Source organism: Heterodontus francisci, chromosome 5, assembly GCF_036365525.1.
Source record: "Heterodontus francisci isolate sHetFra1 chromosome 5, sHetFra1.hap1, whole genome shotgun sequence".
Lineage (NCBI taxonomy): Eukaryota > Metazoa > Chordata > Chondrichthyes > Heterodontiformes > Heterodontidae > Heterodontus > Heterodontus francisci.
The window spans coordinates 119,160,395-119,216,382 of NC_090375.1; the positions used below are offsets into that span (position 1 = coordinate 119,160,395).

Sequence of the window (55,988 nt, forward strand, 5' to 3'; positions counted from 1 at the left end):
TGCTTCTCTCTCCACAGATGCTGCCAGACCTGCTGAGTATTTCCAGCGTTTCTTGTTTTTATTTCAGATTTCCAGCATCCGCAGTATTTTGCTTTGATATATTATATATAATTTTGGTCACCTGATGATATTGTACCCAATGTGATACCGAAAACACTCCCTGGACACAGTACAAATTAAGTTCCTCTCATGCAATCACATCCTTTAGTGCAGTGACCAAAACTGTACACCGTACTTTAGCTGCAGTCTAACTAGAGTTTTACACAGTTCTCGCATAACATCCCTTCTGTTATATCCTATGCCTCAGCCAATAATGGAAAGTATCCCGTAGGCCTTTTTGACCACCTTATCAATTGTCTTGCTACCCTCAGAGATCTATAGATATAGGTTCCTCTTATGTTCTTCTGCACTTTTCAGAATCCAACCGCTTACTTTGTATTCTCTCCTTTTTTTGTCATCCCCAATGCATTACCTCACACTTCTCTGGATTGAATTCCATTTGCCACATTACTGCCCACCTGACCAATTCATTGATACCTTCCTGCAGTCTACAGTTTTTTTCCTCACTATCAACCACACAACCAATTTTTGTATCATCTGCAAACTTCTTAATCATGTCCCTTACAGTTAAGTCTAAATCATTGATTTATACCAAGAAAAGCAAAGGACCCAGTACTCAGCCCTGCAGAACCCCACTGAAAGCCACCTGTCAGTCACAAAAACACCTGTTGATGGTTACCCTCAGCTTCCTGTCACTGAGCTTGTTTTGGATCCAACTTGCCACTTTCTTTTGGATCCAATGAGCTTTTAATTTTTTGATTAGTCTGCCATGTGGGACCTTGTAAAAAGCTTTGCTAAAATCCATGTAAACATCATCAAATGCATTACTCTCATCAACCCTCTGTTACCTCCTCAAAAAATTTAATCAAGTCATGACCTTCCCTTAAACACATGAATGTCCTTGATTAATCTATGCCTTTCTAAAATGACAATTTCTATTGTCTCAAGACTTTTTCCATTAATTTGCCCACCACTGAGGTTAGTCTAACTAGCCTGTAATTACTCAATCTATCCCTTCCTCCATTTTTAAACAATGGTACAACCTTAGCAGTCCTCTAGCACCATACTTGTAGCCAGAGAGAATTGGAAAATTACGATCAGGGCTTCCGTTATTTCCTGCCGTGTTTCCCTTAGCAGCCTGTGATACATTTCATTCAGCACTTTCAAAGATGCTGAGCACTATAATATTTCCTCTCTCATGATGTTTATTCTATCCAATATTTCACAATCCTCCTCCTCCACTACAATGTCCCCCTATTTTGTGAAAACAGATGGCACAGTATTCATTAAACACCATGCCCACATCTTCCACCTCCACACACAAGTTAGCTTCTTGGTCTCACATTGACCTTACTCTTTCCTTAGTTATCCTTTTGTTCCTTATGTATTTAGAAAATATGTATTGGTTTTCTTTGCCAATAATTTTATTGCCTTTTCTTTGCTTTCCTAATTTCCTTTTTAATTTCACCCCTGCAATTTCTATACTCCTTTAGGTTTTCTGCAGCATGCAGCTTTTGACATCTGACATGCTTTTGTTTTGCCTTATTCTACTCTTTTTTTCATTCATGGGATGTGGGCGTCGCTGGCTACGCTGGCATTTATTGCCCATCCCTAATTGCCCTTGAGAAGATGGCGGTGAGCTGCCTTCTTGAACCGCTGCAGTCCATGTGAGGTAGGTGTTAGGAAGGGCGTTCCAGGATTTTGACCCAGCGACAGTGAAGGAACAGCAATATAGTTCGAAGTCAGGATGGTGTGTGACCTGGAGGGGAACTTGCAGGTGGTGGTGTTCCAATGCATTTGCTGCCCTTGTCCTTCTAGGTGGTAGAGGTCGCAGGTTTGGAAGGTGCTGTCTAAGGAGCCTTGGTGCGTTGCTGCAGTGCATCTTGTAGATGGTACACGCTGCTGCCACTGTGCGTCAGTGGTGGAGGGAGTGAATGTTGAAGGTGGTGGATAGGGTGCCAATCAAGTGGACTGTTTTGTCCTGGATGGTGTTAAACTTCTTGAGTGTTGGAGCTGCACCCATCCAGGCAAGTGGAGAGTATTCCATCACACTCCTGACTTGTGCCTTGTAGATGGTGGACAGGCTTTGGGGAATCAGGACGTGAGTTATTCGCCACAGGATTCCTAACCTCTGACCTGCTCTTGTAGCCACAGTATTTATATGGCTACTCCAATTCAGTTTCTGGTAAGTGGTAACTCCTAGGATGTTGATAGTTGGGAATTCAGCGATCGTAATGCCATTGAATGTCATGGGGAGATGGTTAGATTCTCTCTTGTTGGAGATGGTCATTGCCTGGCACTGTGTGGAACGAAAGTTACTTGCCACTTATCAGCTCAAGCCTAGATATTGTCCAGGTCTTGCTGCATTTCTACAAAGACCGCTTCAGTATCTGAGGAATCACGAATGGTGCTGAACATTGTGCAGTCATCAGCGAACATCCCCACTTCTGACCTTATGATTGAAGGAAGGTCATTGATGAGGCAGCTGAAATGGTTGGGCCAAGTTCACTACCCTGAGAAACTCCTGCAGTGATGTCCTGAAACTGAGACGATTGACCTCCAACAACCACAACCATCTTCCTTTGCATTAGGTATGACTCCAACGAGCGGAGAGTTTTCCCTCTTATTCCCATTGACTTCAGTTTTGCTAGGGCTCCTTGATGCCATACTCGGTCAACTGCTGCCTTGATATCAAGGGCAGTCACTCTCACCTCACCTGTTGAGTTCAGCTTTTTTGTCCATGTTTGAACCAAGGCTGTAATGAGGTCAGGAGCTGAGTGGCCCTGGCAAAACCCAAACTGAGCGTCACTCAGTAAGTTATCGCTGAGTATGTGCCACTAGATAGCACTGTCGATGACACCTTCCATCACTTTACTGATGATTGAGAGTAGACAGATGGGGCGGTAATTGGCCGGGTTGGACTTGTCCTGCTTTTTGTGGACAGGACATTCCTGGGCAATTTTCCACATTGTCGGGTAGATGCCAGTGTTGTAGCTATACTGGAAGAGGTTGGTTAGGGGCGCGGCAAGTTCTGGAGCACAGGTCTTCAGTACTATTGCCGGTTCTATATTTGTGAGTCCCACCTTTTTACTTTGTGGAAACATATTGGTTCTGAACCCTCACTATCTCCTCCTTGACTGCCTCCCACTGCTCTGTCACTAATTTACCTTCAAACAGCTGTTTCCAGTCCACTTTTGCTCAGTCACATCTTAGCTTAGTAAAATTGCCCTTTTGCCAGTTTAAAATGTTTACTCTTAGTCTATCTTTGTCCTTTTCCATAACTACTCTAAATCTAACTGAATTATGATCACTACAACTAAAATGCTCTCTGACTGATGACGCTTTCACCTGCCCAGCTTCATTCCCTAAAAATAAATCCAGAATTGCTCCTGGTCTTGTTTGGCCTGCTGTGTACTGGCTAAAAAATTCTCCTTAATGCATTTTAAGAATTCTATGCCTTCTAGACCTTTTACACTGAATTTAACCCAGTTAATATTAGAATAGTTCCAATTCTCCCATTACTGCCCTATTGTTTCTGTACTTTTCAGCAATATTTTTAAAAATTTGCTCTTCTATTTCCCTCTGACTGTTTGGGGTCTATTGTGTACTCCCAGCAGTGTGATTGCCCATTTTTGTTCCTCATTTGACATTCCTTCTGCCATATAATCTCTCCTCACAGCTGGGATTGTTTCTTCAACCAATATTGCAACACCCCCCACTTTTTTATTCCCTTCTCTATCCTGTCTGAAAACCCTAAAGCCAGCAACGTTGAGCTCCCATTCCTGCCCTTTTAGTCACATTTCAGTCATAGTTATGATATCATACTTCCGAGTGTCTGTGTGTACCATCAGCTCATCTGCCTTATTCACTAGACTCCTTGCATTGAGGACTCACTAGCATGAGGCACCAGGACCAAACAGGAGATTACTCCCTTTGAGGTCCTACTTTATAATTTATTTCCTAGTGTCCTGAAATCTGCCTGCAGGACCTTATCCCTTCTTCTACCCATGTCATTGGTATTGATATGGACTATGACCTCGATCTGTTCACCCTTTCCCCTCAGAATTTTCTGCAAACTCTCAGTGACATCCTTGATCCTGGCAGTAGGGAGGCAATATATCATTTTGGAGTCATGCTTGTGGCTGTAGAAATGCCTGTCTGTTCTTCTATCACTAATGCTTTCCTGAACATCCTCCTTCCCCTCCAAACAGCTGAGCCACCCATGGTGCCATGGACTTGAGTCTGGCTCTACTCCCAAGAGGAACCCTCGCCCTCACCAGTATTCAGAACTGAATATCATTTGAAGAGAGAGGGGACTCCTGCACTACCTGTCTGGTCCTCCTTGACTGCCTAGCAGTCACCCATTCCCTCTCAGCCTGCACACATTCAAGCAGCAGTGTGATCACCTCCAGAAATGTGCTATCCACGCAAATCTCAGCCTCATAGGTGCATCGCAAAACTGGGTGCTTGAGCTCCTCCAGCTGACAGCACTTCTTGCACATGTGGTTATCCAGGACATGAGAAGGGTCTTGGAGTTTCCACGTGGAACAGGATGTACATTACACAGGAGTGAGGTGCCCTGTCTTGTCTCTATTTATTAAACTAACAGAAATAGACTAGAAACTTATTTTTTTTTAAAAAAACTCACCAATCAGTACCTTCCCTTGTGCAGACGCCATTTTTAGTTTTTTTTTAAAACCTCGCGCCGTGAGACATGTGCTCCCTCCGGGCTCCGGCTGCTTTGCTGCTCCATCCCCAACTCCTTCAGGTCCGTGCTCCATACCTCCGGCTCTCCGATTGAGCCTACTCTGAGGGTCTTGCTGCTCGGTCTCTGAATTCCTTCAGGTCCATGCTCCTTGCCTCCGGCCTCTCTGATATAGAAATAGCAATAATACTTACAATGATGACAATTTGAGAGGTTGCAGTCTGCTGAATTGGAATTGCTCATCATTTTCATTTGTGATTAAGTACCCCATGTGCAAGATGGCGAGCACTTGTATTACCTCTTTGTGTTCACGACACCAATACAACTCAGTCAACTAAAGACAATTCAGCAATTATACAGACCTTTATTGGAAGGTTCACACTCATCACAAGCCTGTGTTGCTCCTCCCAGAAGATGTATCCCTAAAAGATAGGAATGGGAATAGGCCATTCAGACTCTTGAACATATTACACCATTCAGTTAGATCATGGTTAATTTATACCTTATGTTCATCTACCTGTTTTGATTTTGTATGCCTTAATATCCTCACCGAAGAATAATCGATTAATTTCAGTTATGAAATTTTCAATCAACCTAGATGTAACATCTTTTTAGGGGAAGAGTGTTCCAGATTTCCACTACCCTTTGTGTGAAGACGTGTTTCCTGACATCACCCCTGAATGTCTTTTTTCTCCAATTTTAAGTTTATGCGCCCTTGTTCTGAACTCCTCCCACCCGTAGAAATAGTTTCTCTTTATCTACTCTATCAAATCCTTTAATCATCTTAAACGCCTCAATTTTCAATTGGCAAGGGAATTGCAAGCATAGTCAATGCAACCTGTCCTCGTAATTTAACCCTTTTAACCCCAGTATTGTTCTGCATAGAACAAAATGCAATATATTAAACAGGGTCTAACCAGAGCTTTATATAACTTATATGTAACATAACTTCCACCCTTTTGAATTCCAGGCTGAGATAAAGGTCAACACTCCATTACTTGAATTTTCTAGAGCCTTTACCATTGTGAAATGTTAGCCTTTTAAATTATTTTTAGAGATTTTATGTACTTGGAACTCTAAATCTTACTGTTCCTCCACATTTCCCCCTAGCTTCTCACCATTTAGAAAATACTCTGACCTCTCTTTCCTAGGTCCAAAGTTAATGACCTAGCACTTCTCCAAGTTAAACTCCATCCACCATGGTATTAAACACACAATGTCCCTTTACAGCTTTCTACTCCCATTTACTTTATTTACAGTACCATCTAACTCAATTGTCCCCAGCATACTTGGATATACTGTTCTCTCTCTATTCCTTCATCCCAGTCATTTATAAATATAAATATAGTGTCATGAACACGTGCTATGCCAATGATTTTTTAATTCATCGGTTGGAAACCTGAATTAAACTTTAAAAAAAAAAGAAAAAAAAACCTGATAAAAAGTGACTTCTAGCAACTAAAATGGCCACCACAATTTGCATCAAAATACCCTACATTCCAATGAGATACAAGGCCTGGTTGATCCCCAGAACAATGGCCTGAGAATTTTAAATGGGCTACCTGTCTTTCCTTCATTAACAAGACATTAGTGGCAGTCTTGGAACATTAACACTGGTGGAGTCTAATAACTGGAACAATGGAACACAGAGAGATTGGAATTCTTAGACATGATCTAATTAAGTTGCAAGAGAGAGAATACACTGGCCATCATGTGACAGACTCATCATCTGTGTGAAACTAGCTGTCCTCTCTCTGCAGGCAGACAAGCACCCAAGACTGACCAGTAAGGACCAGGTGGGTCTGTCTGTCTCTCTCTAGGCCACCTTGTAAGGTTGAACCCCGCCTGCTGGCTATAACCATCCAAGCCTTTTAATTGCTGCAGAGGCCCCATGAAGAAAATCATCTGCATCACTGTCTCCAAGAAAACCCCCGAACCAGCTGGCCACATCTACAAGCCGGAAACCTCACGACCATGGCATTCATCCAGAAGTCAACTGAATTACCAAATTCCACAGATGGTATACTCTTTTTTTATTGCTACGGACTCGAACACAACCAATCTATTCTTCCTCACTCTGTAAACAGTGTGTGTGTGATTCTCCTGTGTGTTTGTGCGATTCTCGTATGTGTGAGAGAAAGTTGGAGCGTAGTTTATTATTTTACTTAGATCAATTTTATGTACAATAAAACTAACCTCTTTCTTTGTTAAACTCAAGAAAACCCCTCCGATTGTTTCTTTTAATGATCATAGCATGTAAATGGTTAAACACTCACTGGAGTGCTAAGCATATCCACCTTTTAAAGAGAAATGAACTCTCTTGCGGTGAAACAAGGAGAGGGAAAAAGAGGAGAGCCGTTTAGCCCCTCCTCACCTGATGGTAGCAGTAATAAAAAGCTGTGGATCCAGTACAGATTTCTGGGGTCACCATGAGTCACAACTGGCCAATCAGAGTACATGCCCATTATCCTTACACTCTGTCACCTATCTCAACCAATTTGTTACCCATGTCAACCGCTTGCTTCCAATTCTATGCACTCTCACTTTTGTTAACAGTCTCTTGTATGAAACCTCATCAACTGCCTTCTGTCAGCCCTTATAAATTACATAGAATGTGTAGCACAGAAAAAGGCCATTCAGCCCAACAGGTGTGTGCTGTGTTCATGCTCCACACAAGCCTCCTCCCACCCTACGTCATCTAACCTATCAACATATCCTTCTACTCCTTTCTCGCTCATGTATTTATATAGCTTCCCCTGAAATATAACTATGCCAGTCACCTCAATGACTCCTTGTGGAAGTGAGTTCCACTTTCTAACCATTCTCTGGGTAAAAAATGTTTCTCCTGAAGTTTTTATTGCATTTATTAGTGACTATTGTATATTTATGGCCCCTAGTTTTGATTTCTCCCTGAAGTGGAAACATCTTCCCTATCAAACTCTTTCATAATCTAAAGTAACTTTATTAGGTCAGCCTCAGCATTCTCTTTTCTAGTGAAAACAGCCTCAGCCTGTTCAATCTTTCCTGATTGGTATAACCTGATATAATCCTTGAAAAATCTTTTACGCACCTTTGCCAGTGCCTCTGTATCCTTTTTATAATATGGAGTCCTCAAACATGCACAGTTCTCCAATTGTGGCTATCAAAGGTTCTGTATAAGTTTAACATAACTTTGCTGCTTTTCAATTCTATCACTCTAGAAATGAACCCAATGCTTTGCTTTTTTGAAATAGTCACTACTGCTCCCCCACCACATTTAGATTCTTATTTTCCAAGGAGTATGTGGCCTCCTTAATCTTCCAACCAAAATGCACTATCTCAGACTTACCTATATTAAAATTCATTTGTCTATTACACATTCATTCTGCAAGTTGTTAATGTCTTTTTCTTGTCAGTCTTCTTCAGTATTAACTATACAACCCCCAATTGGTGTCTTCCTCGAATTTTGAAACTCTACTTCCAATTCCCATTGTTTGTAGTGCTCATAGATATTCCATTATCTGCCATGTTATTACCTCCTCAAAAAACTCAACTAGGTTTGTTAGCCATGACTCACCCTTTACAAATCCATGCTGGCTCTCTCTCAGTGCTCAGTCATTCTGTCCAGAACAACACATTCTAATTACTTCTCCACAATAGACATTAGACTAATAGGTCTAAAATTTCCAAGTTCTCTCCCAGCCTTCTGAAATAGTGGAGTGATATGACAATATCGCAATCCAAGCAGGCATTGCCTAAATGAAGAGAGTTTGGAACATCATGACTAAAGCATCTACACAATTTCCTCACCCAGTTCTTTTAATGCCTTCCCCTTGATTAACTTTTAGTTTTCCTCATATCTCTGGCACTTTATACTTATCTTATACTGTAAAGACCAATACATGTATCTTCGTATTTCCTGATTTACAACTGTAATACCTGAAACATTGGGTTTTATAATCTCCTTGCTTGTTTATTTAATCAGGAACACCTGTGAGGAGTCTTTGACATCCTAGCTGGTAGTCACCAAGTGTTCCCCATGGTCCTACTGCCATAATATAACAGATCATACTCTGTACTCTTTGTAATGTGTTCTCACGACATACATGGTACTAGTTGCCAGGAATATGGTGGCACTTCAATAGCAATTGTTTTTGCAACAGATTAGCTTCTTTGACTCGATGCCTGCTGAAGTGGTCTATCAGAGTGTCAGCCAGATTTGGTCAGAGGTGGGCGGGGCAGGTTCCCTTCCTCCAAAAGAAATTAGTGAACCATTTGAGTTTTTAATGACACTTTCACAGCTTGAACTTGGGCTATAGAAATGTTATTAGATCATCTGAAAAATCAGATGCCTTGCTTGCTCCTCAGACTTTTGGTTGACATGGTTGACTTTATTTTCCTTTAGCTACAACTACACCAATGCCCCTTTAACACCTGCATCATCATGCAATTTCCTGCCTACAAAATGGGCTAATTATCAACCACTGGTACTAACACCTGAGGCTCCCACAGAATGATGTTTAATTGGTGTCCTAATGAAGATAAATCAATGCATGTAAAGTTCTGTCATAGTCTATAAAAATAATTGAAAATTGTTGGGATTCAGGAACTACAGATAAACACGTTATTCTCTCCTCCACAACAGAATAATGCTATTTTCTGAATGGATTTAAATGTAAAGCATTTTGGTTCAGAAATGTTATTGCTCCTGCTTGGAGCCTCAATGTCACTTGACTTATGGAGCCCTTCCCCTTCAAAGCTGACAATACTTTCAGGTTGGAGCAGTTTTGCTTTTCAAACAGAAGGACGTTAGGATAATGTTTACAAAGATGATGGGTTTAGATCATAGTGAAGAGGTCATTCAGCCCATTGCATCTGCACCAGAATCAACTCTTCAACTACTACAATCCTGATTTCTGCCCGTTCTCCTTCATATTCCTGCTTATATTCTTCCTTTACAAAAACTTATACATTTCCATTTAAAATTATGCTAAAATCCTTGCCCTAAAAGGATGTTATTGTCTTTCATAACTACACACAATACTATCATTTTCTTGTTTTACTAATCAGTAGCTAAAAATAAAACCCAGCATTCCTTTGCCTTTTTGATAGTCTTTTCTACCTGCACTCTCATCTTTGAACATCTATACATCTTCCCTCTTAAATCTCTTGGTTGTGGCCCTAAGAATCTTACTATTTAAGATGTAATGCATTTCACATTTATTTTCTCAAATATTTTCCTCAGAGCCTGCAACGTCCTGAATTTGTTATCTTCAGAAAAGTGCCATATCATTCCTTCAATGATTACATCTCATGGTCCCAGTCCCCCTACTAGAACAAACTCCATAGGACCATTGTCTACTTAATGCCCACTTAACTGTCTTTTTCTTTTAACAGCCACCAGAACTGATTGGTTTTGAATGTGGTGAATTGGTTTCAAAGGAGTTTGACTAATTCCAGGCCTGATGCGATCCCACCTGGACTATCCTGCTCTGCTTATGTTGACAACTTCTGGCTCCATTTCCTTTCAGTACCATATTGTGGAATGTCTGGTCTAAACTTTCTCTTCATCTTGTGTATGCCAAAGTGCCCTGAGGCACTTCTCAAATTCAACAATTCTCTACTTGAGTGTAGTGATTCATGGAGAATTTGTTTAAATGTCTTCATCCTGTGCACTGCTCAGGCAGTCATACTCATTCAAGATCCTACTAAAGATTTTATGGCCATTAACCCACACAGTGGCATACCAAATTCATAATCTCATATCTCAAAATTTCATATCTCATAACATACACAAGTAAAATGAAAGATCAGGCTTAGTTTTTTAAAATTCATTTGTGGGATGAGGGCATTGCTGGCAAGGCCAGCATTTATTGCCCATCCCTAATAGCTCAAGAAGATGGTGGTGAGCCACCTTCTTGAACTAATGCAGGCCTTATGCTTTTGGGTAAGGAGTTTCAGGATTTTGACCCAGAGATGAAGGACCAGTGATATATTTCCAAGTCAGGACGGTGTGAGACTTGGAGGGGAACTTGCAGATGGTGGTGTTCCCATGCACCTGCTGCCCTTGTTTTTCTACTTGGTAGAGGTCACAGGTTTGGAAGTTGCTGTTGAAGACATCTTGGTGAGTTGCTGCAATACATCTTGTTGGTGGTACACACTGCAGCCACAGTAGTTAATAGTTGAGGAAGTGAATGTTTAAGGTGGCGGGCGGATGGGGTGCCGCTCAAGTGGACTGCTTTGTCCCGAATGATGGCGAGTTCTTGAATTCGTTGGAGCTGTGCTTATACAGGCAAGTGCAGAATATTCCATCACACATCTGACTTGTGCCTTGTAAATAGTGGAAAGACTTTCGGAAGTCAGGAGATGAGTTATTTGTTGCAGAATACCCAGCCTCTGAGCTGCTCTTGTAGCCACAGTATTTATATGGCTAATTCAGTTAGGTTTCTAGGCAATGGTGACCCCCCCCAACCAACCCACCCACAGGATTTTGATGGTGGGGGATTCAGCAATGGTAATGCTGTTGACTGTCATGGGGAGGTGGTTACAAACTCTCTTGTTGGAGATGGTTATTTCCCGGCACATGTCAGGCATGAATGTCACATCACTTTTCAGTCCAAGCCTGAATGTTGTCCAGGACTTACTGCACATGGCCACAGACTGCTTCATTTTCTAAGGAGTTATGAATGGAACAGAACACTGTGCAATCATCAGCGAACATCTCCACTTCTGACCTTATGATGGAGGGAAGGTCATTGATGAAGCAGCTGAAGATGGTTGAGCCTAGGACACTACCATGAGGAACTCCTGCAGTTAAGTTCTGGGACTGAGATGATTGGCCTCCAACAACCACAACCATCTTCCTTTGTGCTAGGTATGACTCCAACCAGTGGAAAGTTTTTCCTCTAATTTCCATTGACTTCAATCGTACTACGACTCCTTGGTGCCACAAATGGGTCAGGATGCTGCCTTGATGTCAAGGGCAGTCAATCTCACCTCACTTCTGGAATTCAGTTCTTTTGTCCACCTTTGAACCACAATTGTAATGAGGTCTGGAGCCAAGTGGTCCTGGCAGAACCCAAACTGAACATCAGTGAGTGGATCATTGCTGAGTAAGTGCCTTTTGATAGCACTGTTAATGATATCTTCCATTACTTTGCTGATGATTGAGAGTAGACTAATGGGAGAGTAATTGGTCAGATTGACTTTGTCCTGCTTTTTGTGGACAGGATATACCTGGGCAATTTTCCACTTTGTCAGGCAGATTAACAAACAAACCTTGATGCAAATTTTGAGTGCAAATTTGATTAACAGTGATGAATGAAAGCAGCATTGTATTAAGTGGACATATCTTAAGGATCATGTCATAGGAAAACCCGGGTCTGCGTGTCTTCAGTTCAGTCTGAAATAGCTGTCCCCTTATTCTGAGACAATGACCCCCTAGTTCTGGACTCTCCAGCCAGAGGTAACAGCCTCTCGACATCTATCCTGTTGAGCTCTCTCAGAATCTTACATGTTTAATGAGATCACTTCTCAGACTCCAGTAAAGGCCGATTCTACACAATCTCTCCTCATAGGACAACCTTGTCATTCCCAGGAATCAATCTAGTAAACCTTTGCTGCATCATCTCTAAGGCAATGATATCCTTCCTTAGGTATGGAGATCAAAACTGTACACAGTACCCCAGGTGTGGTCTTGCCAAAACCCTGTACAGTTCCAGTAAAATGTCCTTACTTTTGTATTCCAATACCCTTGCAATAAAGGCTAACCTACCATTTGCCTTAATTGCTTGCTGTACCTGCATGTTTACGTTGTGTCTCTTATACAAGGACACCAAAATCCCTCTGAACACCAACATTTTAATATTTCTCACCATTTTAAAAAACTGTTTTATTTTACTATCAAAGTGAATAACTTTACATTTCTTAATACTCCATCTGACACCACATTGCCCATTCACATTGTCTGCAAAGGGATATAGATAGGCTCTGTCCTCCTCACAGCTTACTTTCCTACCTAGCTTTGTATTGTCAGCAAACCTAGATGAAGTGACCAAGTATAATGTATCCAAGTAATTAATATAGATTGTAAATAGCTGAGGCCCCAGCATTGATCTTTGCAGCACCTCATCATAACAACCTGCTAACCCAAAAATTACCTGTTTATTCCAACTGTTTTCTGTCCTTTAACCAATCCTCTATCCACGCTAATGTATTGCCCTAACCCCATGAGCCCTTATCTTATGCAACAACCTTGATATGGTCCTTCAATTAATGATTTATTGTTCATGTTGATGAGACCTTAGAGTGCATGTTCACAGGTCCCTGAAGGTGGCAGGACAGGTAGATAAAGTGAAGAAGGCATAGAATACAATAACAGGGATGCAATGCTGGAACTGTATAAAACGCTGGTTAGGCCACAGCTGGAGTATTGCGTACAGTTCTGGTCACCATGTTATAGGAAGGGCCAAATTGCTGTGGAGAGAGTACAGAGGAGATTTACAAGAATGTTACCAGGACTTGAAAGTTGCAGCTGAGTAAGGATTGGCTAGGCTAGGGTTGCTTTCCTTAGAACAGAGAAGACTGAGGGGTGACTTAATTGAGGTGTACAAAATTATGAGGGGCCTATACAGTGTAGACAGGAAGGACCAGTTTCCCCTAGTGGAGAGGTCAATTACCACAGATTTAAGGTGATTGGCAGAAGGATTAGAGGGGACACGAGGAAAAACATTTTCACCCAGAGGGTGGTGGGTGTCTGGAATTCACTGCCTGGATCAGTGGTGGAGGCAGAAACCCTTAAGTCATTTAAAAGATACCTGGACAGTTACCTGCAGTGCTGTAACCTGCAAGGCTATGGACCAGGTGCTGGAAGGTGGGATTAGATTGGGCAGCTAATTTTTTCAGCTGGTGCAGACACATAGGCTGAATGGCCTCCTTCTGTGCTGTAACTATTCTATGGTACTATGACCAGGCTTTTCAAAATATTGAAACTTCATTCGATTCTGGACAGAATAGGACCCAGGCTTGTGAATCATTTGAATTCTGTACCGCAGAAGGCTTTGGATGCTCAGTCGTTGTGTATATTCAACATCAACAATTTATATTTATATAGCAGCTTTAATGTAATAAAACATCCCAAGGTGCTTCAGGAACGTATGAAGCAAAACATGATAGGAGCCATGTGAGGAGATATTAGGCCAGATGCCAAAAAGCTTGGTCAAAAAAGGTAAGTTTTAAAGGAGTGCCTTAAAGGAGGAAAGTGAAATAGAGGCAGTGAGGTTTAGGGAGGGAATTCCAGAGCTTAGGGCCTGGGCAGCTGAAGGCACAGCTATCAAGATTGGTGCAATTAAAATCAGGATGCTTATGGACACAGGCAGTAGAGTTTTGGATGATCTCAAGTTTATAGAGCGTAAAATGTGGGAGATCAGCCAGGAGTGCATTGGAATGGTCAAGACTAGAGATAAAAAGGCATGAATGAGGGCTTCAGCAGCAAATGAGCTGAGGCAGAGGCCAAGTTGAGTGATGTTACAGAAGTGGAACTAAGCTGTCTTAGTCATGATGCAGATATGTGGTTAGAAACTAATTGTGGGTATCAAATATGACACTAAGATTGTGAACAGTCTGATTTAGTCTCAGACAGTTGCTAGGGAGAGGGATGGAGTCAGTAGCTAGGAAACGGAGTTTGGAGCAGGGACCGAAAACAACGGCTTCAGTCTTCCCAATATTTAATTTGAGGAAACTTCTGATCATTCAGGACTGGTTATTGGACAAGCAGTCTGATAATTTAGCAACGGGATTCAGGAGAGATGGTGGTGAGGTAAAGCTGTGTGTCATCAGCATACATGTGAAAACTAACGCTGTGCTTTCAAATGATGTCATCAAGAGGGAGCATGTAAAGGGAAATAGCAGGGGTCCAAGGTTAGATCCTTGGGGAACACCAGAGGTAATGGTGCCTAGTCGGGAGAGAAGTAATTGCAAGTGCTTCTCTGGCTACAATTAGATAGATAAGAATGGAAACCTCCTTGTTCTTACTGCAGCCTTTAACACAGTTAACCACACCATCCTCCTCCAATGTCTTTCCACTGTCATCTAGCTGGGTGGGGCTGCTCACACCTGGTTCCACTCTAATCTAATCGCAGCCAGAGAATCACTTGCAATGGCTTCTCTTCCTGCTCCCTCACTGTTATCTCTGGTGTCCCCCAAGGATCTATCCTTGGTTATCTATTTCTCGTCTATATGCTGCCGCTTGGCAACATTATCTGAAAGCACAGCATTAAGTTTCCACGTATATGCTGACAACACTTAGTTCTACCTCACCACCACTTCTCTTGACTCCTCCACTGTTGCTAAATTATCAGATTGCTTGTCTGGCATGCAGCACTGGATGAGCAAAAAATTCCTCCAATTAAATATTGGGAAGACTGAAGCGATTGTTTTCTGTCTCTGCTCAGTTCTCTGGCTATTGACTCCATTCCTCTCCCTAGCAACAGTCTGAGATTAAGCGAGACACTTCTTCAGTTCTGAAGAAGGGTCACTGACGTACAACATCTCTGCTTCTCTCTCCACAGATGCTGCTAGACCTGCTGAGTATTTCTAGCATTTCTTGTTTTTATTTCAATTTCCAGCATCTGCAGTATTTTGCTTTTATTATAAGATTAAGCGAGTCTGTTTGCAACATTGGTGTCACATTTGACCCCAAGATGAGCTTCTGAACTCATATTCGTATCACTAGGACCGCCTATTTTCTGTTCCCTAACATCGCCCCACTCAGCTCCTCTATTGCTGATATCCTCATTCACATCTTTGTTACCACTAGACTATTCAAATGCACTACTGGCTAGTCTCCTACATTCTACTCTCCATAAAGTTGAGGTCATCCAAAACTCTTCTACCTACCTATCTTACCTCGCACCAAGTCCCATTCCCCTATTACCCCTGTGCTCGCTGACCTACATTGGTTCCTGGTCATGTAATATCTTGATTTTAAAATTTTCAAATCCCTCCATGGCCTCGCCCTCCCTATCTCTGTAATCTCCTCCAGCCCCTCAACCCTCCAAGATATCTGCTTTCCTCCGATTCTGGTCTCTTGTGCATCCCTGATTTTAATCGTTCTGCCATTGGATGCGCCTTCAGTTGTTTAGGCCCCAAAGCTCTAGAATACCCTCCCTGCCTCTCCACCTCGCTTCCCTCAAAGACACTCATTAAAACCCACCTCTTTGACCAAGCTTTTGGGCATTTGACCGAATAGCTCCTTTTGTGGCTTGGTATCATACTTTGTTTTGTAATGCTTCTGTAAAGCACCTTGTTTTATAATGTTAATGACGCTATATAAATATAAGTAGTTGTATCAACCAAGGTGGTCCAGGTTCAATCCTGGTGTGCTGAGTTGGTTAATCAGAGGTGGGGTGGTACAATTGGTCCTTGCACTGTCAGGCAGGTTAGGCTGGAGAAAATTCATCCACCACTTCCCCTCGCCCCAAAAGTGCATTGCACGTGTGTGGCGATCATAGAATCATACAACACAGAAGGTGCCCATTTAGCCCATTGTGTCGGTGTTAGCTCTTTGAAAACAGCTAGCTAATTGGTCCGACTCCCCTGCTGTTTGCCCACAGCCCTGAAAATTTCTCCTTTTGCCATGTGAGGATAGGATTGGATTTAGTTCCATAGTCTCAGACTGGGGGTGATTCTTCATTTTGCACAGATGGAAAACTAATTATTGCAGATCAGCTCTTGCCATTATTACACCCCATCCAATTTTGCTTTCCAGTGAAGTCAATGGAATGGAAAATTAGATGGTGTGTAAAAGTGCACCATTTGCTGCCAGTGCCCAAAATGGAAATTACTGCTTCAGTCAAGGCTTACACGGTAAGAAGTGGTCACTTGAGCAAGGTACCAGAGGATGACAGAGTTTCATACAATAAATCTGCAATTATGGAAGGAGGAAATTAATGAGGAAGGGGGAAAATCTCTTTCCATAGTCTATGCACCATTACGCACAATTCTTTTAGCTAGAAAAAAAAAGATATCTTAAAAAGAGTTAACCTGGCATGACAACACAACTGAATCATCAGACTTCTAATTAGGAAAGTTAAAGCTGTATTTTAGGTCTGATTGGCATTTACAATTCAAACTCACTGTGCAGGAGAAACTCAAGTTTATTACAGGTTGTTTGCAGAAGGCAATGTGACCAAGGGACAGACTGCATATCTTTGGTTAGATTGTCTCACCATCCTACCCACTGAGAACAGGATGCATACAATGTTTAACTCATAGTTCAAGGTTGGAACTGCAAAAGCTGCTCTTCCCACAGCCCTCAAATTGTGGTAGTCAAGTACTGAATATATGGACTGTTATTCAAAATGTGTCTGGGGCATAGATCACTCTGGAAAAAAATTCAGGTATTTACTTGCAAATGGTATAAGTTGATGCATTCCCCATCTCTATTGACTCGGGTTGTTCCAAGGGCACACATGGCAAGGGTTCCCAATTGTATTTGGACCAGGGTGAACTTACCTCATTCATTGATCTTACTCAGTTTTAATGCTACCACCAATTCTGGTTTTCATGGAATCAATAGAAACATTTTTCTGTTCCACTCTTTATTGGAACAAAGTAAATATTTTAGTAGTTCTAACAAAAAATTATCAATTGGTGTTTCCTCTCGTAAAGACAGGGACTTTCAGATCCATTAACTTTCCTTTTTTGGATATTTTGTCATGTCTGTTATTCTCCTGTTCTGTTTGCTCAGGACGCAATCTAGTTTACTCCAGCAACCTTGAGACTTTACCAGTTGCACACTTTTCTTATCTGCATTGGCTTAAATAGCTTGAACCAAAGCCTGGCTCTGGTATGAAATTAAAACCCGACCTGGGCCGAGTCCTTTAATCTTTTCTCGCACCCAACCCGAATATCCTTTTTTCCGTTCTGGCAGCAGGCTATTCCTGTAGCCGAAGTTGAAGGGAATCATGGGGAAGCCTGATCCCGTGACTTCCCAGCAGCAGCACTGTCCAGCCCGACCCAACCTGAGCCCGAATGCTGGACTTGGAATTTTGACCCGATCCCACCCTGACACATGCAGTCAGGTCCGTTCAGGTCAGGGAGCCAGGCTTTAGCTTGAACAACATGATTACTGTGCACAAATGTTCTCTGCTACCCGGATTCCTGAACAGCTGAACAAAATACATTCAGCAACTTCAAGATTGAAGAAATAAATCAGATCTATTAAGACTTATGTGACTGGATTGGGCACCACGAGAGTCAGGAGTCCACATCACTTCAGATATCATAAGGCAATTTTGTGTGCATGTGCTGGATGGTGTAAAAAAAATGGGAATTTTTTTTGGTCAACATATTTACATTTACGTTTGTATAATGTTTCCTCTTGTACAACATACATGTATAAACTTTGTTACATCTTCTCTATTAAAAATGTAAAATTCAAAGGAATTAAATTTTTATTAAACATCGCAATAACAGGATTCTTTATTTACAACAGCATTATTTAACATCAAGTAAGCAAATGACATCAGCAAAAGCAATATTAGTTAACAACTTGCATAAATGTATTTAATTTCTTTGAATATACCTAACTTGGCATAAAATGCTCACAATAAGGATACAAACATGGATGTCAGAAGAAAAACAAAGGTGTTTAGTGTGAACTAAAAAAAATACATCTCTGAACTTGCAATACTGTAAGCCTTCTGAAGAACCTTACTTTACATATTGCTTAGAATTTGCAACTCGTCAATATACACCTCAGAGACTTGGGAAAAAAAACATTTTACACATAGTGACCCGCTACTGACCACAAAGGAACAAAATAACAGCAAAAACTAAGCAATAACCATGGGTCCATATTGCAATTAGGGCAACCATTATTTCTATTCATCTGACAAAAAAAAATTAACTAATGACACATCCAAAAATTTTACACAATTCACTATACAAACAATATAATACAACAAACAGCTGCTAGGAATATACAGGACATAAAAACATATCTAAGGCATTATGCTAAGTTATAGCATTTGAGGTTCCTGCACTGTACTAAGAAATTGACAGATTTTACAAAACAAGTTCAAGCTCTAAATGAAAAAAGTAGACGGGAATTGCCTTTCAAATTGAAAATCCATAGAATAGTTTGTACAGAGAATGTGTCTGCATCCAGTCAACAATCAATTGTGTAGAAATACTATAAAATGACGTTGAACCACACCAACACACCATGGCTTAGCTGTATTTTAAAATCAACTCAGTGAAATCTTTGGATTTTGCAAACGGAGCTGCGTAGCCCTGCTTGTCTGCAATGTACAGCATTACAATACATAGTTCTTAATGTTAATTTTGCATCATTACTTTAAATCTGTTAGAGGAAAATGTTATAGATTGAACATAATGCAATCAGAGAGATGTTGCTTCCCAATGAAAGTAGCTCCCATGTGCCCTCTCCTTCCAAGAGGATAGACCTTGATGCATTCAGATCTATAGAAGTTATAAATTGGAGTTACACTATACAGAGCTTAAATGATCATGACACACACCTTCACCAGATTTTTTGTTTTAGAAATCTTATGGCTCTGTAGGCAACTGCACAGTTATCATTTGCACAATTCTAAGAGTGACGCATCCAGTTCTAAACCATACACATCATGATAAAGCAAAGATACAAAATAGGATAAATACAGAAAACTTGTTAGGCATTACATAATGTTCCCATAGACACAAATGCAAAGGTCTAGGCTCTAAAGTCTGCAAAATTAAATGCTTGTATTTCAGAAAACTTTCCTAATTTACAGCAGTATTTACATAAAGCTATATCATACCAAAGCAGTCTGAAACACAACAATGTCATTTTAACACAAAGAACACAGCCCTTTTTTAGCTGAATGATCTGTAGTTGTGAGATGTGGCAGAACTCCTTCCTAAAAGCAACTGTTGAGGCGAAAACAGGCCTGTATTCAATATCTGTACAGTGATCAATATGATCAGCGTGGGTTTTGGGTCATAAATGACAGCATGTTCCATGTAGCCTGACACACAAATACAAAGGCATCAGGACCCTATAACAGCTTGATAAACTAAAAAAGTATGCGCCTGCTTCCAATTTATTCACAAAGTCTTCCAATTTTAATCATACTGTTAGATTGGGAAAAACTATGCAGACTGGAGTAGCAGTTTGTTGGGAATTTTGGCATGATATTTGTACAATTTGGAAAACTAGAAATGGTTGCTCAAGATCTATAAGAGCCAGTTCATTCACTGGCTCACGAATGCTACTGAAACAGACTTGTTAGCTACTTATCAAGGCATCATGATTCTTTATTTACACAATAAGAGAGAGAGAGAGCCTGCTACCAAGGTATCTAATGTAATACTGTTGTACCTCACTTTGAATCAACAACTTAAGAACTTTACTTCATCAAAATTCCACAAGTATGTAAAACATATGCTCTCAAGTAAAAGTTATTGCTTGGTTACATACATCAGACTCATATACCCAACTGCTTTCCAAAAGTCATCCTGTCTTATTTTACAAAATACTGTACCATAGGAAAATGTTATGGCTGTTTGTGTTATTATTTGTGGTGACATCTGATCCTAGACCTGCAGCATTTTGCATCTGGAAACCGCCACTGACTTTAGGAAATAGTAATGAAGCACTGGGTTTCTGTAAATTACAAAAACAAAGTCTGTCCTCTCTGATACCACAGCACTGCAAAGCTATAATGAACAATAAGCTAGTTAGAATAGTAAGCTTGAACAGCCCATAATACCTTATTTTTTATGGCTCACAATACAAGCATTAGTATCTTATGAATGCTTATGCAAGTAAACACAACTAAAACATACCAGTAGCACAGTCATGAGTTTAAAGATGAATTCTGTTAGTTATAGGAAACTTACACACAAGGCTATTGTGGCCATGTTTATAATTTGTCAATATGGCATTGAAAAAGATCTGGACTAATACATTGATAAGATAGTACTGTGGTGGGGTTAAACTACTCAGTAGAGTTTCATTGTAATCTAATCAATTTCAATTGTTTTGACTTCTCTGCCCCAAACTACTGATATTAAAATATTTAGTTTATTGTGCCAGTAAATTTGACAATCTTACAAAGCCAACACTTCAGATGGTTACAAAATAAATGCAGGATGGAAAAGATCCATACTTACCCCTTGCATATACTTAATAGAAACTCATCATATTCATGCAGGTTACTAGAATGGCTAGTTTAAAATTGGATTTACTCAAGATTCTGCATTAGGACCAGAAATATTATAAACAGAGAGTGATATATTATTGGCTCTATGTCCATGAAGGGATTTGCATCACATAAATTAATGCAAATCTAGTCAAATGCTAATTAATTTTCATGTACATAACCCAGGATTTACAGACATCTCAAGCCCACTGTTCCTTGCAGTTTGGTACCATTATCAAAGGCCAAACTGATTGTTAAGAAATTTTAAGCACAGTAGTAATACTCTTTTAGATGGATGTGTTTCATCATTAAAGCATTGTGAATTAGCAATAAATCCAGCTGGCTAGCCTTTACATGGTGTTACCTTATTTTTAGGAACTCTGCAAAAATAAATTTCTCATTGCCTCTCAAACTTTCACAATTTCTGCACTAGTCCTGGGCTAGTTGCCAGTGAACCAGTAACCCTCCTGCTGCAAATAGAGCTATTATATATTAGTTTCTATAAGAGAACACCACAAGCTAGCTGCATAAAACTATACAAAACTGGTAAGCAATATACACTAAAAAGATAGAAGGGAGAATGGAAATAACTTTTAGCTTTGCTTTCATTATTTTGTCTCTACAGAACTATTTCAAAGTGCTTTATGGTGAAGAGGTATTTGGCAGCTTTCAGTGATGCACCAGAACTCCAAATCACAGCTCAGTTTGATTTGCAGGAGACAGTGGATCACACTAGAGAACTACATGCTGTGGTGGATAGAGAAGAGACCAGTTACTGTTGCAAGGGAGTCTGGTTAACAATAGACTAGCCATTACTCCTGGAAGTGTCAGCCTGCTGCTTAGTGCTGTAAAGGAGCACGGTCAGAGAGATCAGAAACTGCTCTGAGAAAAAGAGAAGGGAGGCGGCTCAGGGAGTGGGGATGGTGGAAAATCAGTCCTTTGCTGAAAGGGGGCCAGTTATGTTTTGAGGATGGGACCATTTTGTAGTAAGAGACCAGCTGCTATATGGGAATAGGGATATGGGCTGGGTGAAAGACAGAACAGCTTCTGCTGCCTTTGCAATGGGGGAATTGACCATGATTTCCTGGCTCAGAAGAAATCAGTTGCTTCTGTTGGGTGATGCTGCTGCTACTGGGATGGCGGTGTCTGGAAACTTTCCTCAGACAGACCAATGCCTGAGAGAGAACTGTTCCTGTCTTTGTTATGTGGGTAGGGCCATGGGTCACTAGCTCAGAAGAAACCAGCTGCTCCTGTGGGAGCTGATGTGGAAACATGGCCTTGGAGACCACTAGTATGTGTGTCTCAAAGGAGAAAGGAAAGAGGAAAAGAGCCACAGTTCAGACCTGAGTAAACAGACTAGATCTGTAACCACTGTAAGGGTCAAAAAGCTCTTTCCATCTGCTTATGCAACAGGTAAGACAGTGTTGGTGCTTTTATTTTTTTCCTCTCAACTTGTAACTGTAGCTGTATGGCAAGTTACTATTGTGTAATGGGTGGGGATCTACATAGTTGAGAATGTTTAACAGGTAGCCTTGGTCTGTGGAGCCAGAACATTCTACTTGTTAACTGTTGTAATTAAACATTGAGACAAAAAAAATCATACATCCTGGATGTTAAGCCATGACTCCACAGAGCAGAACCCCAGTATAAAAAGATAATACTAACTTGATTGCTGACATCAACTAACAACCTGCCTGAAGTCTATTCCCATTTGGTTTTATCAAAAACATAAAAACAATTTCAAATTCCATTTAGATACCTTCCAAACCAAATTTGTTACTCGTACAGCATTCACTCAACTTATCTGTAAGTTCTTTTTTTTAAACACACAGCAAAACCTTTCAAAAAGAGGCTTCATTTCTAAATACTGTTGGAGGAAAACATGGCTGAAAGCCTGCACACTGGATTAAATAGCAGAAAAGTCAGCAACCACCGAGGACCAAAAACAAAAGAGCAAAGATGTGGTCATTCTGCAAAATGAATATAGAAATACATTCATCGGACAAGGTTCGAAGCCGATGTCAATCTGTTGAGGACAGACTTAAGTCACACTTATGGTGAATGCAATTAATGGACAAAGCAGCTTCAGTAGGCAAGTATGTTGCTACTAAGGAGCCTGTCATTCTATTAGCAACTCTTGTAACAATTTCTCTAAGCCTGGCAGAGAGTTCAATTGGCTGCTGTACTTTTCTTGGCTTGATCTGGTGGAGCTCGTTTGTTGGTTATAATTGTTACCACCCAAATGTTGACCTTGCACTGTACATCAGCAAACACATGGACCTTCTGGATCTAATTGAAGACAGGAGGAATAGCAATCCTGAGGGTCAGCAATATTTCTGCAAAATGGAAAAGCATGAAATAGGTATTTAATTCACAGAGAAACACACACAATGTAACATGACAAATTGAAACCTGCAGAATTAGGAACCATAATTCCTTTGGAATATGAACAATTCCTTGCCCATTCTTTCTCTTCCCTCTACATCTCTCAAACATGCTTGTTTTAAAACAGTGCTTTTAGAAACAGCTTATGTACTTTGGAATAAACATATCTAGTGCAATACCATGTTTCAAAATCAAAACATTCAAAATGAACACATACTGATATTAAAATTGTTTCACAATACATTCATCACCTGCAGAATGTTCCTGATATTTTTACTTTACACTCCCTGCCTATAGTATGTTTTCCAATTCCAAAATGCGAGAGTCAGAAGCAGCAGTGCAGGAATTAATAAGTTGGTACTTCTTCTTTGGGCCTCATCTCGAGAGACAATGGATACGCGCCTGGAGGTGGTCAATGGTTTGTGAAGCAGCGCCTGGAGTGGCTATAAAAGCCAATTCTAGAGTGACAGGCTTTTCCACAGGTGCTGCAGAGAAATTTGTTTGTCGGGGCTGTTGCACAGTTGGCTCTCCCCTTGCGGCTCTGTCTTTTTTCCTGCCAACTACTAAGTCTCTTCGACTCGCCACATTTTAGCCCCGTCTTTATGGCTGCCCGCCAGTGCAGGAATTAATAAGTTGGTACTGCATGCACAATATTGCACAGTTTAAATGTTTTAAAGTATTGTTTTTTTTAATGAGATAACACAGAAGTTTTTGAAACATAGGAATGTGTTTAGACTTTCTGCTTTTACTATTCACCATTAGTTAATAAATCTATTCCCTGTACTAATGGAAACACACTCAATTATTTATTACAACTGGTTATTATAGCACTCTTGTAATAAATCTTTCTTGGTGAAGTGGCAAAAAAAACTTTTAAGCTCACATCAGTAACAACTAAATCAAAAGCCAGCTTTGTGCTAAATATTTTATGTTATCTGCTGTTTAAGAGCTGGACGAAGTTACTTACACAGGACTAACAAACAGCCAGCCAACACAATAAAGATATGCCACATTACGTCTTTAACCAAATTATAAATATCACAAAATTCAATTTATCCAATAATATCTTTCTGAAAATATTCATTTGAAGGATTTAAAATTGTATAGAAAAATTAGGTTTCCATTGGAAACTTACTTTTCTCTACCTCATGTCCAAGTTCATCCAATATGATATTTTCAATACAAATGGGTTATTCAAAAAACACTTGCATTTATATAGCACCTTTCACGACCACTGGACGTCTCAAACTGCTTTACAGCCAATGAAGTACTTTTGAAGCGTAGTCACTGTTGTAAAGCAGGAAACATGGCAGCCAATTTCTGCACAGCATATGATAATGATCAGATAATTATTTTCTGTGATGTTGTTTGAGGGATAAATACTGACTAGGAATCTGGGGAAAACTCCTCTGCTCTTTTTTGAAATAATGCCATGGAATCTCTTACGCCCACCTGAAAGATCAGACGAGGCCTCGATTTAAATGACTCATCGAAAGACGGCACCTCCAAAAGACGACACCTCTGACAGTGCAGCAATCCACTAGAATACCAGCCTTGATTTTTGTGCTCAAGTCCTGGAGTGGGACTTGAACCCAGAACCTTCTGACTCAGAGCTGAGTGTAGTACCAACTGAGCCATGGCTTGCAGGCATCATTTAACTGGAATTTAGTCAGAATACTTCGTTTTGTTCTAACTTTTCTCCTGATCTGGCACATTCCTTCCTGTTGTAGGCTACTCAAGACAGCAGGGATTGACAGTCAGGCACCAGTTAATCTCAATGTCGAAATCAAAATACTCATTAGCTAGTTATCTATAATAACTAGCATTTTATAATCTTTCCTTCCATAACCTAAAAACTTCACATGGTTAGTATAACAAGTATACCTTAATGCTTAATAAACATGCTGAGTGGCTAGTTCAGCAGCTGAATAGCAGTATCCTTTCACCTTTGGGACCTGGCTTCAAATCCAATCTTGACTGATGGGATGAATATCATCTGTCTCTGGGTAGCAGCAAGAGTCTTAACATATACAAAAAGAAGAGGCAATCTAATCTCAGTTCCTCTTGGAATGGAGCCCATACCACAAATTAGCTATTTCGGATACAACATAAGGAAGGTAAGCATGGGAAATGCAAAGTCCTTACTGGTTGGAATTGAAGTACATCACGGAGGTAAGACTAGAGAAAGTTTTACTCTATCTGGCTGTACTATAGCTAATCTGGTACGAACACTAACTGCCAAAAAAAGTTCCAATAGTCAGCGCTGGTGCCGCATTTCCATACTCCATTTTCTCTCCATCTCTCCTGAAAATGCTGACTCTCTGGGGTACAGTTCCACAAATTCCAACTATTCAAATAATCATGCTTCATGTCTAAGCTTAGATATTGAATGTTGGCAGGTAATTCAAATGTGGAGGCCACCATCATGAATAATTTAAATTAATTCCATAATATTAAAATGTATGAAAAACATATCAAGTCACATTATGTTGCATTGGAGTTTCTTTGAATTCATCATTGTTTTGATTTCAATGTTAACAAAACGACTTCACTGATCTCAAAATTTAAAATTCATTCTACGATGCTACAACTAAATCACATTATTTGCATTCTGTTACACAGAGCAGAATGATGGATTGCCAACTCCAAAATGTTAGTCTTCCTCATTTTTTAAAAAATAGAATACTGCCATTATTTCACCATGAGGGAAGGGAAACCTGTGCATAATCCCTTTCAGAAAATTATGCCCTGTGCAGTCAACTGATTCCTTGCTCTATCACTCCCATCCCCCACTCTGTTGTAAAGAGAGCCTTGTTGTGGCCTGTACTCTTGGATCTTTGTCCAGCGGCAGTACCACAAACATCTCTAAAAAGAGAACATTAAAATACAACAGAATAGAATAAAGGAGCTCCAAGCTCTGCCAAGTCAGAGACCAACATAAGCCTTCCAAAATTTACCATTGTGGTCCGAGGACCTACATCTTCCATGGTACTGCCAAGTTCTACCGAGTTGTTAAGTTAACACAGTCATGTTAGTAAAAGCATGCGTGTTGTTCCAGATTGTGTCTTGCAGATGGCCTTCTGCATGTGAACCCAAGGAGACAACACAAGCAGAATGAGCTCTAATTTTGATTAGCAGGCTTCATCATAAAAAGTCTTGTTCTCTAATGAAATTCACGAATGCCAATGAAGATAGTTTATCTAATTTGTATTAAAGCTTCATATCCCGTGCACATCAACTAAGTAATACTTTGCTTTCAGTGGAAGGAACAATACACAGCAGATAAAACATTGGCACTGTGACAGCTGGAGACCAGTTAACTCCAAAGAGCTGGTGCATTTAAATGCTATATCCTCAAGCTAAATAAAATAGGGTCAATCTACCAGTAACTCATGCAGGTCACTAGCCCTTGAGGTTAAGAAGTCAAGTGAATTATCTGTTCTGAAGGGCACTGGACGTTATTTGGAGCCCACAGATCCTTGCTGCCTTCTCTCAGCTGAGAATATTTAACCAGTGGTCCTCTGAGCTTGTATGATTCTCTGTCTGGACAGCACTTTTGTGCTGATCTGGACTTCAAAGCACTGAAAAAACAAGCTTCAACATTCTTGTACTGACCCATCACCTTCCATAAAATGAGTCTGCTTCACAATTTAAAAATTACACAATAGAAGGCAGCAAACACAGGTATAAAAATTCTCCACAGGGAATGATGTGCGGTGTTTGATTTCCATTTTTTACTCAGGATCGTTTATTGCCTTTCTCGCCAGAGCTCTTAAGACTATAGAAGAGCTTTAACAGAGAATTCAAACAATTACGAACTTTCTATCCTTTGAGAAACAGATTGGCTGATGACAGACGACTTTTAGAAAAACTAAAAGTGCGGTCCGAATCAAAACTACACAATATGGTATACAATAGTTTTTTTTTAGTATTTGCATACTTTTGCATGATGTATTACAAATTTAATTTGAAATAGCAAGTTGTTTAAAGGGCTATAAATGGTCAAGATGGCTACAATCTGTGTTCTCCACACTAGATGGCAACATGCATTAGGGTTAAGAATTAATTGTGCAGTTGTAAAACTAATTATGTGTAGTCCAGCCATGTCACTTAACAGAATTTGCACCTAAACCATTCATCCACTACATAATAAACTCAAAGTACTCACTGGAGAACTCAGTGAGGATCTAATAGCAGTATATTAATTGCAATTGGGTTGCCATGGCACTTAATATAAAGATACTTCTGTAGTTTATAGTAAATCATAGATTGTAATAGAAATGTGCCACCTTGCTGATGCTCATATTTCTACAAACCCTCCAAGGACAAACTTTAGCAAAATAACCAGTAGATATCCCGTGACATTGCTCAGGGTGAGTTGGAGGATCCATGTAATGTACAATAAAACAGGGGCTATTGACTAACAGAGATTGAGTAAGTTGAGTTTTTACTAGGGAATATTGAGTGTTAATTGTATCTTCAGGCTCAACCTGCATGACTGTGCACATATGTGCACAATGTGCTGTTTTCTAAAGTAATGAGAACGTAATGGAGAGTAGCATTTTGCTGGTATATTTCAGGTATTGTTGGGGATAAAGTAATGATAGTTAAAAATAAATGAACACAGAGAATAAATGGCAGAGAAACTTCTAGAAATTCTAGTGAAATTAATCAAAAACATGAAATTGTATATTGGAAGGTTTTTATATAAAACTGCAGATGTTTACAAAGAAAGGAAATGGGAGTTAAAACAAATTAATGTGAAATATATACATCAGCTTCTACATGTATGCCAGTGATACCCAGCTCTACCTATTCACTACTTTGCCCGGCCGCTCCATGGTTTCTGCATGTCGGATTGCTCGCCCAATATCCAGTCTTTGTTGAGCTGTGACTTCCATCAGCTAAACATTGTGATGATTGAAGCCACCATCTACACTCCAGCACAAATTCTGAACCCCCGGCACAAACTCGACTATCGCTGGTCACTTACTCAGGCTGAGCCATATGGAACCTCAGTGTCCTGAAAACCAAAGCCAAATTACCCATTGCTTTCTGACCAAAAGTCAGATCCTGAGCTACACAAACACACATCATATGCTTTACGAACCTTGCTGACATCACAAATTTGATGACCTGGATCTGATTTTTAGTAGGAAATATGGCAATGGCTGTTCAATTTGAATTTTTTTTTTTAAAAAGAAGTGCTGATCTTTTCAGTACTGTTGCACGGACTGTATTCCTGTGCTGCAACCTTTTGCTTTCATGATTTTCACTGCATTTGTTCACATATTTGGGACTCAGTTATTTCTCATTCATTTTCCTCCTGTTTTGTATAGTAAAATTAAAACCTGAAAACACCAATTTTTAAATTAGCAATGAAAACAGGCTTTAAAAATCCTTAATATCACTGCATACCAAAAATGCAAGTGTTTTCATTTTCAAGCATTAGCATCCTTGAGCTTGGAGAGCATAAATTTCACCAAAAAGCTGATTATACCCACTGCACATCAGGGAAACATGATTCTTGCAGTGCTCAGTGTATCTGAATATTCATTATAATTAAACCTGAGAGAAGAAACAATATCCTTGTCCTGACTAGTCATTAGAAGATCGGCCGTCAGTTGCTCTGAAGAAAATTCTGATTAACAAGCAGTAGGCAGAACTAATGGTGTAGGCGAGTTTGATTTCTACACCTACGATCAGCCTAATGGCCTACATTTAATAATACCTTACGTACTATTTACAGACATGTTCGGTGATCTGAAAAGTATCTTGATACAAAGAAAAAGTGAATCAGGTTGGGAAAGACAATAAGAATTTTTTTGTGGTCTCAGATGTTTATATAAAACCATTATGTAACTGATCCAATGAACATCAAGTATTTTTCTCTGCAGACTCGAGGGAAAATGAGATGGAAACTGCAAAAAGCTTATGACAATTCATGTTGGCATCTTAGTCCTTAGTATTGATTACATTAATGTTCCAGAAGGTTACCTCAATGACCTTATTTTAAACTCATACTGGGCTTGTGGTAGTGTGTCAGGTTATGCTGACTAACTTGAAGTAGTACAAAAGTCTTTGCATGTTCAAGTGAAAACATGCCTGCAAAGAGCAGCATAGTATTTTCTTTGAACAAAAAGTCCTTCAACCTTCTCAGCTGCTAACTCAAACTGAATAAGTATGGGGACAAGGCATCTCCCTCGGCCTAGAGTTCAGCTTAAAGGCATGCTCGGGTATAAAATTGAAACCCGGCCCAGGCCCAACCCGACCACAGCCAACCTGAACCCGACCCGGGTCAGAGTCCTTCAATTTTTTTTCGTGCCCGACCCGACACGAATGTTGCAATAAATTTAACGATATCAAACATGTTATTGTGCTCTATCTTGTCCAAATGGTAATACTTGTGATCCTGTTCATCCGTTCCAGCAGCATGCTATTCCTGAAGATGGAGTTGTGGGGAATCATGAATGAGCCTTATCCTGTAAGTTCCCGGAGGCAGCACTGTCCAGTCTGACCCGAGCCCAAATGCCGGACTCGGAATATAGACCCGACCCCGATACGTAGTCAGGTCTAGTCGGGTTCAGGTAGGGTAGCCAAAAGCTTTAGTTCAGCTACTTCCCCACATCCTGACTGCTCCAAAACACAATAACCCATGCCATCGCCCACACTTAGGAGGGAGTTTTATGCTCTCCCCTGCGGCAGGTTTGGAGGTGTGGGGAGAAAGCATATAATCAGATGGAATGGTGGTGGCGGGGAGAACCCCGCCACTGTCTGTCAACAGCCTTCCTGCCCTGCCAATTGAGGCCCTTAAGTGGGCAATTAATGCCCAATTAAGGGCTTCATCCTGCTGTCGCCACAATTAGCTGAGCGGCCGGCAGGCCTTCGCCACACGGGAAGAAAAAAATGTGCGGGCTCCAGGAAGGGTGGGGGAGGGGGGGGGGGGGAGGGGGGAAAGGGAGGAGGGAGGGGTGGGTCCCTTGTTAAAATAAGGGGCCTAGCTTTGGGATGGGGAGGCCTGCTGAGAGCCACACCCCTGCCCTTGCTGCCAACCCCCCTACACACCCCCTCCCTGCGAGACCTCTCCCACCCTGACCTACCTGTGGCCTGGGTCCAGCGCCACTCCTGGGCCTTGGGTGTGTGCTCCACCAGCAGCAGCCACGCCTCCACGGTGGCACTGCTCAGTTAAAGAGCTGCCAGACTCTGATCGGCCGGCAGCTCTCAAAGCGGGATTTCTGTCACCGGGGTCCTTTATCCTGTCGAAGGCCCGCCGCTGTCCAGTCACATGCCTAATTGCCACTTGATTTGGCGGGCTTTGCACAGAAGAGGTGACGTGGGGTTCTCAGCAGTGCTTTTGCCCCATCGTCCAGATAAAATCTTGGCCTTGGTCCTACATACTGGTCACCCAGTCATGTCCAAGCTTTAGTAACTCCCCATACTTCAGTGTGTCGATTTCAAAATTCTGGTACTTTTAAAAAATCTCAATGGCCAAAGCCCCATCATGCCTTAGGGATCTCCTTCTGCTTTATATCCTTGCACTTAACACTGAGATTTCTCCTTCACCTTCCCTCCTTCCACTCCACCAATGCTTTTTCAATTGGCCATGATGTCAGAGACATTATTTGTTTTAAGGAAGTGGGTAACAGGTGTTAAGTTTGTTTTATTAAATTGTTCGGTTTTCACTGCTTGAATTCACTTGATAGCTTCCATTGTGTGTTAGATTTATGGATAAAATTTCCAGTGCCTTTATTTAACTTTTTTTACTATTTTAGTGTCTCAATCTTTCAGAGATCAGTTTCTTCGACTTTTATCTGTCAGTGTCTTAGACAAAATTTCTTAGATTTTTAGAATTGAGTGTTAAGTGGTTTAGTGGTCAGGGTCTCAGCGATTTAGAGGTTAGTGGCAGGCCAGTGGGGGACTCACTGCTTCGGCATCCTGTTCTATGTGGGAACTGCAGGACACTTCAGTGATAACCACCTATCTGAGTTTCGGAGCTTGAGCAACTGGTGGCACTTCCTATACATGGTTATCCAGGATGGGGCACCTGTACAAGTTGGACAGGTTGCACCTGAACAAAGCTGGGACTAATATTCAACTGGTGCTGCTGGTGAAGGTTTAAACTATTTTGACAAGGGGAGATGAACCAGAAAATAGCAGAAATGAGGGGACAGTGACAAAGCAGCAGTAAAATTAGAAATATCCCAAAATTGCAGGGACCAAATTGAGGAAAAATGCAAAAGCGATGAAGGTGGTAATCAAGTGTACATACATCGATGTCCATAGTGTAACTAATAAAGGCTGGTCAGCTGCAGACACATGTTGTTAAAGGAATTATGACATGATTGCATTAACAGAGACGTGGTTCAAATAAGGTAATAATATTCCTGGTTACCAAGTATTCAGGAATGATAAAGGAAGGAGAGAGCTTGGTAATATTAAGGATGATATTACAGTTCTAAATGGAAAGGATATACTAGATGGTTCCAGGACTAAATCTATTTGGCTTGAGTTGAGGAAGAGGGAGAGTTGTTATATTGTTGGGAGAGTTTAAAAAAAAATAGTGCTCCTACCAGTGAGAAAGAGGTAGATGGGCAAATTTGTCAGTATATTTCAAAGGCATGCGACAGAGAGAATATTAATTTTAGGAGAGTTTAATTATGCTAATATTGACTGGGAAAAGGAGTGTTAAGGGTAGGGAAGAGCAGCAATTTCTGCTTTGTGTACAGGAAAACTTTAGCAATATACCTTCAGTCCAAAGGAAGAAGCAGGTTCTGGGAAATGAAGTGCAGTGTGTTATAGTAGATTATCTAGCTAACCATGACAGCAACGTAAACCAGAAAATATAAAAGATAAAAATGTTCAACTGGGGAATAGCTAAGTTCAATGATTTAAGAAGGAACCTAGTACAGATAGATTGGAAAAGGCAATTGCAAAGTAAAGCAGTAAAGGAGCAATGGATGGCATTCAGGAAAAGACAGATAAGGTGCAAACTAGAAATATTCCTTGGAAGGGAAAAGGCTAATGGACAAAGAAAATGAAGTTAAAATAAAATAGAAAAAGGAGGTGTATGTCAGGAGTAAGATTCAGTTAATAACCAGGAAGTCTATAGAAAGTAAAAGAGAGAATTGAAAAAGTTAATACAGGAGGAAAAAGGAGGTTACTAGCAGGCAATATTAAAATAAACCCTAAAACATTTTATAAACATATACGGCTAAGGTTTCATTCGTACCTGATTTTGGATGGGTGTGGGAGGGGAAGCAATGTCATTCACGATGCGCCTGTTCCATTGAGGCAGGCAGCACGCAAACTTTGTGCTGCCTGCTCATTGAGTGATTTCAGCGTGCAGCACAGCCCGACCTATAATGCTGCCTGGCTGCAAAAGCAAAGAGGGGGCCAAAGAGCATGCAAGGCTAGCACACGATCCAGCTAGCCTCCAGTTCTTAAAGGCAGTCTGTCTCTCAAAGGGAAGCTGCACTGAATGAAAGGAGGCTGTTGCTGACTACCAGTGCTACAACTGGAGAGAAGGCAATTGGAGCATCAGGGCAGAGAGCAGTTTCCACAGTTCATAGCCATGGAGGTCGACAGGAGGAGCAAGGCCATGTTTCTGCGGGGGGCCTAGGAACCCTTAAGAAACACCCTCTGAAGTGAACACGAGCAGGTGGCTGGGGAGGTAAACACCTGGAGCCTGGCCTTGATGACTTGGCAGCAGTGCCAGAAGTTGTTTAATGACCTCATGTGAGTGGCCAAGGCCAGTGAATGCAAATTCAAAAGGACAACTCCAACCCATCACACCTCTCATGCTGCTCAATGCAGTGCATCCCCAACACTCCAGACTCATGCCTAACATTTGGATACTCCAGCTCACCCTCACACACCTTCCAACGATGACAAGTTCTTATGAGGTGGGTGAGAGACTGAAACAGGAACAGAAGTAGACCATATGGCCCATCGAGCCTGCTCTACCATTCAATGTGATCATGGCTGATCTTGGGCTACAAATCCACTTTCCTGCCTGTTCCCCATATCCCTTGATTCCCTGAGACATCAAAAATCTGTCTATCCCAGCCTTAAATATACTCAACGATGGAGCATCCACAACTCTCTGGAGTAGACAATTCCAAAGATTCCCAACCCTTTGAGTGAAGAAATTTCTCATCTCAGTCTTAAATGATCGGTCCCTTATCCTGAAACATTGCCCCCTGTTCTAGATCCCCCAGCCAGGGGAAACAATGTCTACCCTATCAAGCCCCTTCAGAATCTTGAATGTTTCAATGAGATTGCCTCTCATTCTTCTAAATTCCAGAGAATTCTTCTTCTTTTCTTTTCTTTTGGGCCTCCTTATCTCGAGAGACAATGGATACGCGCCTGGAGGTGGTCAGTGGTTTGTGAAGCAGCGCCTGGAGTGGCTATAAAGGCCAATTCTGGAGTGACAGGCTCTTCCACAGGTGCTGCAGAGAAATTTGTTTGTTGGGGCTGTTGCACAGTTGGCTCTCCCCTTGCGCCTCTGTCTTTTTTCCTGCCAACTACTAAGTCTCTTCGACTCGCCACAATTTAGCCCTGTCTTTATGGCTGCCCGCCAGCTCTGGCGAATGCTGGCAACTGACTCCCACGACTTGTGATCAATGTCACACGATTTCATGTCGCGTTTGCAGACGTCTTTATAACGGAGACATGGACGGCTGGTGGGTCTGATACCAGTGGCGAGCTCGCTGTACAATGTGTCTTTGGGGATCCTGCCATCTTCCATGCGGCTCACATGGCCAAGCCATCTCAAGCGCCGCTGACTCAGTAGTGTGTATAAGCTGGGGATGTTGGCCGCTTCAAGGACTTCTGTGTTGGAGATATAGTCCTGCCACCTGATGCCAAGTATTCTCCGAAGGCAGCGAAGATGGAATGAATTGAGACGTCGCTCTTGGCTGGCATACGTTGTCCAGGCCTCGCTGCCGTAGAGCAAGGTACTGAGGACACAGGCCTGATACACTCGGACTTTTGTGTTCCGTGTCAGTGCGCCATTTTCCCACACTCTCTTGGCCAGTCTGGACATAGCAGTGGAAGCCTTACCCATGCGCTTGTTGATTTCTGCATCTAGAGACAGGTTACTGGTGATAGTTGAGCCTAGGTAGGTGAACTCTTGAACCACTTCCAGAGCGTGGTCGCCAATATTGATGGATGGAGCATTTCTGACATCCTGCCCCATGATGGTCGTTTTCTTGAGGCTGATGGTTAGGCCAAATTCATTGCAGGCAGACGCAAACCTGTCGATGAGACTCTGCAGGCATTCTTCAGTGTGAGATGTTAAAGCAGCATCGTCAGCAAAGAGGAGTTCTCTGATGAGGACTTTCCGTACTTTGGACTTCGCTCTTAGACGGGCAAGGTTGAAGAACCTGCCCCCTGATCTTGTGTGGAGGAAAATTCCTTCTTCAGAGGATTTGAACGCATGTGAAAGCAGCAGGGAGAAGAAAATCCCAAAAAGTGTGGGTGCGAGAACACAGCCCTGTTTCACACCACTCAGGATAGGAAAGGGCTCTGATGAGGAGCCACCATGTTGAATTGTGCCTTTCATATTGTCATGGAATGAGGTGATGATACTTAGTAGCTTTGGTGGACATCCGATCTTTTCTAGTAGTCTGAAGAGACCACGTCTGCTGACGAGGTCAAAGGCTTTGGTGAGATCAATGAAAGCAATGTAGAGGGGCATCTGTTGTTCACGGCATTTCTCCTGTATCTGACGAAGGGAGAACAGCATGTCAATAGTCGATCTCTCCGCACGAAAGCCACACTGTGCCTCAGGGTAGACGCGCTCGGCCAGCTTCTGGAGCCTGTTCAGAGCGACTCGAGCAAAGACTTTCCCCACTATGCTGAGCAGGGAGATTCCACGGTAGTTGTTGCGGTCACCTTTGTTTTTATAGAGGGTGATGTTGGCATCGCGCATGTCCTGGGGTACTGCTCCCTCGTCCCAGCACAGGCATAGCAGTTCATGTAGTGCTGAGAGTATAGCAGGCTTGGCGCTCTTGATTATTTCAGGGGTAGTGCTGTCCTTCCCAGGGGCTTTTCCGCTGGCTAGGGAATCAATGGCATCACTGAGTTCCGATTTGGTTGGCTGTATGTCCAGCTCATCCATGACTGGTAGAGGCTGGGCTGCATTGAGGGCAGTCTCAGTGACAGCATTCTCCCTGGAGTACAGTTCTAGGTAGTGCTCAACCCAGCGGTCCATCTGTTTGCGTTGGTCAGTGATTATGTCCCCCGATTTAGATTTGAGGGGGGTGATCTTCTTGATGGTTGGCCCAAGAGCTCTCTTCATGCCATCATACATTCCTCTGATGTTTCCGGTGTCTGAGGCCAGCTGAATATGACTGCATAGGTGTTGCCAGTAGTCGTTTGCGCAACGCCTAGCTGTTCTTTGTGCAGTACTTCTGGCTGCTTTAAGTGCTGCGGATGTTAAATCGCTGGGGGCTTTCTTGTAGTTCAACAGTGCAATGCGCTTCGCGGCTATGACAGGTTCCAGCTCTTCATTATGAGATTGAAACCAGTCTGCATTTCTCTTCGCACTTTTGCCGTAGGTGGTCAAAGCTGACTCATAGATGGCGTCTCTGATGTGGGCCCACTTGGTCTCAGCATCCCCTGTGGGAGTGTTTTGAAGGGCTGTTACAAGTGAATTTAGAAATTTTTGTAACAGCTGTGGGTGAGAAATTCTGCTCGTGTTGATGCGCGGGTGGCCCTTCTGCTTGGAATGATGCAACTTCTTTGGTCTGAGTCTAACCTTGCTGCACACCAGGGAGTGGTCGGTGTCGCAGTCCGCACTGTGGAAGCTGCGTGTGATTTGAACACTGTTTAAGGCAGCTCGCCTTGTGACAATGAGGTCTAGCTGGTGCCAACGACGTGATCTTGGGTGCCTCCATGAAACCTGGTGACATGGTTTAGTGTGAAAGAACGAGTTGGTGATGCAGAGGTTATGATAGGTACACAACTCAAGCAGTCTCTGCCCGTTCTCATTCATCCTTCCAACGCCATAGCGCCCAAGGCAGGAGGGCCATGAGTCATGGTCGGCCCCAACCCTGGCATTAAAGTCCCCCAGCAGGAATAGGTGTTCGGTGTTGGGGATGCTGCTAATGATGTTATGGAGTTGTTCATAGAACTGGTCTTTAGCTTCAGGTGCGGAGCAGAGTGTTGGAGCATAGATGCTGAGTAGGTGTACTGGACCAGAGGTGGTGAGCAGTCGGATGGACAGTATGCGTTCCGAGCCATTTGAGGGAGGCTCTATCATGCTGAGCAAGGAGTTTCTGATGGCGAAGCCCACTCCATGCTGTCTTGGTTCTTCAGGATCCCTGCCCTGCCAGAAGAAGGTGTAGTCTTGCTCTGCTAGAGAGCCACTCGCGGGGAGGCGAGTCTCCTGAAGTGCTGCAATGTCCACATTGAATCTACTGAGCTCGTTGTTAATGATGGCGGTCTTCCGAGAATCGTTGATTTGTGTAAGGTCTTCTGACAGGCCAGGACACATAGTTCTGACGTTCCAGCTTGCAAAGCGAAGGGCTGGTACCTTCTTTCCTTTTTTCATGTTGTTTGGTGCGGTGTATCAGTCCACCTTTCGGGCAATGACCCTGAGCTCCAAGCACCCATTGAAGCAGGCAGACTGTGGCGGGACAGAACCTTATTGACCGGGGGCTGCCCGGTTTGAGGCGGGCGGTAGCTGTCCAGTGAGGTGCAATGACCTCTCCCACCGACAAAGGCAACCCGTGGCGCCCAGTTTCTACGCCAATTTATCTGGACTTATAACCCGTAACTGCTGCCTTCCGTGTTGTTTTAGTCGCTGTGAGGCAACTATGGAGTGACCTCTCCATGGCGCATGCCTGGGCAAATTTATGGAGGTTGAGAGTTGCCCAGTCGTCAAAACCCCCCTCTCGGCCTTTCTGGTGGGGTCCAAAGGAGTGCAGGACACGACGTTTGGCACCAGTATGGCTGCAGGAACTGCCGGAAACATGCCAAAGGTGACACATGACCACCTACGGGGTTCCGCTCCGGATTTTCTGTTAGGGTTTACTCCCTTAGCCTTGGTCTCTCCCGAGACGCCCACAAGGCAGTGGGGTTGTTGGGGCCCCTACACAGGTGTAGGATGGTGCCGGTGGGAGGAGGGGATGCAAGGGGGAGGGGTAGAGGGAGGGGGTGGGGGGGGTGCAGGGGAAGGGGGTGCGGGGTGAAGATGGTGCGAGGGGGGGGCGGGCTGGGACGGGGTTGTGAGGGGGTGAGCTGAGAGGGTGGAGCAGGGAAGGGGACGGGGGTGGGGGGGGTGGAAGGGGGGTAAAGGGGGGGGAGGGGGGGTGGAATCTGGTGCAGGTAATAAGCCATTTCCTCAGTGCCCACCATCGACGTCCGGAAAGCTCATCCACGTCCTTCGGGAGGTGAAGCATCATTTGGCAGACTTAGAGGTGATTACATTTGCTAAGGGTTTTTTTTTTGCAGTGGTTTAAATAAAGGCATGCAGCATTGCCGACAGTGCGCTGCAGATGCTCTCCGAGCCATCTCCCGCGGGCGCTTTGAAGTTGCGGCCGGGGGGGCCGTTCGTGGATGTTTTGGGTGTTCGGGGCACCTTTTCACAGGACTTCTCTCGGGTCCCGCAGCTCCTTCTTCACCTCAATGGACTTACCGCATGCCGTGGCTGCAGACACTCTGGACTGTGAAGACAGCAGGATCGGAGATTGAAGTATCGGCAGCTGTGCTCGTCAGTTTCATCCGGATCAATTTCATTGAGAAAACAAAGAGCAGGTGTGGCTGGGGGAGGGCAGTGGGCCCAGGTAACATACACTAAACTAACTGTTAACTTTTAGATAGGGCTAAAATGAACTGATTTAAAGAGCCAGGGGAGTTTAAACAGTTTAAGAGGGCAGATTGGGGGAGAAAACGTTAGGGATGGGAGCAGATGGCCATGGATAGAGTTGAACAGCAAGGGAGCTTCCTAGGGAGCTTCCAGCCCAGGAGCCATCTTGAAGCATTTGGACCAGAGAATATAGACCCAATTTACTCAGCCTCTCATCATAGAGCAACCCTCTCATCCCAGGGACCAACCTAGTGAACCTTCTCTGTACTGCCTTCCTTAAACATGGAGACCAAAATTGCACACAGTATTCCAGGTGTGGTCTCATCAAATTCCTGTACATATTGTAGCAAGGCTTCTTTATTCTTGTACTCCAATCCTCTTGCAATAAAGGCCATCATGCCATTTGCTTTCTTAATTGCTTGCTGTGCCTGCATGCTAACTTTGTGTTCCTTGTACAAGTACGCCCAAGTCTCTCTGAACATTTACAAGTTTCACGCCTTTTAAAAAATATTCTGCTTTTCTATTCTTACAGCCAAAGTGAACAAGCCCACACTTCCTCGCACTATACTCCATCTGTCATCTTGTTACCCACTCATTTAACCTGTCTATATCTCTTTGCAGGCTCTTTGTGTCCTCCCCATAGCTTACATTCGCACCTAGCTTTGTATCATCAACAAACCTAGATACATTACTCTCTGTCTCTTCACCAAAGTCATTAATACAGATTGTTAATAGCTGAGGCCCCAGCACTGATCCTTGCGGCACTCCACTAGTAAAGCCTGTCAACTTAAAAATGCCCCATTTATCCCTACTCTCTGCTTCCAATCTTCTATCCATGCTAAGATATCACCCTCAACTCCATGAGCCCTTATCTTGTGTATTGACCTTACATGTGGCACCTTATCGAATGCCTTATGGAAATCCAGGTATACAACATCTACTGGTTCCTCTGTATCTACTCTACTAGTTACATCCTTAAAAAAATTAATAAATCTGTCAACTAGATTTCCCTTTTGTAAAACCATGCTGCTTCCACATACCTCCAGATATTCAGCTGTGGCAGGCACATCAACTATGTACACTGCAATACAAATCACTGACATTGTGCCCTCTCTCTTGCAGGCCAGGTTTCCCACGATAGCAGCGAACCAAGCCGAACTGGGTGGAGGATGGAAGGCACACTTTAATTCCTGAGCCTGGAGGAGATGTTGCTGCACATGCATTGGTTGGCTGTGACAGAGCCCTTAGGATTTAATGCTGCCGAGAACATTCAGGATAATGGTATGTCCCTACCTGATGGCACTTCTCAACTTCCACCTCACCCTGCTGTCTAGCATAAATTACAAGCTGCCAATGGTGTGACCATGACCTCTTGATTTACGCTCCAACAGCCCCTCCCTCATCCTGGTCCTCCCCTTCTGCTTTTATGTTTTCAGATACCCAAGAATTGCCACTAATCCAGCCACAGCAGCCCCGGGAGCGAGACAGAGCGCAACACCACACCATTGATGACGTGCTGTTACTTGATGTGACACTCGCAGCTACCAGCTGGCACTGCACGTAAGTTAGAGGGTAGTACAGAGTCAGGATCATGAGTGTGCTGCAGCCAGGCCAGGGTGAAAGGATAGTTCATGTGCTCGTTCCCTGGAGGGTGAGGTCACAGACCAGTTCTATTACAGGGGACTCGGATGAGGACTTTGATGGGGCGGCCTATAGGAGAATGCTGATGAGTAGGCACACCAAGATGCCTGGTGCATTGGCTGGCCTGCCAGACAGCCTCTTGTCACTGTCGAGGAGCATGGAAGAGTCCGACTCCAACATTGCACAGAGCTTTGAGACCAAACTAACCAATGTGGAAATGATGGCCAACTCGATGACAGTAGTAGCAGACTGAGCAATGATGCAACATCGGCTGGTCATTGTCTCAACTTCCACTGCAAAACAGGCAGAAGCCACCCACTGTGTCAGTGCTGCAGTGGAAGCTTAGATGGAGGTCATGAGATCCATGCTTTCTGCCATACAGTTTCGGATTGCTATCATGGCTGTGGCTACAAGTGCTCAAAGGGGATTGCAAGCTCTCATGGCAGTCCAGCAATCTGTTTTCCAACAGATGACTAGCAAGCCTGAGGTGTTGTCCCATGGGAGTGGCAATGGCTCTGTGCAGCACAAACCTGCTCTCCTCTCTCAGGTTGACAGCATTCGTGCTCCCACCATTGCCATTCTGCCAGTGCCTTTGCTGTTACCTCTCAGCTAGCCATCCCAGACTGCTGCCACCCATGCTAAGATGCTGCAGATCAAAGCCAGGCCCTCAAGGTTCTGAGCCGCTTGTGGGCGTCCTGTAAGGCCATCTGCAGTCTACTTCACTGAAAGTCAGCAGCCTTCTACCAGCCATGCTGCAGTCACTAGGGTAGCACTGTGTAGGAGCACTAGAAAACAGACAGGCAATAAGAAAATGCACTTGGGTGAATAGTTCATTGCTGTTTGTGCAAGGTGGTGTGTTTTTGGATACGATTTAATGAAAGGATTATTGACTGGTTTTTAAATTGTACAATCTTGGCCAAGAGGTCACTGTTATGGGGCATCCCAGAGGGATGGTGAGGTGGGGAATAGTAGAACCATGGTGGTAAAGGGAAGGTATCCTATTCGAAGTGGAGTTTGAGCAGTTGCTCTCAGACAGCTTGTCGACAGCAAAGGTGTACTGGATGCCTGCTCCCTGCTACCTCTTTCCCCAGTTGGCCTCTAGATTTCTGGTAGCAATGGCTGCACCCTCATGATGGCCATGTTGTGAAGGACACAGCAGACCACCGCAACCTTGGGAAACGTGTGTATTGGAGGGGTCCCCCAAGTGGTCTAGGCATTTGAAGTGTTGCTTGAGCAGGTCGACTGTCTACTCCATGATGTTCCTGCTGGGTCCATGGTTGTCATTATACTCCCGCTGTCCTTGTGCGATCAGGTGGTGAAAGGGTGATGGGTAATCAGCCTCATGTATGGGGGTAGTCGTTGTCCCTGAGCAGCCACACTCTGGTTGTTCTTGGAGGTGCAAAGACCGCAGGAATTGCACACTGCCTCAGATGAAAGGCATGTGGCTGCTGCCAGGATAGTGGGCATTCACCAACATTATGATCTGTGCATGGTCATTGCAAGTTAATGGAATGGTAGTCCTTGCAGTTCCTATAACTCTTTACGTTGACAGGGGGCACCGCAGAGTCATGTGCATGCAGCCGATGGCTCTCTACGCCATCGGGAATCCCGCTATCCTGGAAAATCCATGTGCTCTCTCATCTGGTTTCTCCCTTCTTAGAGAGAACACAATGTAATTGCTGCGTTTGGCATAAAGGGCCTTTTGTCATCTCCCAGATGAATCGATGGATAGCACACTGGGAGATATTGGTCATGTTGCCCTCTCCTGCCTGGAAAGATTCCATTGTATAGAATTTTAATGCCACTGTGACCTTCACAAGGCCACTCTCAGCAATGTCCTTGCCCTAGTTTGAGGCTCCAGGTCATGTTGCCGAAGGTGGCACAATTTTTTTTAAAATTCATTCATGGGATGTGGGGCATCGCTGGCCAGGCCAGCATTTACTGCCCATCCCTAATTGCCCTCGAGAAGGTGGTGGTGAGCTGCCTTCTTGAACAGTCCATGTGGGGTAGGTACACCCACAGTGCTGTTAGGAAGGAAGTTCCAGGATTTCGACCCAGCGACAGTGAAGGAACGGCAATATAGTTCCAAGTCAGGATGGTGTGTGACTTGGAGGGGAACTTGCAGGTGATGGTGTTTCCATGTATTTGCTGCCCTTGTCCTTCTAGTTGGTAGAGGTCGCGGGTTTGGAAGGTGCTGTCTAAGGAGCCTTGGTGCGTTGCTGCAGTGCATCTTGTAGATGGCACACACTGCTGCCACTGTGCGTCGTTGGTGGGGGGGGGAGTGAATGTTTGTAGATGGAGTGCCAATCAAGTGGGCTGCTTTGTCCTGGATGGTGTCGAGCTTCTTGTGTTGTTGGAGCTGCACCCATCCAGGCAAGTGGACAGCATTCCATCACACTCCTGACTTGTGCCTTGTAGATGGTGGATAGGCTTTGGGGAGTCAGGAGGTGAGTTACTCACCTCAGGATTCCTAGCCTCTGACCTGCTCTTGTAGCCACAGTATTTATATGTCTACTCCAGCTCAGTTTCTGGTCAATGGTAGCCCTTAGGATGTTGATAGTGGGGGATTCAGCAATGGTAATGCCATTGAATGTCAAGGGGAGATGGTTAGATTCTCTCTTGTTTCAGATGGTCATTGCCTGGCACTTGTGTGGCGCGAATGCTACTTGCCACTTATCAGCCCAAGCCTGGATATTGTCCAAGTCTTGCTGCATTTCTACACGGACTGCTTCAGTATCTGAGGAGTCACGAATGGTGCTGAACATTGTTCGCCGATGATTGCACATCGCCACTTCTGACCTTATGACTGAAGGAAGGTCATTGATGAAGCAGCTGAAGATGGTTGGGCCTAGGACACTACCCTGAGGAACCCCTGCAGTGATGTCCTGGAGCTCAGATGATTGACCTCCAACAACCACAACCATCTTCCTTTGCACTAAGTATGACTCCAACCAGCAGAGGGTTTTCCCCCTGATTCCCATTGACCTCAGTTCTGCTAGGGCTCCTTGATGCACTACTCGGTCAAATGCTGCCTCGATGCCAAAGGCAGTCACTCTCACCTTGAGTTCAGCTCTTTTGTCCATGTTTGAACCAAGGCTGTAATGAGGTCAGGAGCTGAGTGGCCCTGGCGGAACCATTCGATAACCATCTCCTTAATGAACCCGAGTTGGCTCAGGTATTGTTCCTGGCTCAGCTAGAGGTATGAGAAGTGCTCTCCGAAAATTCATGGTGGGTACGGGTTCCTCCTCCCTCGTCGCACAACCTTCCTGCCTGCAGCCTCTGCTCCATTTGTTGGTCGTGTTACAGACACAGAGGCACTGCAACCACAGCCCCCATGCCTCATGCAGTCTACGGGTGACAAAATTCTCTGCCTTCCCTGATTGAAAGCACAAGTTCATCAACAGACCTCCAAAAACAAGCCACAGTACTTCCACCAACTTTGCCATAGCAGAGACAGACAATTGTACATCACCTGTAAGTTGGATGGCTGGTTCTTTAAAAAAACACTACTGGGGGGTTCCTCGTGCAGGTGAATGCATGTTTAGCTGTGAGTGATTGGTGCTGCATGGTTAAAGTTTCAACAAAATGTTCCAAATCAACTGGAACAGCTGTTTGACATCATGATCTGACCACTCCTTATGCTTCCAGCACACGACGAGCCCACGCTAATGCCCGTCCAATACAGGGTGCACTGCAGGCCGCAGCCAGAAGCTCTCCCATGGCATTTTATGGCTTCAGGGCTTCCATCACACCAGCACCAGTGGTGCTACAGAGCGCAATATCACAGCTATAAAGTGTAAGCTAGGCAAAAAGTTAGGCCTATTAAGGACCCAAAGGGAAATCCTCACATACAGGCAGTGGTCATGGCTTAAGTATTTAATAAGTAGTTTGCATCTGTCTTCACAAAAGAAGTTGATGATGTGAAGGTTACACTCAGAGATAAGTTATGGACAGGATAGTAATAGAGAACACATGACAAAGTTGTTAAGTTATCTGGTCCAGATGAAAAGAAGCAAAAGTTGAAATAACAGAGGTATTGGTCACAATCTTTCAATCATCACTGGGTACAGGAGTGGTGCTGCAGGACTGGAGGGTTGATAAATGTTTTACCAATACTCAAGAAAGGGGAGAGGGATAAACCAGGAAACTGCAGGCTAGTCAGCCTAACATCGGCGGCGGGGAAGTTATTGAATATTATCTGGGGCACAATAAATCTTAATTTGTGAAGGCATGGGTTAATCAAGGAGAGCGGGCACGGATTTGTTAAAGTCAACTTGACTAACAATTTCATTCTTTGATGAGGTAACACAGAAGGTTGATAAAGATAGTGTAGTAGATGGTGTATGTATGGACTTTCTGTGGCACTTTGTCTAATGCCTTCTCAGGAGACCTATTAAAAAGATGGAAGCTCAAGAATTAAGGGTAAAGCGACAGTATGTATATTAAATTGGCTCAGTGACAGGAAGCAAAGGGTGGTGGTGGATGGATGTTTTGCAGACCGGGAGATGGTTTGCAGAGTGTTCCTCAAGGGTAAATTTTGGATCCATTTGTCTTTTTAATATTTAAATGGACAATAGTATACCTCCAACAACCATCTTAAAGGAAGGGATGACTTCCCCACCCTCAAATCACTTTGGTTCATAACTGGAAGTTCCCAGATTTTGGTCTTGCATATATTATACAGTACAGGATTGAAGAAAAGTAAAATTCAAATAAAAGTTTCTGAATTGTGAGGTTCATTTATCAGACAGGAGGACAATGGGACAATAGTACATGAAAAGCTTTTCCTAACTTTTCTGACAATTCAAAGTTCCTGGCTGGTGTATAGCAGTTGGCCTCAAAAGTATCACCTTGGCTCAGTGGTAGCACTTGCACCTTGGACTCCAAAGGTTTTGATTTCAGCCCAACTATGGATTTGAGCACATAATCTAGGCTGAAGGAGTGCTGCACTGTGCCATCGTTTGGATGGGATCTGAGACTCCATCTGCCTTTCAAGATCACATGGTACTATTCAAAGAGGAACTGGGGAGTTTTCCTGGTGTCCTGGCCAATATTTAGCCAGCAACCAACACCACCTAAATCAGGTAAACTGCTTGCTGTTTGTGGGCCCTTGCAGTGTGCAAATTGGCTGCTGCATTTGCCTACATAACAGTGACTAACTTTAAAGTACTTCTTTGACTGTGAAGTGTTTTGTGATGTCCTAAGGATATGAAAGGTAACGGTCTGCAAAGGAAAACCAACCCAAGTTCGAATGCCGGACCTGGAAGCCCAACCCGACCCCAACCTGACACGTGTCGTCGGAGTCGGACGGGGGGTCGGACGGGTAGCCGGCCTTTACTCATGTACTGATGTAAAGGCCGGCTACCCAACCCGACCCCGACATGTGTCGGGTACGGGTGGGTCGGGCTTCCAGGTCCAGCATTCGGGCTTGGGCTGGGTTTCCTTTGCAGACCTTTGACGAAAGGCAGTATAAATGCAAGTTTTTTTTTAAAGCGGTTGAAGCAGTAAAATGTATATGTAGTATAATAAATGTTCATTTCTGACCATTAGATTTCCTCTTAATAAAAATAATCATAAATGTCTTTGTTATACATGTATTTACAGTTTTGATGTAAATAGTTAAGATCTTCACCCAGATCAATACAGGCAAATCAAATAATGGGGAGGACAAAGGTGGACACATAGGAACCTAAAGCCAAAGATTTATTGCTAATCCATTAAGTTGGCAGGCAGTGAATAGTGGGAGTGCTGCAAGGATCAGTGCTGGGACCACAGCTATTTACACTCTATATTAATGACTTGGATGAAGAGACAGAGAGTAATGTATCTAAGTTTGCTGATGACACAAAGTTTGGTGGAAAGGTAAGCTGCGGGGAGGATGTAGAGAGGCTGCAAAGAGATACAGACAGGTTAAGTGAGTGGGCAACAAAATGGCAAATGGAGTATAATGTAGGGAAGTGTGAAGTTGTTCACTTGGTTTGTAACAATAGAAAAGCAGAACATTTTTTTTTTTAAAAGGTGTGAAACTGGTAAGTGTTGATGTTCAGAGAGATTTGGGGGTACTCGTACAAGGAACGCACAAAGTTAACACGCAGGTGCAGCAGGTTATTAGGAAGGCAAATGGCATGTTGGCCTTTATTGCAAGAGGATTGGAGTACAGGAATAAAGAAGTCTTACTAAAATTGTACATGGCTTTGGTGAGCCCGCACCTGGAATACAGTGTGCAGTTTTGGTCTCCACATTTAAGAAAGGATATACTTGCACTGGAGGCAGTGCAGCAAAGATTTACTAAACTGGTTCCTGGGATGAGGGGGTTGTCCTGTGATGAGAGGCTGAGTAAATTGGGCCTATATTATCTGGAGTTTACAAGAATGAGGCGTGATCTAATTGAGACATACAAGATTCTGAAAGGGCTTGATATGGTAGAAGCTGAGAGATTGTTTCCACTGGTCAGGGAATCTAGAACACGGGGACACAGTCTCAGAAGAAGGGGTCAATGAGGAGAAATTACTTCACTCAAAGGGTTGTGAATCTTTGGAATTCTCTACCCCAGAGGGTTGTGGATGCTCCATCATTGAATACATTTAAGGCTGATATAGATAGATTTTTGGTCTTGCAGAGAATCGAGGGATATGGGGAGCAGACAGAAGATTAGCATTGTATTGAATGATGGAGCAGGCTCGATGGGCTACATGGTCTACTTCTGCTCCTATTTCTTGTGTGTAAGCTTCCAAGTCACAAAATTATCAAGTCCAAATTTTAAATGTTCCAGATGCAGAATTTATACTTAAAAAAATTTAGTTCCAGAATGCTAAATGGAGTGTTGGATATATCTAGTAAAAAGGATGGAATGAGTTTCCATTTAGCCAACAGAAAGCAGCATATCCTCTGACAATACAATTACATGATTTACAAAAATCTATGCGCTAGCTGCTTTCACAACATAACCTTGAAAGATCAGCCAGCACACTATGCCAGCTAAATGCTAGTGGAAGACTAGTATCCTCTTTCAGTGAAGTCCGATTGCAATAGGAAGTATCTACATTTAATGACTAGTCCCTATCCTAATCTACAAATACTTGAAATGCTTTCCAATATAAAGTATTTTAGTGAAGTATTTTCATAATAATCCTAAAATTTCAAAACCGTTAAGTTGCTAGCCTTTCGTAAGATGCATCAGTTGAAGCCTTAGGCATAGAGTTGTAAACATACAGTAGAGACATGCTTAGTGTTCAGTTTTAATTACATTCAGAAAACACTGCTCACCCCTTACCTGTTCAGCACCCATAGAGGACAATCCTGATGTAGGCACAGAGGTCATTGAGGTCATGCTAATCTGCCCTGACATCTGATTCATGTTGCTCATACCGGCAGTATTGGTTGCCATAGAAACACTGATATTCATATTGTTGCTGTACATGCTGGTGTTTCCCTGTTGTCCAAACTGTGGTGGGGATGGCTGTGAAAACATGCTGTGTTACAAGAGGGGAAAAAACAAAAATCAAATGTTAGATTAAGTATATTTCCCCAAAAACATTTTACCATGTGGGTCTCATCGGTCAGATGTTATGAACCTTAATAAAAAAAAAAAGACAGGCATCATTATTTTGTAGTAGACCACATGGGGTATTAACGGCCAAATCTCAGTCACAATAGCCTGGTTTACATTTTCACTGTCAAAATGATTACCCATACTTTTGCCACACCCGGAATGAATTACTTCAAAACTCTATTTGCTGGCCTTTCATTATTCACAATGCACAAACTCTGCTTGCCCAAAATGCAGCCACCTGTATCTTGTCCCACACTAAATCTCACTTGCCAATCACACTTGTCCTCAATGAATGACACCATTCACTGTCCCCCAATATACATACATACATATATATTCCTTTGTAAAACATTGGTACATCTTGCATTTGCTTAGCAGCTTTAACATACAAGTTGTTGTTACAAATCCGGTACATGATCTGGCCTGCCAGCCAATAAGCACATTACATTTTTTTAAATATTTGTTCAAGAGTTAGCAGCATTGACAAGGCTGTATTTATTGCCCACTGCAAGCTGCCTTAAATGTGGTGGTGGTGGGCCTGTTCCTCAAGACTGCTGCTGTTATTGTGGCAATGGTATGTCTACAGTGTTGTTGAGGTGAATGCATTTCCCTATATGCTGCCTAGGCCCAAGTCTATTTTACCCACCTCCCACTCCTGATTGTAAGTATACGGAATACTTTAAGGCTTAAATTTAAAGGTGATGGGAAAATCATCAGAAGTACCTGTTTCCATTTAGACTTCCCTGTGGCCAGCCATTAATTTCAGATGGTGACTGGTAAGCAGGCGTAGATTGAGACTGCTGCATCATTGGACTCTGTGTATGACTCATCCTTGGGGACATTAATGGGCTTTGGGGAGTTGTAGCCCCACCAAATCCTGTATCAGACTGCTGATTCATCCCTGTGAATAAACAAACCGGATACAGCAATTTTGATCAAACTATTGTTCAATGCACAATTTTAAAATAAATATACAAAATAATAAATTTCAAAAACAATTCTCCAACCTAGATAACAGTGTTTGGAGTTTGAATTAGTAGAAAAACTCCCAAAAGTTTCCAATTAAATGTCAACATGACTGACAGAATAAAGTTTTCCACTTGAAGATGCATACATATAATAAATTTACGATAAATGAAGAAAGCTTTTTTTTAAAAAAAGCTTCCATCACTGCAGTTGCATATTTTGGCTTCATTGCCCATATAAATAGAGCAGTACCCCTAAGGAATGACAAATGCCTCTGTACAAATTTGCTAACTGGAAGAAGCTAAGCAGTAAAATACAAGCAGACTTCTATATTCTTGACCAGTTAACCTATGGCCAGAGCATTCTAGGATTAATTATGTGTGATTTGTCTTTTTTGCTAATGGCACCAACATATTTTGATTTATCATTTGGTTCCATTAAAAACAGTCTCCAGTTAAACCCTTATTCTTAATCACATTAAAAAAACAAACTCCCATTCATAAGCATCTGTTTGTACAGATTGAGGCGACACCATAAAATTGCCTCTATGCATTTAGAAAGATGGACATAAGCAGGAGTTAACGATTTATAAGGCATCATCAGCAAAATGAAATCCACCTGAACTGCTGAAAACAGACAAGTGAGAATGTAATGTGACAACAAGGTTTTGCTTTCCCTGCCTCAAAAAAATGTGCTTTATTTTCCTCTTAGTCATTTTGCTAGTGTTCTCAAGTCCTACGTTTTAACTTTGGATAACCCATTCCGAGCTATGACAGTGCCATTTAAAAAACTCCTCAAAATCCATTTTAGTGATCCAGCCTTGAGTATCCTCCCTTTATCTATCTTTCATGTATAATAAAATGTAGCTCAAGATCAACTTCTGCAATAATTTCACTGTACTTTTAGAGAAAGTTAATTGCTACAATAAACTCACACAAAATTAGCAATTTTTTTAAGCCACATTTCTTAAAAGGAGCTTTTAAGACTATTTCAATCTACTGTATCTTTTATCTCTTGTGTGTCTTCCATCATTGCTCCCTCTTCAGTTGGCTAGTCAACTTTGAGACCATTGCAGTCAAGGCTTACACTGTATACACCAAGCAGGGCTGTTGAATACAAGCATGAACCCTGGGGATATAGTGCTCAATTGCAGTAAGATTAGCTATTTCAGAAAAAGCCATGAGTCAGACCTGAGGCCTTCCCAATCTATAAGATTTTGCCAAATTACATGATGCAGTTACCCCATGAGTCAGCAGAGAATTGAGGTTATTCCGTATTAATAGCATTTACTCCTGATCACAAGAGTATCACCCCCATTATGGTATCTTGAGGGGGAACCTAGTCGAACTCTGAAGGGGGAAGAGTAGAAACAAAGATGCAATTCTCATCCTGCTCAAGTTCAAAATGGGCATGTTCTTGGAAAATGTTAACTTCTACAGTAAAACTTAGCAGACTGTTAGCAGTAGAATTATTGTATTAGTAATTCTTCTAGAAGTCAAATGAAGGAATGCCATTTCTTTAAAGTTAACTTATTCAAGGTTAATTTTTCTTTGCTAAGTTGAATTTACTTAAGACCACTGCAATATATAACAAAAGAGAAAAGGAATTAAGGCTGTATAGTTGGGTTGGGATACAGTAAATTGCCTAATAACAGCCCATCAGTCCAAGATTAATAATGCAGTTCTCCCATTTGCACAGCAGCTTAGCATCTACTCCTGCAAGTGATCAAATTATTTCAAATGTTCAGTCAAAACCTGATACTTTAGGTGCTGCATTAATCCTTGTTCTGGTTACAACATCTGGCAAATGGAAATCACTTCCTCATTTCTAAGCTTTGACAATATGCTTCAGCGTACCAAAAACCAAAGAGCACATATAGTATTTGAAATTCATTTTAAGCCTTAGATCCCATTTGCCACATTGTTTGGATATGGAGTCTTATCGTGCAATTACCATTTGTAAATGAAACCCAACTGTTAGCATATCATAAAAATAGAAAATGATTTCTAATTAAATCTAATTAGCAGCATTTGATAATGGGTTCTCCTGGATAACATTTTAATCAGGATTTGTAAATACAGAATATACTATTCCTGTGCCACTGTATACGGAGTCAGGGCCGTATGTAGTCTTCAGGTGTACTGAGATTAAAGGCTAGGAATATTGGATCAAAGTGCTATAGTTAATCAATTCCCATTTTAAAGTCATACATTTGATCCTTTTCTTGGTAATATTTTACTATCTTGACATTCAAAATTCTACATGTAAAACTACTTCTTGTCCACTTGTTCCATTATACATTCCTATATATATGTTTATAATGGAAACTGGCTATATACAAACCAGTGACATTTATTACCTCCCCACAGTGGTAGCGCTACAAATAATACTTCTCACTACCAGCTATGAGAGAGAGAAGCTTTCAGTAACTCAGAAGTGTTATTCTTGGGGCTGTAACACTGTACTTAATTAATCTTAATGCTTGATATGGTGAACAAATACATCTGAAGAAATGCAAAATCACTTGCGTGAAATATTATGTATTTATTTGCTACTACTAAAGTTAAATCTTGTATGTAAACTCTTGGCACATCAGAATACTTGGATTAACAACTGTTTTAATTCTTATGACAGTTTTCTTCACAAGTACAATAAGATCACTTTCCCGTTATCCTCTGACGAGTCTCTAAATAGGTTATTCCTAATAACTTTACAATTATGTTTTCCAGGTTTTGTGAACAATAACAGCAACTTATATTTACCCAATGCCTCTAACGTAATAAAACATCCCAAGGCACTTCACGACAGCATGATAAAACAAAATAGGACACAGAGTGGACACGCTTTGTATTCTAGTGAAATCTAGATCTGCAAGGCATTAAATTGGTGCCACTGTACACTATATATCTGGAATGTTTCTGTTACATGAAAAGCTTAAATTTTCTCAACTGCCAACTTCTTTGAACTGGGATTTGTAAATCTCCCTTTCACACCCAAGCATGGCACAAAAGCTGCACAAACACTGATTTATTTATCACACCACAAATTTGTAAGCAAGAGTTTGCAGATGCATGAAACACAGCACTAGCAAATTCAATACAAGTAAATACAGCTCAACAGTTTCGGAATTTGTAAACACAAAAGTAAAATATTTTCAGAAATCTAGTTTCCTAACAAAACACTGCTCAACTTTCAAAGTCTAGTAGATCACAGTAAAATTCTACTACATCCTGCATTATCGAAGGAGCTGATTTGTAAAACTAGACCCTAAAATCTATCCCTTGGGAAACACCAAAGCCAACTCCTTTGCTTCCATGTATATTAGGCAGCAACAAGATGTGCAAGACAAATAACGACCAGAGCCCTCAACATAAAAGCTCCTGTGCTCAATTATAATGTCTGTCCTGCTTAGTGTTACTTAAAAACAGATGTCTTTTTAAAAATGTCCTAATATTGTTGTTTAAAATTCCCGTATTCTACCTGCACATCATTATATCTTGGACAACGATTGTCGACTTAATTATAGATGAGTAAGTGACTGCCTATACTTATTTAAGAAGTCTGCAATATTCTACGACAGATTATAATGATGGAATCATGACTTTTTTGTTTATTTAAATAGGTGTGTGATGAACCTATACAAGTTGTATCATGGGTATGAAACTTAATCCAACTAATTCAAACTCTCAGAATGGTTTTCCCCAGCACCAACTGTGGTGGAATCAGAAATTTGCATATTCTGAAGCCTTTTATTGGCTCTGCAATATTCATCTTATATTATGCTGAATACCAAGCAAGCAATACGTCTCCATTCTCTACACAGCACCAGTCAGTGGACAGAAACAAGTACTACAATGTTATTTATTTGGGTCAAAAGGGACTTCATATTCAGTGATAAGAATTAGATACCACTGCAATTACTAGTCAGTCGAGCTCCGAAGCAAAATATTTTTGCTGATGGAGTAGGAATTGATTTTTCTGTCTAAAAAATGAGAAATAGAGGAACATTTAAATATTAAATGTCAAAAATAGACAAGGGGCTAGTTCTACAGGTATGAGTAGATTTATGCTCTTTATAAAATTTATAGCACAGGTGGACACCATTTGGCCCATTGTGTCTGTGCCACTTCTAGTGCTTCAACTGATGCAGGCCACTCTAAACCCAGTTATCTTCCCTTTCCCCACATTTCTACTCACGTCCTTTTCCACTCATCTAACTCCCTAATAAATGATGTTATAGTCAGTGTCTCAGTAGTTACTTGTAGTATTCCACATTCCAAAGACCCTCTTTTTACAAATAAATATGAACTCATTACTGAGATAACAAGTAGAATCAGAATAAACTAATTTTAATGTAGCTGCCCATAAAGAAAATATGATCAAGGTGGGCTGCCAAAAAAAGGGTTACTTCTATGAATTTTTTCAAAATTTTAAGACTTGTGCTCTCATAGAACTACAATGCCATTAACCAGAACTGCGTTAGGCAAACAATGCATGCAAGTTAGCACTGAAAATCCACATTCACAAAAAAAAAGGGATGGCAGGTCAGAATAAATAAGACAAAGTAAAGACATAAGCAACAGCTCCATACCCAATGCAAAGCCAAAATGATTTGCTCAATCATTCCCAACACACGAAGAAAAATAATACAATTTTTTTTACAATAAACACTTTTGCCATTCTAATAGTTAACAGCACTCAGAGGAAAGGCAGTACCTGAGCTGGGAAACTGGAAGGCATTGTGCTGCATTTGGGGACTCATTACAGGCCCAAACTGTCCTCCCACATTTCCTATCATTCCCTGGTTAGCAAGATTCATCTGGGAGCCATGCAAGGAGCTGTGAGAGAGGAGCTGTGACCCAGGATTTGGGGACACTGGGGAGAAAGGACTAGTGGAAGGTGGTGGGGAAGTAAGCCCAGTACCATAGTTTGGAGGGTATGGGAACTGTTGTGGTGATGCCTGAGGAATCCGAGGAGTGCTCATGGCACCTGCCATGGTGCCAGAGGCTGCCATGTTTGGTGGGATGTTCAAACCCTGCTGCCGCATCATCATGGTTCTCTGCTGCACCTGCTGCTGCATCAACTGTCTTTGACGCAGATGCTGATTCAAAAGCTCACGCTGTCTCTGGGCCAGCATCTGTGCATTAATAGGTCCCTGAAGAATAAATGGAAAATATACTTATAGCATTAACATTCAAATATTAGTAATATTTAGTATTTGAACAGTTTGTAAGGAGTTTTCAATGAATATTTATACAGACAAACTTTGCATATTTTTACATTCCTTGTTATCTAATGTGTGGCCTTCAAAACTAAAGCACAGTTCATTATACTGAACAACATAACAGCGCCTGCAATAACTGTCCACATCAATTCCCATATGAAATTACTTTACAATGTTTTTCAATACAGAATATTGGAAGTTCAACTTTCACAGACCTCTCTCTGACATCTACTACTGAAATATAAATTAGAAATGCACATTTAACAAGTATGCTTCAAGTAGCTATTTTAAAATGAGCCCAACTTATAAATTCCTACTCCCCCACTTTTCTTGTTTCCTCACCTGAAAGCACCGACTCATGCCAAATATGATTTCAGAAGTTCTTTGTTTAAAGAGACAACTTTACCTTTGAACCTAAACAGCAAGTGTTATGAGCTTGACAGGCCTGTTGATCAATGACTGTGCCAAGCACCCTTTCCAGCAGGGTCACTGTAGTCAGCAGGCATGAGAACCCTGATTGATTTACCATCTCCTTACTGCAAGATACAAAGGCCAACAGTGGCACCCAATCTGCACTCTCATTGAGATCAACCAACTAAGCCAAGACCAAGGATCATGCCTAGAACATTGCTGAACTTATGGGTCAGTACTAGACTTCATGGTGTTCCCATCAATTAAGCTAGTGGGGAAAACATTACTCTTTTCTATTAATGATAAATACAAGAAGTGAGAAACGTCTTACAGCAGTTTCTAATGCTTACCTGACCACATCATCTGTGGTGGCACACTAGCCCTTAGAGGTAGATTCATGTTGGAGACTGTGGTAAGTGGATTCATTAGTGGCTGACGATTCTAACAAAGCAAATAAAAATTATGAAATTGGTTATTAGTATGAAAAAGTTGAGTTTAAAAGCAGATATATAGGACATCAAGATGCAGATGGCACATAGAGTCATAGTTATACAGCACAGAAACAGGCCCTTCGGCCCATCATGTCCGTGCCGACCATCAAGCACCTAACTATTCGAATCCCATTTTCCAGCACCAGTTATTTCAAAGATCTGAAATACCAAAATATCCTAAGTATGAGATACACAAGCGGCTTTATGATTGGCTTTCACATAAGCGAAAGGCCCAAAAGCGTTACATCAATGCTGATTTTCTAGATATTATATGGGATAGGCACCAAAATGTTGCACCAAAGACATTTGACAAAATTATCGACTCAGCCACGGACATGAAGGCAGTTAATCTGCATGTAAAGTGTGTAACCAATCTAATGCCATCAAAACACAGTCTGAATTAAAACATATTTCTCGCTATTTAGTGATATACCTGGCATTGTTTTTGCTTGCACAAGTAGTCAATGTCTGCCTGCACACATGATGAGCGATGCAGATAATTTGGATAGATGTCCATCTGTCAGGAGTGACCTTGATACCTCCCTCTCCCTCCCCCCACTTACACCCACATCCCCCTTTCCCCACCCCGTCTCCCTCCTGCCCCCAAACTCTCTTCCTACCTCAACACTCCCCCCACTCTCCCTCTCTCCACCCCCTACACTCCCCCAACACCCCCCCTACTCTCCCTCTCTCCACCCCCTACACTCCCCCAACACCCCCCCCTACTCTCCCTCTCTCTACCCCCCACACTCCCCCAACACCCCCCCTACTCTCCCTCTCTCTACCCCCCACACTCCCCCAACAACCCCCCTACTCTCCCTCTCTCTACCCCCCACACTCCCCCAACAACCCCCCTACTCTCCCTCTCTCTACCCCCTACACTCCCCCTCACTCTCTCACTCCACCCCCCCTCCCTGTCCCCCCACTCATCCTCTCTCCCTCCCCCACTCCCCACCCTCTCCCCCACCTCCCACTCTCCTCTTTCTCCCCCCCCCGCCCCAGCCATTGTCCATCCCTCCTAACCCCCACCCACTCCCGGCTCTCTCCCAACCACCCTCTCCTCCCCTACCCCCTCACCCCACCTCCTTTCCCGTCCCCCTCCTCCTTTCTCTTCCCTCCCCTAACCTCCCCCCGCCTCTCCCCCCCCTCCTCCTTTCCCCCACCCCCTCTCCTCTCCCCCTCCTCCCTTTCTCCCTCCTCCTCCTCCTCCTCCTTCTTCTTTCCCCTCCCTCCTCCTCCTCTCCTCTTCTTCTTTCCCCTCCTCCTCCTCCTCCTCCTTCTCCTTTCCCCTCCTCCTCCTCCTCCTCCTTCTCCTTTCCCCTCCTCCTCCTCCTCCTCCTCCTTCTCCTTTCCCCCCCTCCTCCTCCTCCTCCTCCTTCTCCTTTCCCCCCCTCCTCCTCCTCCTCCTCCTTCTCCTTTCCCCCCCCTCCTCCTCCTTCTCCTTCTCCCTTTCCCCCCCTCCTCCTCCTCCTTCTCCTTTTCCCCCCCTCCTCCTCCTCCTTCTCCTTTCCCCCCCCTCCTCCTCCTCCTCCTCCTTCTCCTTTCCCCCCCTCA

At 42.5% G+C, this 55,988-nt stretch overlaps 1 protein-coding gene across 1 annotated transcript; it reads right to left on the minus strand.

Moving 5' to 3' along the window:
• Positions 1-18,211: 18,211 nt before the first annotated feature.
• LOC137370278 (nuclear receptor coactivator 2-like) lies at positions 18,212-54,061 on the minus strand. The gene is made up of 5 exons (XM_068032655.1): positions 53,939-54,061; positions 53,025-53,463; positions 48,066-48,243; positions 47,064-47,262; positions 18,212-23,288 (listed from the first exon to the last, which is right to left on the minus strand). The coding sequence occupies exons 1-5, from the start codon at positions 54,059-54,061 to the stop codon at positions 23,277-23,279; spliced, it is 951 nt and encodes a 316-aa protein (XP_067888756.1). The 3' UTR covers positions 18,212-23,276.
• Between the last annotated feature and the right edge of the window lie 1,927 nt (positions 54,062-55,988).

Bases quoted from the DNA above. Each gene is read 5' to 3' on its own strand.
- LOC137370278 (XM_068032655.1), bottom strand. From the start codon at position 54,061: ATGGTAAATCAATCAGGGTTCTCATGCCTGCTGACTACAGTGACCCTG. The intron at 53,464-53,938 runs GTAAAGTTGTCT...TTTATTCTTCAG, and splicing joins CTTGCTGTTTAGGTTCAAAG to GGACCTATTAATGCACAGAT. The intron at 48,244-53,024 runs GTACTGCCTTTC...GTTTATTCACAG, and splicing joins CTTCCAGTTTCCCAGCTCAG to GGATGAATCAGCAGTCTGAT.